Consider the following 72,089-nt stretch of genomic DNA (forward strand, 5'->3'; position numbering starts at 1 on the left):
TAAACAGGACATTCTGGAGTCTCTAGTATGCAGTTCAAGTGAATTGTATGGTTTCAACCACTTGTGGAGTACTTCAATCGCTAAGGAATGCCCATGCAGAGCTGGATGGCAAGGTACTACAGACCTTCATTTAAACATCAAGTGTTTTGTTTGTTTTTCAAACATTTTTGTAGAAAGAGGATTGACTCTATACAACATATCGATTCAGCTAAACAGTAAAAATAAAATAGTAAATGAAATGTTAACAGTACTTCAGCTCTACAATTTTGTATACACATTTAAATTATTTCTGTTTACTTCTGGTTCTCCCGCCCCCTACCAACCCCCCACCCCCTCCACACACACTTACTGATTCCTGAAATCTTTCACTCTTTTCTCCCTCCTTTTATCTTTCATGATTTTTTTCCCCTTTAGAAGAATTTTAATTAATGGCCTTAACCATTTTTGTAAACTCTTGCTAAAACAAATCTGTAATCCAGAATACAAACTAGATAACAGGCTAGGATTTTCAAGAGCAACTAGTGATTTGGGTACCTCTGCTTTTGGTTGCCCAACCTGAGGCAACTTAAAGAGGACTGGGTTTAAAAAGGATGGATACCCAACACATTCTACAATCTTTAGAAACACTTCAAGAGGTCCTAAGCTGGGCACTCAAAACCACTAATTATATTGAAAAGATCTACCATTAATACATCCAATTTGCACATTAAACCAACTAAAGGTGGACCTGAACCAAAAATCTCACGTTCAAAAATCCTTGACGGTTTTGGGTATATCTATACTGTGAAGACAAACCAACAGCTCGGAGCCCGGGTCAATTGACTCAGACTCGCAGGGCTTGGGTTGCTCCAGCCCAAGCCCAAACATTTACATTGCTATTTTTAGCCTTGCAACCCTAATCCCACGAGCACAAGTCAATTGTCCCGGGCTCTGAAAGATGGTGTTACAGGTTTTGCTTCTCAGTGTGGACATACCCTTAGAGTCCTGTGTGGGATAGGTGGTTTCAGAATCTGGACACAGACCTGAATTTTACTGCTAGTCTGTAACGTTAGAAGGGGCTGAAGCAACAGAACTGAACCCTCCCAAAATTGTAATGCTCAAGGTCCTTTCTAATATTTGCAGTACAAATGTACACCCTACCTCTTCTTTCAGATGTACACTCTTGTTTTATGCTGTGATAGCAGAAACTGAAGTGTTTAAGGATGTCTGCTTTTTTTCTACTACTACAAAAAAGCCCTTGATTTTTTATAATAGAAAGTGAGGGTTACACAAGGCTTCAGATCCATACACTACTGCTGAAAGGGCAGTTCTGAGCAATTCAGAAGTGTCTCAACTCAAAGTACCATAGGACATATACAGGCAAATGCAGAAAGAGTAAGGACAGGGTAACATGCCTATGGGCTTTGCTGTGGAAATGCTCATATCTGAGCTAGGCTAACCCAGGTGCCAATCATCCAAGTTTAACTGTGCAGTGAAGACATACCCTATAGGACAAAAATAAGTTTTCATTACTATTTACTCCTATTAGCCCTACAGGGCAAACACAGCTAAGAGAGAATTAGCTGGATTTTGTGGGTTTTTTTAAGCATTATCAACAGAACTATGTACTACAATCAGTTACACCCGAGTAACCCCATTGAGTCACAGATGTTGAACATGTGTTAGCAAGGACATAGTTTCAAAACTAATGGGTTTGCACAGGTGCATATAATTCTCCTGTAGGATAAGAACAAAAGAGCCCAGACTAAGTTTTCAGGCCGGGCAGTTAGGAATAAAAAATATTCTAATTATAAACTGAGGCTATTCAATATGGGAATCATTGACAGTAAATTTGCAAGCTCACAATGGCATTTTTTACTGTCATTTTCAGGGAACAGCTGTACATTCAACTTAATCACTAGTCAGTGTAACTGTTTAGGCAAAAATAAAACTTAACAGCAACCCAGGCACCTGTATATCTTGGTTGCCAGTCTGGCAGAAGATGATACAGGGTTATCACATTTTATTTTGGTTGCTAAAACTCTTCTAGTGATGAAATACCTAATAGAGGCAGTCTTCCTCCTTCAGATCAGCCATGGCACTCAATTGCTCTCCAGAAAAGGTTTGGGTAGCTTTGAAATTTAATTTTATTTCAAAAGCTGAATTGGGAGACAGAGTTACTAATTCCTTTTCTTAAGCGACTAAGCTTTAATGCAGCCTGTTCTCTGAAAAGCATACAAGCATAGCAGATTAAACATTCAGCATCATAGCTGCAAAATTTTTAGTTCCAAGCTGTTTTTAAATCACTTTAATTTCTTTTCCTTTCTTAATGCCAGCTGCAGATAGTGATGAGAATCATCTTTTTTCTGCCTTCTGTAGGTCCCAAAAATGTACAAAAAAAAAAGGGGCTGGCGTGTACACTGGAAAATTTATTTCTATCTTAGAAGGTTGTTACCCAAGGGAGGAGAGATGCTGAAAAAGAAGACTCAGCATCTTTCTCTTTCCTTTCATGCTTGATTACTAGAGCTCGGGAAACAGCCTGCAGCAATGGATACTGGGGCCCTAGAGGAGAATTCCTTGGCTAGTACACCTGTCTATCATATTTAAGAAGCTTCTGCTAGAGATATATACTACCCATTCCCCCTCTCTGAAGAGAGATTTCATTATTTTTTTCCTGTTTTAACTGAAGACTTTATAGGAAAAAAGATTTTTCACATCACTGTTTTCTTTATTCTTTTCTTGAATTACAGAACATCTGATATAATGATCAGAAACTTATTAATATAGAAGAGTCCAACCTGTTAACTCACATCCAAAGCAAAATTATAGTAATTCTTTACTTACAGCACATCAGCTAATTTGGTATCCACAGTGCAGAATTCTTAGGCAGCCAACTCCTTTCTAATTTCTAGGTTGTTTCCACGTAGGTCTGGCAGAAATGTTACTAAAGTCTAAAGAAATTAAACTCACTACATTGACTTTGTCCACCAACCAGTCACTGGAGAAAAATGCACTTAAGACTTATGGCATAATATGTTTATGAACCCATGCTAACTATCACTGCTCATCCTCCTTTTGGCTAAGGGTATGAGCCACAAAGAAACTTATGGATCTAAACTCCAGACACAGGTATCTCTGTCCCCAGGCATAATATCACTGTGATTCACGAAACTCCTGCCCAGCTGTAGGTGCCTAAACTCATTCAGTGGCTAACTTTCCACTGTAAAAGTTCCGACATGCTTAATTTTAGTCCCTGGGGCTTGCACACTGCTGCTTTTCTCTAGGTATCTGGATGCCTATCTCCTGCTTAATCCCCAGAGCAATTCATGAATTAGGGAAACTTAGGCATTTGGCCACCCACCTTGTGTATGGGCCCTGATCCAGCAGGTATGCTCACAGGCCACTGACTGGATTGGGTCTAATTCAAAATCCAAATAGAGGAGGAGACGACAGTGGTATCCAACTTGTCACTTTTTGCTTGGTGGTTAGAGCACTCACCTCAGATATAGGAGACCAAAGTTCAATTCCCCCCCGCCCATGTCTGCCAAAGGGGGAGAATGGAGAGCCCCCACCCCAATGTGGATGCCCTAACCACTGGACTACAGAATCATTCCTCCCGCCCCACCCCAGCACAATGACAATCTACAGTGGCACCATCACTGGGTGAGAGAGAGAACTCATGACTCTGTATCCCAGTGGTTAGCGCACCAATCTGGCAGGTGAGAATCCAGGATGTGTCCTCCTTGCTCCAATCTCATTTGCATTATTAATCCATAGTGAAACAGCTTCAATAGAAGATTGAGAGAGCCTCTCATCAGAATATCTCATAACTCAGAGATTAGCACACACTCTCCTGAGAGTTAGGATTTGAACAGGGGAACTTCCTTCTCCCACTCTAGCAGAGATGGGGGAGTTGAACCTGGGTCACCAACATCCCAGGTGAGTGCTATAACCACTGGGCTAAATGTTATAAAGTGGGCAACATCACCACCTCCTCCCCACTCTGCCCCTTTTGTGGGGAGCAAGATTGTCAACTTGGAGTTAAGTGCCTATTTCCATTCATTGATCACACCACTCGGCAGCCTGGAAGTAGGCTCTTATTTATGAGATAGGTTTGGGGCTTAGTACACACCCCTCTGGTTGGTGTCTCCCATTGGCTAGCATAGGCAGCTCCCCTGACATTTGTGGATCCCATTCTCAGGCAATATCACCAACCATTAATTGTATAAGGAGGCTAGGACCTTAATTCAGGCTTTGTGCATCACAGTGTTTTTCTGTGATTTTCTAGACATTTAAAAGTTAGGTTTTGAGGGGTGGGAGGGTTTAGTCCTTAGGGTGAAATGCCTGCCCTCTACCTGTGTGAGAACACTTCAAATTTCAATCTTAAGTATGCACGTGAAAAAATTTGCCATCCTATGCCAGGGGCCGAATAAGGCTTCCTTCATTGGTCCTATACCCCCTTGCTGCCTGTGGGTCACTGTTGCCTCTTTACAGGCCTTATATGATGTAGAAACAATGTGGGGGGCCATGGAGAACAGAATCTGGCCCCTCACGTCTCTCTCTGTACACAATACAGTCTATTGCTCATCCCACTCACATTCTCCTACATGTTCTCCTGTCCATGGGTGGCAAGTTTGTAAAAATTTTGGTGGGGCCCAGAACCCGCCCCCAACTCCGCCCCCCCCAACTCCGCCCCCACCTGCCTAAGGCTCTGGGAGGGGGCTCGGCGCGGGAGGTCTGGGGTGCAGATCCTGGGCTGGGGATTAGGGTGCAGGAAGGGTGCTGGGTGCAGGCTCTGGGCTGGGGCAGGGGGTGGGTGTGCAGGAGGAGGTGAAGGGTGCAGGCTTTGGGATGGAGTTTGGGGTTGGGAAGGGGTGTGTGGGAAGGGGGAGGGAGTTTGGGGATAGGAGGGAGTGCAGGGTGAGGACTGTGGGGCTGAGGATGAGGGGTACATGATGCAGGAGGGGGCTCAGGGCTAGGGAAGAGGGTTGGGCTGTGGGTGAGGGCTGTGGATGAGGGGTTCATGATGTGGGGGCGCTCAGGGCTGGGGCAGAGGATTAGGGTGTGGGGGGATGAGGGCTCTGGCTGGGGCTGAGGATTAGGGTGCAGGGGGGATGAGGGCTCTGGCTGGGGCTGAGGATTAGGGTGCAGGGGGATGAGGGGTTCATGATGTGGGGGTGCTCAGGGCTGGGGCTGAGGGCTCTGGCTGGGGCTGAGGGTTTGGGGTTGGAGAGGCTCAGGGTAAGGGCAGCCTGCCTTGCCTGTACTGGCGGGGGGCAGGCACTAGGACCCTGCGGCAGCAGACAGCAAATCTGCTGGGAGCCCTCCGGGCAGCAGGCAGGGGAGAGGCGCGCTGCGTTCTGTCAGGCAGGGACGCAACACAACGCGGCGGAGGGGGGGGAACAGGCGGAGGGGGGGTGGCAGGCGGGGGCTGGGACCTGCTCCAGGCAGGGTCGCGGCGGCGGGGGGAGACCTGCGGTGGCTGGGGCCGATCCAGGCAGGACTGGGGGGGGGGGCGGGAAGAGACCCAGCTCCAACTATTGCTGGAGCAGGGCGCCCAGCCCTGAATATTGCTGGGGCCCGGGCCCCACACAAATATATAACCTGCCGCCCATGCTCCTGTCTCCAACTCAATCCTTATGTTCACCAGATCCCACATTTTTTCCAGCATTTCTCTTATAGTCTCCTATCCCTATGCTATTGTCTTCTCCCGCCCCACCTCAGTCTTTTTTTAACCCCTTCAGTCTGTCTTGCATCCCGCTTTTCCCCCAATCCTTCAATTTCTTCTGTATCCCACATTCTCATCCCAGCATCCATTCTTTCTCTGAATTCACCTTAGTTTCCATGCTAATTCCCCTAACCCTCTCAGGCTCCTCTCCCCATATACTCCTGTGTCCTCAGAGTTTCCTGTCCCACACCCTTTTGGATAGTAGGGCCATTTTCCTGAAGGCATCCTGGCTTCAGTCTCACTGGAAACATTGGGAGATGGTGGGCATAATGACTCAGGGCGGCAGCACTTCCTCATGTAAAGACTGTAGTGAAATAGAAGCCATCTTGACAAAAGCAGCATGGCTTTTGCCCCTTTTAAAGTAACAGGAGATGGATTCCTTAGGAAAAATGTGCACATTTAATGCCAACAATCCTGACAATGAACTGAAAAGCCAACTAAAAAGAAAAAAAATAAACACAAAAAGTGCACACACCAAATACTGTGAGACTCGTGATAAAATCAGGAGAGTTGGCAAGTCTGGTAGCAGCACCTGTAAAATTTAGTTAGCATTCACATTTACAAGCATATTACAAACATACAATATTTCTGTATAATTCAGACCAAAGGCATGAACTGCTGAAGGTATACTATACTATACTAAAGTCAGTGGTTCTCAACTAGGGGTACGCCTACCCCTGGGGTTACACAAAGGTCTTCCAGGGGGTACATCAACTCATCTAGATATTTGCCATGTTTTACAACAGGCTACATAAAACACACTAGCAAAGTCAGTACAAACTAAAATTTCAGACAATGACTTGTTTATATTGCTCTATAAACTGAAATGTAAGTACAATATTTATATTCCAATTGATTTATTTTATAATTATATGGGAAAATGAGAAAGTAAGTCAATTTTTAGTAATAGTGTGCTGACACTATTTTTATGTCTGATTTTGTAGTTTTTAAGTGAGGTGAAACTTGGGGTACACAAGACAAATCAGACTCCGGAAAGAGGTACAGTAATCTCGAAAGGTTGAGAGCCACTGCTAGAAGTGAAAGATATTACTGCAGCTATGACTAAGGAATAATACATTGACCTGTTCTGGACTACATACTAATAAAATTCAACCATGATAAGCAAAAGTCTACAGGGATGAAGGAAAAGGAGTAAATATTTCATTAGTGACTATCAAACACTCAATTCCCTGCTAAATACTAGTATAACATTCTGATTTAGTGAAATGTCAAAAGTTTGTGGTTCAGTACTTCAAACAAAATTTACTGAAACAGCATCCATGTTCAAGTTTTTGTAACAGATGCATGCTTGATTTCCATAGGAGTCATTATGTCTCTAAGCATTTAATAAAAGGACTTCATAAAACAATATATATTGTAATTTGCAATGATCTTGACTACTAAGTACTAGAAAATATATTTGCTAGTCATACAGTATGTTAACCTCTAATACTTCAGAATTGCTAAGTTTAAAAAAAAAAGGAAAAATCTAAAACTGTCCAATAAAACATAATTTTAAAAAAAACCCAACAGCAGCAATTGTTTTTCAAGAAAAATATCAGTGTAACTTCTGAAAAAAGTTTTCCTGGGAAAGGCTGTGACTTGACTGAATTAGTTCATGAGTATTGCAGATATGCATGCATTAACTCTACCGCTGCAGTCAATAGCCTTTGGATAAACTGAGTTCTTCCATTCCCAGTCTCATCTGTTATCTTAAATGCCTGGCAACAAGAGTAGGATTTCCCAACACTAAATTCTAGTATTGTAATAATCAAAGCTGCACTAGTTGTTAGTGTTGCAAATTCCCAACTCCCCATGTCAGTAAGTAACCCACCCTTCATGACAATTCTATATCAAATATTAAAACAAATCATCAATATTTTTGGTTTATTATTTGCCGCTTTGAATTTGCTTTTTTTAAAATCAAGATGGCCTAGGCTTATCAAGTATTAGATAGATAGTAAATATTGGAACAAATTAGAAGTATTTTATTTTTGTTCATTTTTTAAAAAACTCATGCCTAGGTTAATCAAATACTGAATGTTAATGATATATGAATATTAGAAAAGGGATGGAATATGACAGTGCATATGGAAAATGTTAGGTTTCCCTTTCACTGGGAACACTGTTTCAATCTAGTTCGCACTTGAGTGTTTAATATTACCTAAAGCTGAAACGTTATCAAAGGTAAATATATATTTTTATTATCTATGGTGTGTCGTGAGTGGTCTGAATGCTGTATGGTTTTGAACAATACACAGTGGTTGATATAATCTCACCTTTTTATATTTATATTTTGTTCACAAGTCTTATTACATGTTGCTATCTGTCTTCCCACTTTCATCCACCGATAAGGACTGTTTTAAATGTTCTTTTCCCACATGGTATGGATTTAAAGTAAATTGGCAACACTTAAGGGTTTTAGAAGGGTACCATCAGATCCCTACCCATTTAGAAGCCAACATTTTAAGGCCTCTGATTTTTAGAGCCTAAATTTTTGGCCAGCTTGAGACATCTTGGCCTGATTTTCAAAAAAAATCTCTCAGTCGCCATTGATTTCAGCTGGAATTGGGAGTGCTTAGCACTTTTGAAAGTCAGATCCAGGGAACCTTAAACTGGCCAAAAATGGAGGCCTCCACTAATGGAGGATATCTAAATGAGAGGCTGCTTTGGAAATTTTGGGACATTTTGTATTGCATATGTCCTAAGAGGCAAATGATAAAACTAGATTCCCCTTTTACAATGCATAGTAATAGAGGAACAGATCCTAACACCTTTTCTCATTTGAACAGTATCTTACAACTCCCTGAAATCACTGGGTCTATTTGTGTAGTAACTATGTGTGCAGTGTAAGGGAGACACAATCAGGCCTTAAGTGACTAAAAAGGGTCTATGATTTACATTTCAGGATGCAGCAATTAAAATATTGCAGCAAATCTATAACTCTATGTGCAATTCTAAAATGTTCTAGAGGTTCTTGGCCAAAGCATTCAGATCAGTGAAATTATCCCAGATTTAGTACCTGTCTAAAGAAGTTCAATGGTAGCCTTTCCTTTGACTTTGAGTGTTTAAATCGGGCCCTTAAATTGCTAAAATGAGAGCAGAATTTGGCCAACTGTCTTTTTGTGCTTTCTAGTAACAAAAATAAAGCACTATCAAAGGTCTACATTTTATATATTTTAGAACTTTAATATCAATGCCTGACTTTACCCTCCATTTCAGTGTTATGAAAGGTCAGTATCAAGAGGAAAAATATATACTCGTATCTGATATTACTAGTGTATGTTTATTTTCTTTGGTGGGCCATGTAAAGATAAGGAAAGTATTTTGCAGCTTCCTGGTAGCTTCCTGAGTATGGAAAATAGCTGCATTTTTGTTGAATCAAGCCTAAGAAACATTTTTTGTACTTGAGGACTATAATGTAACCATGCAGCATTTTGTATCTACAGACAAATGGAAATATATTGTTATGAAGTTATTAGTAGTATTTATAACAGCTCTACCATGTTTGATAAATGAAGCCACATTAATTGGTTTCAGGATCTTATTCAAGCTATGGCATATCTACTAGCACTTTTGAATACGCAATTAAATATTTCAAAATGTCAGTTTTGCTATAGTTCCACATGGAATGCATACTGATTACAACTACTTGATTTTATTAGACCATTTATATTTATAAACAGAGTCATCTACAGTTACTGGAGGCTATGAGCTGTCAAATATAACAATAAATAAAAGTGTAAACATATAGTATACAAACTATTGACCTATTTAATTGTATATATAGACTGCAAAAATCTTCTCTAAATGTCTAAGGCTTCCGTGCATTGTAGCATTAAGGTATTTTAATCTTTTGTTCTTAAGAACTGGGAATAGAGCTAGAAATATTAGTAGCAATAGCTCTAAAGGCAGCTTGTGCCAGAATGTAAGCATTTGAGGGTTCAGTCATGCCTTTCACTATATGCACTGCTGCACATCTGGGGAGGGAGGAAGAACAACTAGTGTATATTATCTGGTAATAGTATGACTTAGAGCTGGTTAGAAAATAAATATTTATATTAAAAAAGTTCAAAACAAATGAAAAAGATAAAAACAAATCCAAAATTCTTTTAATAAAAACTGAAAAAAAACAAAAATTCAAGAACCACCATCTTTTTTTTTTCAAAATCTGGAATTTTCTAAAGAAATTAAAATATTGTTGAAAGAAACTACCTTTTTTTTTTAAAAAAAAGCATTTCAGCCATCTCTAGTTTGAACACAATTTATGCTGCTTTAACTTTTGAACTAAAATTCACTGGTAGTTTGCTCTAGAGGTAATGTGAAGGGTTACTGGGAGTGTTTTCCAATACTCCCAGTAACCAATATACTTTTGGCCTTTTTATTTTAAATTATTTATTTAAACACCATACATATTTAGAGCTAATTTGGGGATTTAAAATACTCATGAAAATGAGACAACACTGGCTAGATCAAGGAAAGTACACTGTATAATCCCATAGAATTCTGTTAATATTACTCCGTCCTGATCTACACAAAAGTCACTGTCTATATTGGTACCTCGCCTGAGCAAAGACTGCAAAATTATATCAAACTGCATGGTTGTTAGCAGGAGTTGGGGTCAAATTGCATGATGGGTAGAAGAGGTGGATACGTCCACTTAGAAATATTTATGCCCAAAATCATTTCACGTGTGAAAACAAGAAAATTTATATAGCATTTTGAAAATGCAAATGCTGATATAAATGTTATATATTCTATTGATTATCAACGCTCATCAGACATGTCTGAACTTCAGTCTTCAGGGAAAAAAAGGCTACATCTGTTCATACACGCACACGCACACACACACACTCTAAATGTAACATTGACTCTTTTTTTAAGAAATGAAGTTCTTAAGAAAATTAAATTAAATACTGGACATGGCCAAATCCAATTTGCATGATATAAGAAGATGTTATGGCAATATAGGTTCAGAGCATTCAGAATGCTAGACAATTAAATATAATTGGCTGATCAAAGGTAATGAATACTTTCAGTTGTGTTTCAATATTTCCTTGCCATAACTCTCTTTCATATCAGTATCTATTACAACTGCAATGCAATTAAAAACAAACAAAAACAAAAAACTCCCACACATATTATAGTCTTGTGAAAACCAAACTTTTAACACCTAACATCATTGATCTTGCTCAGGACTACCTGAATTCCTTACATTTGATGTTACTCCTACATAGAAGAGACTTATCTGTTGGAATCCTTGCATCTGAGCACTTGCAGAAAGCGTGAGCACACCCCCCCACATATACACGCACAAAGCTATTGGTATTCCACTGTAGAACTAGGAATCAAATACTAGTCTCTAAGGTGCATGAAACAGGTCTATTAATGACACATTGTGGATTCAAGAAGAGTAACTGCCTAACACAGCAATGGAGCACATTTTTATAGATACAATTGATTTCATTTCACTAGAACATCACAAGCTGATATCAGTACATAGCCTCAGCTGCACAGCTAATCTAGGAAATGTGTGCGTGAAAGGGGCGGCTATTTATGACAAAATGGCTAGTTGGAAATGGGACTTATAAGGAGGCTGGGAAAGTTCTCTCTCTTGATGGGTTTAGATGCAGATTTTTAAGGGTTTTTAGGTGCCTGAAGATAGAGATTGAAAATTCCCCTAGGTGCCAAAACTTCCAAGGCAGGCAGTAAATTAGGTGCTTAGGGCACTTTTCGAAAGCAGCTAGCAACCTATCCATATCTATAGGCACCTAAATACCTTTACATAAGAATGGCCCTACTGGGTCAGACCAAAGGTCCATCTAGCCCAGTATCCTATCTACAGACAGGGGCCAATGCCAGGTGCCCCAGAGGGAGTGAACCTAACAGGGAATGATCAAGTGATTTCTCTCCTGCCATCCTTCTCTACCCTCTGACAAACAGAGGCTAGGGACACCATTCCTTACCCATCCTGGCTAATAGCCATTAATGGACTTAACAAATCTAGTCTTTAATATACATATGTAACAGTCATTACATCCATGTGAATATTGAATCCTTTTTTCTGGTTTCATTAGGATTGAGAAATATTGTGTGTTTAAGCATGAATAATAATTTTAAAAATACTGTAATAAATATTTTGAGAGAACTTTAAATCAAAACTTTATTCAGCCCCTATAAACTCTCACCTGATAGTTCCACATTGTTCTAAGTGCCACATATGCATACTTGGCCCTAGTCATGTAAATCAATAATAGTCAAAACACTTGCTAGTAATCCCCTAATCCACTGCCTCCTATTACATGAAAATGATCTGGTAAGTGTCTTACTAATGCTTGTTCTGAACGACCAGTTTCTTAAGACTCTTGATGGAACCCTTAGCAGCAGGAGGCCAGAATGTGTTCCAGTCACTTTGCAGAATCCTGCTTCTTCCCTGCAGGAATGAAGCATTTTCAGTGATTGGCAAAATACCTTTAGCTGTGCAGGCTTTGGGAAAAAGAGAAATAATGTGGTGTTGCCAGTGCTGATTGTTATGCAATGTCCTTTACAAATCTGATAATGAAGGCAACATCTGTATTTTTCAAAGACTTACCTACATGAGCCAATTACCCTGAAAAAAACCCTCCTCGGGGACAAATCTCATGGTTTCTTTCCCACACAGGGCCTTCAGTGTTATTTAATTGTAAAACTGCTTTGATATTTACCTTTCGGAAAAGTTTGATGTCATTGTTATATGCTGATTCCTATATTATACCAGGTATAACCTATAACATTCCATTCCATAGAAAATCTGTGTTTTAGAAATTGGAGTGTCAATTCTTTTGACTTTATCATACTTCTGAAAGTAGGGATGAACTATTTTCTGTCGGTGCTATGTTTTGCAAACAAAGCAAGTTTAATGTATACTCTGGAACTAAGTACTTCAGTAGAAAATGGATTATAATCTAAAGAATCCCACTATTGTGGAATGATGTAGAGGAAACTCCTTTACATAATTTTCAATAGATTAATGAAACCATATTCTTTGTTCTATGCTAGCTGTTCAACCTGCTAAACTTATTGGACTGGAATCACTTCCTCTAAGCTGCTAATGTTATCTCATCTCTGAGCAAAGATGCACTGCTATCGGTTTGGTTAGCTAATACTGAAGGTGAAAACGAATCATTGTGAGATAAAAGAGTTGTGCATTCCTATGTGATAGGAATAGCATACTCTAGTTCGCTACCATGTAATTTGTATAAAAAAAGACTATTGCAACAATGTGTGGTGTGACCTCATCGATCAGCTGCTGAAATGCTATATCACATTTTTATTTATTGCTGCTCATATGCAAATTATATAAGGTTTCAAGTGTGACAGAAGAATCATGGCATGATTTATGAATGTTTGGGTCTGCCACTATCAGATCTTCAGCTTGAATTCAGATCAGCAAAACCCTGCGGTATGCAACCTCATTTCTATATTTTCCAGTATTGAAACTTGTAATACTGATGGACTTGATATAATCATTCTTGTATTTTCTTATTTGACAAAAGATAAAATATGGCCATTCAGCTGCTTAGATTCCACTTCTGGCCTTACTAGAATATTTAAAGAATGATAATGTCCGCAGCTTTCTGCTTAACAATGATTCACTACACTGTCTGCCATCCAGTTTTCACCTTCTTACTGAATTTTAGCAGATCACAATATGTGGGATCAGGAAGGAATTTTTCCCCCAGGTAGACTTGGCAGTGACCATGGGGGGTGATTACCTTCCTCCAGATCATGTCAGTGTAGCCTACTTGCCATGATTATCTGAGTTTCTCTCACTTAATCATTTCCCTTCCATTGCAGCGGCCTTGGGCATTTAGTGCACCTTGGTCCCTTCTAGTCTTTGCCTGTGGCACATAGTAGCCTAATCTCCTGTGGATAGTAACACTTGGGTCTTATTTTAGCTGTTGGGTTAGTATGTAAATTAGGAATAAGAGAAATAGAGAACTTAGCACAATGGAGACCTGTTTGAATGAGTAAAAGTTTATAGGATTTGGCAATAATCCTGTACAAAGTGTTACATGAATTATTCTATTTAAACAAGAGTCAAAGTTTAAGGCTAGATGGGACCACAAGATCAGCTAGTCTGACCTCCAGTATAGCACAAGCCACCAGCACCACTTAGTATTAACCTAACAACTGACCATCACTAACCCAACAGCTGAAATAAGGTGTCATCTCAACATTCTCTGATTAATGTGGCTGTTTGAATTTGAACTGTGCCCGTGGTCATGTGTTATATAGCGTTCAAAAAGAGCAGAGTGAAACAGATTGGACACCACCGCTCTTCACCACAAGTAATCAATTACTGGGTGGTAGATGGTGTGATTAGGTTAATTTGCTGATTTCTAAATATTTGGCATTTGGCACAGTTGTATGGAATTATCCACCGACTGTCAGAGAAAGTACACAGAAAACTAATTTATAAACAAGGATTTTTAGCATGTATTATGACAAATCTCTGCTTGGATTTAGAATATTCTTCATCCCTGATTTGTAACAACTACAAGGTACCATCTGGAATTTAAATATATATATATATATATTTTAGCACAAATGACCTTTAATGATGTCTCCTGATCTCACATTTGATCTAGATTCAGTAGTTCAATAATGAGTCTTTCTTTAAAAAACCATTAAGTGACCTTTTTTTGAAAATTTCCAAAATGACAAGAACATGATGCAGAATCTCTCCGTATCTCCTTGTTATCCAAATGCAGAGCCATAGTACAAAGAGGATATTGTTACCTGTCCTGTTTTGAGTTAAAGTGAAGTGTCCAGTGGGGTGCTACAAGGTGTTAGGTCAGTTCTTAATATCTTTGTATAAGATCTGAACAAAGCAGAAGACCACATATTAATAGCAACCACAAATTATACTAAATTGAGAAGTGCTGAGAGGGCCAATAAGGACAGGTGAAGTAATTCACATGGATTTAGAAAGATTAGACATATGGGCAGGAAATCACAAAATAAGATCCAGCTTGAAAAAAAATGCGAAGTAATATATCTCAGGGAAAAAGAAATCAAAGAAAGATATTCAAAAGAAAGGAAAAATCTGGAAAGAAATTATGCCATAAAACATCTGGGGTAACAATGGGGAGCAAATTAGGTATGACTTTGCAATGCATTATGGCAGGAGGAAAAAATGGTCAGTGTGATTTGGGGGTGGATATACAAAGGTATCATGTCAGAGAGCCAGGTAAGACTAGTACTTCTTTATCTGACTGATGAATTTGCAATCAGGAACACTGCATTCACTTATGACTCTCACTAGCACAAAGACATAGACAAATGTCTGTAGAGGGAGTGCAGGCAAGAGCACCAGAAACGATTTCAGGGCTAGAAGGAATGATTTATAGCAAGGGTTTAAAAGAACTAAACATATATAACTAGGCTAGATGATGGCTAAAGGGACACACTATAACTGTGTAGCAATATTTAAACTATGTGAATACCAAGGAAGGACAAGAATTATTTAGCATGGAACAATGAAAATAAAAACAATGGGATCAAAACTAAGACAATAAAATGAAGACTTAAATGGATTAGATAATCTGCTGGTGTAAACTGGCATAACTCCACCAGCTGAAGATCTGCCTCAATATTAGAAAAGGCTTCCTAAAAATAAAGTGAATAAGACTGAATTGTTTCCAATGAGAAGATACTAAATTCCATTGGAGAGATTTAAAAGTAGACTGGATGGAAAAATAGAACACACATTGTAGGGGGATAATATTTCCAAGCAAGGAGATGGACTACGTGATCTCCAAATAGAAGGAAAGAAATTACTTAAGTGCAAAATTACTTATAATTATTATTGCTTTGGCTTTATGATAAGTTTAGTGGGAGGAGACCAGACAAACGTGGTGAGCTGGATTCTCATCTCAGTTATGGACATTGACTTCAGTAATTACTTTGGAGTAATCAAGATACTTCAAGTGTTGTAACTAAAGTCAGATGTAACGTGCCTCTCTCTATTAGGAATAAAATGTTTCAATATGATGGTTCTCAAAGCATCCGGAAGGCTCCTTTTAGTGCATTACTAACTGAGAAGTCAGTTGTGATGCACTAAGACAAAAAACAAACAAACAAGCAGTTCTCCACTTGAATTTCCCATACTCAGTGCTGTTGCAAAGATACTATGAGATACTGAAGAATCCTGGCTAACACATCCACTGTTAAGAATGTACATTTTAAAAATAATTACTGTGTAAAACATTCTTGATTTGTTTCTCCACCTCAGAGCTCAAAAGATGAGAGTGAACAGTTGCATTTATAAAAAGAAAGGATTAGCATATTTCTGGATTCTCTTTATCTGTGCAACCATTGTGGGTGGCCTGCCCCAAAGTCTATCTGCTGACTGTCCAGCTGGCAAATACAGACTAGTGTGTGTAAGAGAACTACAGTACAGCTGTATGCATGCCACTGATGATTCATTTCCAACACATGGCAAATCCCAGTTGTTTAATTTAGGGTGGGCTGGGAGTGAAAATCCATTAGACAGACAAAACATGTAGCACAATTATATAACTCTTTTCTTCCCCTGATGTTGTCCATTTACTTCACTTTTTTATGTCACAATATGACAGTGCAGATGAAGCTATTAATAGTCCCAATACTAGAAAGTTATTCTGGGGTAACAAATATGCAGATAAGGACCCTATTGTTGTAGTGCTGTTTAGAGGCACAGGCACTTGCAACAAGCACAAATTTGTTATTTTTCAGCCAGCCTTGCAATAGCACTAAAAAAGCCACATAGTTGCACCAAGGATTAATATGGGCCAATGTTTATATATTAGGCCAGATCTGCCTTGGGATATTCCAACATATACCACAGTATAGGTTGCTGAGTGATAGGAAGTTCATCCAATAAAGCATTATGTTTGTACAAGTTGCCTATAACACCAAATTTCTTTGAGTTTGCCAACATCCAGGCAAACACAAAAGAAGTGGTGCTTCCCAAGAACAATGGGGTACTGTCAAGCCACCTGGGGGGATATATTGACTGAACACTTTGTCTGGAAGTTGAGCCAGCAGAAATATAGCCTATATGCACAGTTTTCACCCTTCTCTCCCAGTGGTCATCAAGCAACCCCATTCTCTTTACTAACTTAGAAGTTTAGAAACACTAGTCAAAATTGAAGAAAAAATTAGGGTTTCCCCCATGTAGCAAACACCCACCTGGTATGTTCTAGTCAAGCAGACCAGCCATCTCAGAATAACTACTGGGTTATTAGGACTTATTTTTTGAGGATGAGGGGTGGGTGGAACATGGCAGCAAGTAAAATATAAAGTGCAAAATCTGTTAATAATGGCCACCAAAGGGACTGCTGTTTTTCTGGCAGCTATAACAGATGGCCAGATAATGCAGTGTGATTAATAGGAAGGAATTCTCCCAGGGACTGAGCTTTTACTGGGTGTTAGAACAGGTGGCTGTGATTAGCAGGTGAATGCTAGCTTGAGGTTTTTTGACTTTGGCCTTTTCTTATTATCAGAATTGGTTTATCAGGGCCAACATTTTGGAGGTTGTTTTTTTTAAAGTTAAACATCTAAATCCAATCTCAGTCACCTGGGAAAACAGTCTGATCTTCACCCATTTGAAGTCAATAAACTATATTAGAGGGAATCTGTATGAACATTGTTGAGTTTTTTTTCATGTTATGGTAAATTTAAGATTAATTATACAGATATTTGAAACTAGTTGTATATTATGCTGATCACTTTTAGCTCTGTTTCTATTCCAGCTAAAGGTTAATGGGAAGGTCAACTCAAATTCCATACTTGATTGTTTTTTATATAGCAGAATATAGAAATGTAATTTTCATATATGGCTTCTTTTCTTTACTATAGAACTGTGTCTTTTAAGAATAAACCCATAAGAGTCTATGACTTACATTAGAAGTAATCAAATTACCAAAAATACAGCTAGTCAGCTGGCAGATCCATTAGCAACAAGGAGTTTTATGATCAAGATTTAATGTCCTAAGAGTTCATGTAACTGAAGGAAGGATTGTTGCTCAGATTAAAGGAAAACTGAACATCTGCCATTTCTATAAAACAAGAAATCCAATGCTTAAATTGAAAAGTATGCTTAATATGGTAATAATTACAGTAAGAAGAAATTCTGATGTATAAATACTTAAATAGTCAGTGGAGCAGCGGGGCAGGGACCCTGGGTTTTCTACCTCCCAAATGAGTGCCATGACACCACCTATAAAATCATTTATTCTTCCTCTCTCTGCTCAATGACTGTTTAAGTGGTTAGGATTTGAACATGCATGTCCCACTACTCAGAAGATCCTTTTTCCCTATCAGGAATAGCAGGGGCCTGAATCTGGATCTCACACATGTCAGGTGAGTGCTTTGACCACTAGGCTAAAAGTTATAAGGGAGTCACCACCACCATCTCCTCCTTTGGCCAGATTTCATATGGGCCCTTATCCAGCTGCCAGATCAGGCCCCATATGTCAGATAGGCAAGAAAATACATATTTCTACCTGGTTTGAGGATCCTGCTGAGGCTTAGGTGTCTGGACAGTGAGGCACTGAGCACATGCCCAGCAGGAGAAACCTAGGTGACAAACCTACAGCTTTTACTTGTGTTTTCAGCCCAAATATGTTTTTTTTAAAGCTAGACCTTCAGATATGTGGGGGGGTGGGACCTAACAGGTTTTCCCTCATATGTAGTGTTCTAGCAACACAAGCAACTGTAGCAAGAAACTTAAAAGTTGGATTGCTTTGTAGTTTTAAATATTCAGATGAAGAATATTACTGTGTAGTTTTCAAAATATCATAACATAGCTGTGGAAAGGATCTATTACTAGATAATCCATCTCCCTATCAGTAGACAATTGTGCCTTATTGTATACACACTCAGTAGTGCTTTGTCACATCTAGACTGAAATATGACAAACTATGAAGCTTCCACCTCTTCTGTCAGAAAACTATTTCATGTGTTTTCACTAATAAGAAAAATGTCCTGGTAGCAATAGTCCTTGCATAAAAGAAAACAGAAGTAGGGAAACAGAGGTTAACAATGGACAAAGCCTAAACTCACAGGTAAACTTGTAAATAACATAGTTAACAGATAAAGAAATAGAAGAGTAATGTATGATAAGCTTGCTTACTAGCATACTTTGCAACTTGTGGACATTTCATAATCTGAACTGGGATGGGTTACAGAAAATAGTAACCAATCATGATATATTAACCAATAATATTGAGTGTAAATGTGTATATAAGCTGATTCATGATCATGTACATTGGATATCTGGTATACCCTGTATGCACTGCCTACACCTAAGTCTGATCAACTCAAGTATAGTTTAACAGGGTTCAAAAAAGAACTAGATAAGTTCATGGAGGATAGGTCCATCAATGGCTATTAGCCAGGGTTAGGGTTAGGATTAGGGATGGTGTCCCTAGGATCTGTTTGCCAGAAGCAGGGAATGGGTGACAGGGGATGGATCACTTGATGATTACCTCTTCTGTTCATTCCCTCTGGTGCACCTGGCATTGGCCACTGTTGGAAGACAGGACACTGGGCTAAATGGACCTTTGTTCTGACCCACTATGGCCATTCTTATGTTCTATAAAAACCTCAGTAATGAGTCCAGAGTTGAACTGGTTTCTTAGATTCCAGAGAACTTTATGAAGTGTTCTCTCAGAAATGGACCAGGTGCTCTGGATAAATTGAGTGGCAAAGAAATCTCACTAGTAGTTATCCCAGGGCCGACCTTGTGGAAAATGGCACCCTGGGCAACTTTCTTTGGTGCCCTTTACATACTGCAGGTGTCATGTTGCTGGGATTACAGAGAAAGGATGTGTGTGAGCGCCTGGATCCTGTCCCACAGTTCCCTTTATTTCCACCTCCTGGGTGGGCATGGCTCTTCTGCAGCATCTTGGCCATGGTGCACCCCCCGCCCAACCACGGCACCCTAGGCTGTTGCCCATGTCGTCCACCCATATGGCTGGCCCTGAGTCACCCTGAACTACCCTTTTCTAAATTTCCTCCCATTATTCCTGATTATTATCAGAATTCCTCATAGATTTCCCAGTCATGTTTTCAGTCATCAAGACTGATAACTGGGTGAAGAGGTATATATGAGCTTTTCAGAAACACTCATTCTTGGCCTAACACTGCTCCCCAGTGACGTTAATGGTAAAAACTCACACTGTCCTCAATAGGAGCAGACTAAGGTCAATGTGGAGTTCTCTTGAAAATTATACCCTATTATCATACCAAAACTGTCAAGTGAGGCTCAAAATATATTTGAAGAGACCATCATCTATTGAAAGGAAAGACTTCCTAATTCTGTTTGGATATCAGCCTGAGAACATATGGAATATGATGTTACAGGACTCTATACCATGGTTGAGCCAAAACTTGCTTTTGGGAGACAAAAACAAAGCCAAGAATAGAAACTTGACCAAAGGATGTATATAACTATGCTACCATGTGGTAGCAAGACTGGGCAGCAGGGAAAGCTTTTGGTCATTAGAAAGATCATGAAATGTTGAGTTTTCTGCAGTACTTCAAAATGTACTAGTTATGTGAAAAATACAGTAAGAAAGCTAGAATGGAATGTTAAAAAATTGAGGGAAACCTTAATTTGGCTAAACCATTAATTACTCTACACAAAGTCTGTGAACCTGCTTATGACAGTTCTCCACTCATGCCGACATATCTTCTTCAAATGTGAAACTGGAGAGGCTACCAGTAAGCTGTTTTTTCCTATTTTTAACCAATGGATGATGAGATAATAAAGATACTTAAAATTAGGGCTGTCAAGTGACTAAAAAAATTAATTGCGATTGATCGTGCGATTAAAAAAATTAATCACGATTAATGGCATTGTTAAACAATAATGGTATACCATATATTTAAATATTTTTGGATATTTTCTACATTTTCAAATATATTGATTTAAATTACAACACAGAATACAATGTGTATAGTGCTCACTTTATATTTATTTTTTATTACAAATATTTGCACTGTAAAAAAAAAAGAAATGAAAGTTGAACATACAAATGTAGAATTATGTACAAAAAATAACGGAAGTGAAAAATAAAACAACGTAAAACTCTAGTGTCTACAAGTCCACAGAATCCTACTTCAGCCAATCACTCAGACAAACAACCCTGATTACACTTTGCAGGAGATACTGCTGCCCGCTTCTTGTTTACATCACCTGAAAGCGAGAACAGGCATTTGCATGGCACTGTGTTAGCTGGCATTGCAAGATATTTACTTGCCAGATGCGCTAAAGATTCCTGTGTTCCTTCATCTTAAATCACCATTCCATAGGACATGCGTCCATGATGATGATGGGTTCTGCTCAATAACGATCCAAAGCAGAGCAGACCGATGCATATTCATTTTCATCATCTGAGTAAGATGCCACCAGCAGAAGGTTGATTTTCTTTTTGATGGTTTGGGTTTTATAGTTTCCGCATCTGAGTGTTGCTCTTTTAAGACTTCTGAAAGCATGCTCCACACCTCGTCCCGCTCAGATTTTGGAAGGCACTTCTGATACTTAAACCTTGGGTTGAGTGCTGTAGCTAGTTTTATAAATCTCACATTGGTATCTTCTTTGCATTTTGTCACATTAGCTATGAAAGTGTTCTTAAAACAAACGTGCTGGGTCAGCATCCAAGACTGCTATAACATGAAATATATGGCAGAATGCGGGTAAAACAGAGCCAAAGACATACACTTCTCCCCCAAGGACTTAAGTCACAAATTTAATTAACACATTATTTTTTAACAAGCATCATCTGCATGGAAGCATGTCCTCTGGAATGGTGGCCAAAGCATGAAGGGGCATACAAAAGTTTAGCATATCTGGCACATAAATACCTTGCAATACCAGCTACAAAAGAGCCATGCAAATGCCTGTTCTCACTTTCAGGTGACATTGTAAATAAGAAGCAGGCAGCATTATCTCCTGTAAGTATAAACAAACTTGTTTGTCTTAGTGATTGGTTGAACAAGTAGGACTGAGTGGATTTGTAGGCTCTAAAGTTTTACATTGTTTGTTTTTGAGAGCAGTTATGTAACAAAATATCTACATTTGTAAGTTGCACTTTCATGATAAAGAGATTGCTCTATAGGACTTGTATGAGATGAATTGAAAAATACTATTTCTTTTGTTTATCATTTTTACAGTGCAAATATTTGTAATAAAAATAATATAAAGTGAGCACTGTACACTTTGTATTCTGCATTGTAATAAAAATCAATATATTTGAAAATTTAGAAAAACATCTGAAAATATTTAATAAATTTCAATTGGTATTCTATTGTTTAACAGTGTGATTAATCACAATTATTTTTTTTTGTTAATTGCATGGATTAACTGCAATTAATTGACAGCCCTACTTAAAATATTTTTTTCAAAGTCTGTTGAGCTTACTGGTAGCCAGTATGGACACTGTTAATAGAGCAACTCTTCTGGTAAAACATAACCTGATTGATGCTGGACAGCATCAATGGACAGAAGCAAATTCCAATGTAGTAGAGGCCCTGACAATTGAAACCTGGTTCATTAACTCTGTGTGTGGGTTTTCAATAAGCAATGCTGACATCTATGAAAATTCCTTCTGATGACGAAGAATCTGCACTGCAGCAACCAGATGACTTTCTTCAGTGAAAAGCTGATGCACCACCTGCTGCTTAATATGCTGCAGCTGATGATGCTTTAACAGTTTGTGAGGAGCTGGAGTACACAGTGAAGAAGAGCCACTCATCTGAGCTTCAATCCACATTACTGAAAAATCAGCAGGTGATGTGACTGAAGAAGATAAGGATGATAGAGTCACTAATGAAAGTCCTTCTTTTTCCTCTCCTGAATTTCACATTACTAACTATACATGTAAACAGCAATCAATGTGCCAGATGAGTAAAAGGGTTTCTGTACAGAACACAACTTGGATCTGCTGGAAACAATAAACAATGAAATGGCAGTCACATTACTAACAAAGAGATTATTGACTTTTTTGTTAAAGTGCCTTTTGTGGATGTAATTTGACTTGTTTTTAAATGGAAATACCTGAGTGCACAATTTTGGTTGTGCAAAATTGTAGACATTATTGAAGCCTCTAAAATTTTGAAGAGGATTTAAAGTTTAAACCTAAGACTTTTAAGTGTCATGTTAAAGAAGAATTAAACAATGCTCCTGTTTCTTGCTTTATCTCTTTCTGACATTACAAACATTGCTCCTGAGCTCGATGAATAAGAGTAGGCATTGTAAAGGACAAGTGAACAGTTCTTGACATTTTTAAACAGCTAATGAGAACACTTCACAATAAAAAAGAAACAGGCTGGTGAGCTCTTATCATATGTTAAATATAGAGACAAAATTTCAAAGCACATTTATTTTTGTGGTGATTCAAAGAGTAGGGGGTCAGGGAACTTCCAGGAAGTCTTATATGGTTAAGTCTTGTATACCAAAACACAATTTTGTGGTTTCCTGAATGTGATGGTCTTTCAGCGACTGCTATATCACTGACACAGAGAAAGTATTTTAGGTGGATTATTCTAAATATTTTTCAATTATTTTAAATTTCTAGTGGAAAGATATTAAATATGTAGTGTGGAACATTAATGAAACAATACTGTATTTAAAAAGAACCCTGTCAAATAAAAAAATATTTTTTTAAAGTTACTAAATAATTAGCACTCCTTATAATCATTTAGAGCTGGCTGGGTATCTTTATCTGTGTTTAATAGAAGCCACTTATAGAGAAAGGCCTGGATCTGCAAAGAGACTTAAGCATTGCAATGCTGAGCATCACCATGCTGAACTTTTATGTGCCTAGAAAGTCACTGAATCAAGAATGGGATCCACAAAGTCTGAGTTAGGTGCCTATGCTCCCTATACAATGAATGAGGAGAGAGAGGCAACCTGAGAATGGTGTCCACACAAGCCACCACGGTAGGCAGTTTGCTGACTAAACTAGCTGGTAGGAGATACCACCCAGAGGGTTGTGTCCTAAGCCTTGCCCCTTTGACAGAGTTCAGTGCTTAAGTCTGGGCTGTAGAAAGGTGATTTTCTCTGCTTCGGATCTACAGCTGGGAACCCTGCTGCTGGAGTCAGGCAGCTTAGGCATTAAACCATTGTTTGAAAGAACATGTTAGGAATCCACCTAAATCCATACAAGGTGTGGGAAGGCAGCCTCTCTAGGAACATTTATCCCAGTGATTAGACTCCTCAGCTGAGATGCATAAATCCCAGGTTAAATTCCCCCTCTCTAACAGATGAGGAGAAGAGATTTGAACTTTTGTTTCCTACCTCTTAGGTGCATGCCCTAACCACTGGAGTATAACGTGATTCTTAGTCTGTGTTTGGTCTAACTGAAGATGTAATTATTTAATTAAGGTGGAAGGCATTCAACAAGAGCTCCATATCAGACTAATCCATACTCTAGTGGTTAGGATCTTCAGTAGAGAGATGTGAAATCCATGTTTAAATCCCTTCTCCTCATCAGGAAGCGGGCTGAGCTAAACCAGGGTCTCCCTCATCTCAGGTACTCTAACGACTAGGTGAAAGGGAAGCACCTTTTCCTTTCCCGCAGGTCGTTTTGTGAGGAGTTAGCCATGCTTTGAGTATGCCCAACAGATCTTCCCCTGGTTTGTAGATTGCAGTGAGGCTCAGGGTTTGAGACAGGCACCTAGTCACCTGCCTAAGGTAGGAAGTTAGGCAAGTAGGGAACTTTTGCAACAGAAACTCACTTGGTGCCTACATTTAAGTGCTGACAGAGTTAGGCAGCAGCTGAACAGGATTTTATGGATCACAGTAATGCCTAAAATTAGGCTTTAAGTGCCTAATCCCTTTGTGGATTTGGACCTCAGCTACTACTCAGTGAGAGGAAGGGTGTTGCAATATGGCACTTTGGAAGAAGATACTCAGGGCACAAAGGACCAGATTTTTAAAGGTACTAGGTGCCTAATTCCCATTGAAATAGGAGTTAGGCTTCTAAGTACTTCTAAAATTTCAGTGAAAGATGGGTGACTAATTCCTCTTTGTGACTTTGAAAAATCTTTCCCTAGATTACTTTAAAAAAAAAAAGCTGTGATTTCTGCAATGCTAAAATGTATGGGTTGCCGAAATGAAGTGTAATAGCCAAATTCAGCCAAATTATTTTTTAACATCTTTCTTTTTACCCTACACCACCTAATTGGTGTTCTGTAAAGATGTTTGTTTAACAGCTATTGGTTGCCATTCAAAATCTTTGCAGATTTTTTTTAATTGCTTGTACATTACATTTGCAAGTGCATATTCCACAAAATGAAGTAATCTCTCTTTAGGGAAAATAAGAATTGCTTAAAATATCAGTATGTCTTGTTCTCTTTGGAATGATTAATTTAATTGTTTTATAATACAGTACATATTGTACACCTTCAAAAACAGAAGGGTTCTGAAAAATATTCTAAGTATTCCTTAGTAAAATCAGGTGATATTTCATCTAGCATTCCTGTGAGATACTTATGTATGCAATGTGATTGTAAAATTCATTTCTCTGTTCTGAAGGATTAACCATTGCTCTAAAATGATTTGGCCTGGATTAAAAAACTAAGTGTTATGCTGCACCTATCGGTTTGAAGGATTTATACTGATCTTGTAATATGTTTTACTCTTTTTTACAACATTTCCTCAAGTTCAGTCCTATGGTCTGATATTTAAATTTTATTTGTATAGAGTCTCCAGTTCTGGATAGTGAGATCTAACATCTTTAATATCAAATTGTAAGTTTATAAGCAGTAGTTTCCAGAGTGCGAAGGTTTCAGAAAATCCACTTTTATAAATTTTGATTGCACTCAAATATGTTAGTTGTAATGGTTAATTAAAAAAAACAGAGTAATGAAAAAAAGAAATGATAGAATATTTTTCTCCCATTTTAGTGTCAGTAAATCTAAAAGCACATTCAGGATGTTTATTTGCTTTCTTTGTGCTCTGTAGATATTAGCATACTATTTGGGCTTTTTCCTCCAACACTCTCAGTGTAGGAAGGACTTGAGGACTGGATAATCAATATGCACTGGCCTCTCATCTCCTACTCCCATGAGAGCCTCTCTGTGAGTAAAAATATGTGAGTATTCTAGAGTAAAAATAAACAAACAAAAGAATCCTTTTTCAGATTGCACTGGCACTGCTTAGCTATAGTAAAATTAATGGTAAAGACTCTGCTTAAGTCCTCTCTGTTAGTGAGTCTCACCCAGCCCTCTGGAGATGTTGGTCCCAGAAGGGGGTATTTAGAGACAGGGCTTCCATAGGGAGCTCCCCCACTGGCAGGAGGAAGATTAAAAACCTCAAACCAAAGGAACAACAGATCTCTGTGCTGCTTGGACTCTGGGAGGTGTATCTAGGCATAATGAAGAGACCCCCAGCTGCTTAGCCTTAGTTAGCCTTAAAGGACAAATAGAGCTTGCTAATTATAGAAGCCTATATTACCTTTTGAAACCTAAGACTCTAACTCATTCGTTTATCTATGCTATTTAGATTAAACTCTGCATTAGTTGAGACTGGTCATACAGCCTCTTTAAAGATCATGCTAAAACTGATTTGTAGAGTTGCAGGATGCCAGTGTGACCACTTCCAATGTGCCCCCTCGTGGCCTTAAGGGTGGCCCTGCAGTCCGCTCCCTGCCTCAATTTCCCTCTTTCTGGCACTCAGATTTAAGAACATAAGAACGGCCATACTGGGTCAGACCAAAGGTCCATTCAGCCCAGTATCCTGTCTACTGACAGGGGCCAATGCCAGGTGCCACAGACGGAGTGAGGGTAACACGTAATGATCAAGTGATCTCTCTCCTGCCATCCATCTCCACCCTCTGACAAACAGAGGCTAGGAACACCATTCCTTACCCACCCTGGCTAATAGCCATTAATGGACTTAACCTCCATGAATTTATCCAATTCTCTTTTAAACCCTGTTATAGTCCTAGCCTTCACAGCCTCCTCAGGCAAGGACTTCCACAGGTTGACTGTGTGCTTTGCGAAGAACTTCCTTTTATTTGTTTTAAACCTGCTGCCCATTAATTTCATTTGGTGACCCCTAGTTCCTATATTATGGGAACAAGTAAATAACTTTTCCTTATTCACTTTCGTCTCACCACTCACGATTTTATATACCTCTATCATATCCCCCCTTAGTCTCCTCTTTTCCAAGCTGAAAAGTCCTACTGTCTTTAATCTCTCCTCATATGGGACGCATTCCAAATCCCTAATCATTTTAGTTACCCTTCTCTGAACCTTTTCTAATGCCAGTATATCTTTTTTGAGATGAGGAGACCACATCTGTATGCAGTATTCAAGATGTGGGTGTACCACTGATTTATATAAGGGCAATAAGATATTCTCTGTCTTATTCTCTATCTGTTTTTTAATGATTCATAACATCCTGTTTGCTTTTTTGACTGCCACTGCATGCTGCGTGGATATCTTCAGAGAACTATCCATGATTCCAAGATCTCTTTCCTGTTTAATTGTAGCTAAATTAGCCCCTATTATATTGTATGTATAGTTGGGGTTATTTTTTCCAGAGTGCATTACTTTACATTTATCCACGTTAAATTTCATTTGCCATTTTGCTGCCCAATCACTTAGTTTTGTGAGATCTCTTTGAAGTTCTTCACAGTCTTCTTTGGTCTTAACTATCTTGAGCATTTTAGTATCATCTGCAAACTTAGCCACCTGTTTACCCCTTTCTCCAGATCATTTATGAATAAGTTGAATAGGATTGGTCCAAGGACTGATCCTTGGGGAACACCACTAGTTACCCCTCTCCATTCTGAAAATTTACCATTTATTCCTACCCTTTGTTCCCTGTCATGAAAGGATCTTTCCTCTTATCCCATGACAACTTAATTTATGTAAGAGCCTTTGGTTAGGGACCTTGTCAAAGGCTTTCTGGAAATCTAAGTACACTATGTCTACTGGATCCCCCTGTCCACATGTTTGTTGACCCCTTCAAAGAACTCTAATAGATTAGTAAGACATGATTTCCCTTTACAAAAAACCATGTTGACTTTTGCCCAACGACTTATGTTCTTCTATGTGTCTGATATTTTTTTTCCTTTACTATTGTTTCAACTAATTTGCCTGGTACTGACGTTAGATTTACCAATCTGTAATTGCTGGGATCACCTCTAGAGCCCTTTTTAAATATTGGGGTTACATTAGCTATCTTCCAGTCATTGGGTACAGAAGCTGATTTAAAGGACAGGTTACAAACCATAGTTAATAATTCCGCAATTTCACATTTGAGTTCTTTCAGAACTCTTGGGTGAATGCCATCTGGTCCTGGTGACTTGTTACTGTTAAGTTTATCAATTAATTCCAAAACATCCTCTAATGACACTTCAATCTGTGACAATTCCTCAGATTTGTCACCTACTAAGGATGGCCCAGGTTTGGGAATCTCCCTAACATCCTCAGCTTTGAAGACTGAAGCAAAGAATTCATTTAATTTCTCTGCAATGACTTTATCATCTTTAAGTGCTCCTTTTGTATCTCGATCGTCCAGGAGCCCCACTGGTTGTTTCGCAGGCTTCCTGCTTCTGATGTACTTAAAAAATATTTTGTAATTATCTTTTGAGTTTTTGGCTAGCTGTTCTTCAGACTCCTTTTTGGCTTTTCTTATTACATTTTTACACTTAATTTGGCAGTGTTTATGCTCCTTTCTATTTACCTCAGTAGGATTTGACTTCCACTTGTTAAAAGATGCCTTTTTATTTCTCACTGCTTCTTTTACATGGCTGTTAAGCCAAGGTGGCTCTTTTTTAATTCTTTTAGTGTGTTTTTTTTTAATTTGGGGTGTACATTTAAGTTGGGCCTCTATTATAGTGTCTTTGAAAAGTGTCCATGCAGCTTCCAGGGATTTCACTCTAGTCACTACACCTTTTAATTTTGTTGAACTAACCTCCTCATTTTTGCATAGTTCCCCTTTCTGAAATTAAATGCTACAGTGTTGGGCTGTTGAGGTGTTCTTTCCACCACAGGAATGTTAAATATTATTATATTATGGTCACTATTTCCAAGTTATATTATGGTCACTTTCCTGTTAAAGTTATCTTTTGGACCAGATCCTGTGCTCCACTCAGGACTAAATCAAGAATTGCCTCTCCTCTTGTGGGTTGCTGTACCAGCTGCACCGAGAAGCAGTCATTTCAAGTATTGAAATTTTGTCTCTGCATTTCTTCCTGAGGTGACATGTACCCAGTCAATATAGGGATAATTGAAATCCCCCACTATTACTGAGTTCTTTATTTTGATAGCCTCACTAATCTTCCTTAGCATTTCACCATCACTATCACTGTCCTGGTCACGTGGTCGATAATAGATCCCTAATGTTATATTCTTATTAGAGCATGGAATTACTATCCATAGAGATTCTGTGGAACATGTGGATTCATTTAAGCTTTTTACTTCATTTGATTCTACCTTTTCTTTCACATATAGTGCCACTTCCACCCCACCATGATCTGTTCTGTCCTGATATATTTTGTACCCTGGAATGATTGTGTCCCATTGATTGTCCTTACTCCACCAGGTTTCTGTGATGCCAATGATATCAATATCCTCCTTTAACATGAGGCACTCTAGTTCACCCATCTTATTATTTAGAATTCTAGCATTTGTGTACAAGCACTTTAAAAACTTGTCACTGTTTATTTGTCTGCCCTTTTCTGATGTGTCAGATTCTTTTTTATGTGAATGTTTCTCATCTGATCTGGCCCATACTTTATTCTCTTCCATCCTCTCCTCCTGACTAAAACCTAGAGAATTTCTATCAATAGACTCTCCTCTAAGAGAAGTCTCTGTCCGATTCACATGCTCCCCCAATGCTTAGTTTAAAAACTGCTCTGCAATCCTTTTAATGTTAAGTGCCAGCAGTCTGGATCCACTGTGGTTTAGGTGGAGCTCATCCTTCCTGTATAGGCTCCCTCATCCCAAAAGTTTCCCCAGTTCCTAATAAATCTAACCCCCTCTTCCCTATACCATCGTCTCATCCACGCGTTGAGACTCTGAAGCTCTGCCTGCCTACCTGGCCCTGCATGTGGAATTGGAAGCATTTCTGAGAACACCACCAGAGAGGTCCTGGATTTCAGTCTCTTTCCTAGCTGCCTCAATTTGGCCTCCAGGATGTTTCTCCCACCCTTCCCTATAATCATGGGTACCTATGTTTACCACGATCACTGGCTCCTCCCCAGTACTACACATAAGTCTATCTAGATGCCTCGAGAGATCCGCAACCTTTGCACCAGACAGGCAAGTCATCATACGGTTCTCCCGGTCATCACAAACCCAGCTATCTATGTTTCTAATGATCAAACCTCCCATTACTAACACCTGCCTTTTCCTAATGACTGGAGTTCCCTCCCCTGGAGAGGTAACCACAGTGCGAGAGGATACCCATCATCTGGAAGGAGGGTCCCAACTGTGGGAAGGTTTCCTTCTGCTTCCGTTGACTGCTCTCCTTCCCTGAGCCTTTCATCCTCCTTAACAGCACAGAGGCTGTCTGACCGGAAGTGGGACAAATCTACAGTGTCCCGAAAGCCTCATCAACATACCTCTCTGCCTCCCTTAGCTTCTCCAGTTCCACCACCCTGGCCTCCAAAGCCTGTATTCAGTCTCTGAGGGCTCGGAATTCATTGCACTGAATGCACACATATGACACCCTCCCACAGGGCAGGTAATGATACATGCTACACTGAGCGCAATAAACATGATAGCCCCCACTCTGCTGCTGGGCTTCTGCCTGCATTCTTTCCTACAGCTACCTGGATTAATGATAGGGTTTTTGTTTAAATCAAGAAGTTTTAATTATAGTTTAATTTAAAGAATGGCAAGTGTATCTCGCTCCCTACCCACTCCCCTTCCAAACTCCCTCTCGAAACTCCCTGTTCCCCTCTTCTCAGAGGCCAATTACCTTTCTCTTTCTTATGTGATACGGTGGCACCCTCCTGTGGCGGGCCATGGCATGCCTGGTATGCCTGCCTTGGTTTCCCTTTTCTTCCAGAGACCCTGGTAATTCCATGCAAGTTCTTCACATACAAGAAGTCCTGGAAGGGTTAATTTATTACAAAAATCCCATGACCATAATCCATTGTTCCCCAACACAGTCCAAACAGTGCATTCACTCTTTCAATTCCCCAAATTCCATCAACACCAGGTACAGCTCCAGTGTTGCTCACCATGCTCCAGCACTCCAGCACAGCTCTGGCAGATCTTGCTAAAGTCCAGCTCTTCAGTAAGGCTCTGGCATCTCTCACCACTCCTCACCCCAGCCTCTCTAGCTGGGATGGTTTTCTGCCCTCTTTCCTCCTCAGGCCTTGTTCTAGCTCCTACCAGAGACAACAGCAAGTTCACCAGTCCATCATACCCCAGCCCTCTCTGACCCTCCAGCTTTAGCTTTCTAGCACAGAGAACCAAACAGCATCTCCCTCTACTGTTTTCATCCTTTGGCCCTCTCTGGCCATGGATCTCTGGCCTGAGAAGGTTTGTAGGTGATCACCCAACTGCCTTCCACTTTTATTAGCCTGATTTGACTCCACTACTCACTACTTCCCCCTTCAGGGGCTTTCAAATCAAACTCCTGAAGCTCTCAAATCAGCTCTGCTCTTCTGAGCTTTCTCACTGGGTTCTTGGTTCTGAACTTTCTCTCTTAATTCTGAAATCACTCTTGCCTGTAGCTCTCTCATTTATAAGCCCTAGCGGCAGCCTTGCCCTCCTCATTACACCAAACTAGGGTGTAACTGGACTGGAATAGGAGGGCTCGCCCAATGTCAGTAATGTCACAGTAATTCAAGATAATGTTACACGTTGGAGGCTGGATGTTCTGGAAAATAAATCTAGGTCCTCAAACTCTAGTGTGTTGGGCTGAAAGAAGGTGTTTGAAGAAGATCAATGAATTATTACTCTGCCTATTTCACAAGAAGAGCATTTAAATGTGACATTTGAATCCTTGGTTCTAACCCGTAGCAAGGCATCTGGAAACTATCAGTGCAAGAGGGATCAGAAAATAGACTGGTTTATTCATGCTTTCTGGGATTTTTTGCTGTGCGGTTTTGTGTTGTTTTTATTATTACTACCATCAGTATTTGTAAATGATCATTCTAGGGCTTGAAAGAGATTTTTAAAACACACAGAAAAGTTTAGTTTTTTTTCAGGTCACCAAGTGTTAATGTTTCCTGGTGTGGCTAGGGAAATAAGGCTAGGAGATAGACACTCAGACTTCTTAAGGAAGGATTTGCAAAAATTGGTAGTGGTTCAGCAATTTTTCCCTGCCAAATTTTTAACAACTTAGGAGGATAAACAATATGTTTTACTGGCTACAACTCTGAACGTTTTGTGTTGTTTTAATCTTCAAAAGAGGTTTTATTGGCATATGTGGACAAACTGATGGATTAGATGAAGATTAGAATTTACTAACTCCTCGTGTTCCAGCAAATAGGTTCTGTATGGAATTTTACAAAGTCTATGAACTTTATGTACACTTGGAAAGTTGTTGCCAAGACTTAATATTGGTCTGTGTAATAAAGCACAATAACAGTGTTTTGTTTAGACAATGTTAGTAGGATTTTCTCACTTTTTTTTTTCCATTTTTCTCTTTTTAATGCACTGTACCTATGGTCTGGACTGAACATCAGAGAATCCAACCTGCATTTGGAGCAGAGCAGAGTCACCTGATCCCAGGAGGAGCACCAGTGTATGCGTAAAGCTTCCTGACCTCCTGGGAGAAGTAGTGAAACCACAGCTACACCCCTTTATGAAATGAAGCTTTGTACATATACAGAGATCTATGCAGACCAGTGAATGAGGATGCAGAGACATGGCCTGCCTGTCCTCCAATTCTCACCCCCTTTGGGGCAGTAGGCATCCCCTAGGGAATTAGGATGGAGCAGTTCTTGCATTTTTGTCTGGCCCTCACACCGGTCATGCTTAGATCTATGTGCACTGTATGAAAGCATGGCAGAATTAGTCCTTTAATGTGGAACATATAAATTCTGTTATTATCAAAAGGTAGGGGAAAATGTTGGGAAGAATTCAATGACTTGGTTGTCTTAATGTTGCCACTTCAGATGCCTAAAAGATGCTTTCCCTGAATTGTCCCTTCCAATTCTCATTAGGGAGAGAGACCAAGAGGAAACACTCTAGGGTTGAGGGGGGAGGATTGTTTGTTTTGTTTTTACTTACAGTGTTGTGAATAATGAAAATCAATCCTTCAAAATCAGCATAGTTATTGCAGGAGTAAAGTACACTGCCAATAACCCTGTTAAACTAAAGTTTTGAATGAGATGGTTTAAAAAACAGCAACAATTAGAAAAGTGTGGAGCATGATCTTGTACTTCATCATTACCCTGAGATAACATACAGGCAATTCAAACATTAATGGAAAATTGGAAATTCATTGCAAAAGCCAAAATAAATTCATTTGCTGAAAAAGCAACTAGACCAGAGGTGAGCAAATTACAGCCCGCAGGCCACATTCAGCCCGTGGGACTGTCCTGCCCAGCCCTTGAGCTCCCGGCTGGGAGCACTTTGGGCGGCAGGGCTGTGAGCTCCTGCTCAGCAGAGCGGCAGTGTGTCTAGCTCTGGCTTGGCGGCACGTCTGCCGGACATGCTGCTCTGAGCGGCATGGTAAGGGGGCGGGGGGGGGTGTTGGATAAGGGGTGGGGGGCTATGGGGGGGCAGTCGGGAACAGGGACCAGGGAGTGGTTGGATGGGGTGGAGGTTCTGCGGGGGAGGGGAGGCGGTCAGGGGATGGGGAATAGGAGGTGTTGGATAGGTGTGGGGTCCTCGGGGGCCTGTTAGGGGGCAGGGGTGTGGATAGGGGTTGGGTTCCTGGGGGTTGGTTAGGGGCGGGGGTCCTGGTAGGGGGCCATTAGGGGACAAGGAGCGGGGGGGGGCTGGATGGGTCGAAGGTTCTGAGGGGGGCAGTCAGGCGGTGGGAAGTGGGAAAGGGCTGTTTGGGGAGGCACAGCCTTCCCTACCCACCTTCCATACAGTTTTGCAACCCCAATGTGGCCCTCGGGCCAAAAAGTTTGCCCACCCCTGAATTAGACAGAAAGACAAGATATGCATGTCTGATGTTGAAGAAAAGCATGTTGTGCCTAATACACTGGAGAAATTGTTCAAAAACAGTTCATCCATGTAAAAATCTGACGGCTGTAATGCTGCCAAGGTCAGTGAGACCTAGGGTGACCTGCTGAGGAAGTGCAGGTCGTACTAGTTAAGGCTGCCTGAAGGCAACTTTAACATGTGTCCAATTTTTCTAGGATTTAAAAAAAAAATAGAAACAAGAATAAGTATAGATTCTTAATTTGTGTCATTTCTTCTTTTTCTATTTTCATCCCCTCATATCTGATACATTTTATAAATTTTAACATAAGAGTACACACTGGTATAAACATTTGCTTGATTTATGAGAGAAATGTCTAGCACTATTTATCAAACAAATTAAGCAAATTTGTGTGATATGAGGGGTAAAACAACAGTATGTACCTTATGAAGTCTATATAATTGACTTGATTATATATTGTTAATTAGAAAATGGTTAGAAACATACACCCCATCAACTGTAGGTACTAAAATATTGTAGAAGAAAAAGAAAATAGAACTTGGCTACTTTAACTGGAGATATGAAATCTATAATGACTTCTAGCCTTATAAGATAAGCTTAGTCAACATCTGGCATGATGTTCTATACTCAGATGTCTTAGTCTTGAGTGACTAGATTTAGGCACGAGGCCAGAGGAAATGGTAAGTCACTCTAAATAGCATCAATCTGATTATTCTTACATCAGCAGAAAGATTTTATTATTATGTATTTATTATTGTTACTTGAGAGCCACAGTATAATGCTGAACTCTGAGACTTCCACTAGAGTAGTATCTTTTGTAAAATAACCAGCTTTTTTGTTATGTTTAGTCTTTCAGTAATTATATATACTAAATAAGAATAAGAAGAAATTATACTTTTAAGGAAGAAGGAGTAGCAATAATTACTGGCAACAGCAACCTTGGCATTGTCTTATTGTTTTTATCAGTGGAAACCCAACAAAAGTGACACGATCTCTGTGGAAATTATTCAGCTTCCAAACATCAATGAATGCCTCCAACAATAAACTTCACTCAGAGGGAACTTGTATAACTAACTGGACAATCTTTTGACATAATCCATTGGCAATTGACTCACTAAAATCCTGATTCACTGCAGCCAACACACTGCTTTGTGTTAAAAGACAATGATATCACTGATTATTAAGAGCATAACCAGAGTAAAAAAACAAGACATTTTGTATTTACTATGGGCCAAATTGTGCCTGGCCCTTGAATGGTTCACGCAGAATATACTATACTTGATTTTAACTAAACACAATAGTATAAATTAACCTAGCTACACAAGAAAATTTGGGAAACTCAGTTAAACATATGCTTGTTAGAGACATAGTAACTGCAGACATTTTCTGCAGAGAGATAGCACAACACCCTTGAGAACCAAATTATTAATTCATTGATGAGAAGGTTGTTTATGCCATTGAGGCCACCTCAGGATTTGCAGAGATTTGCTTCATAGGCTGTAGAAGAGGGCATATTAAATGAAACTGAAATGCAAGCTCTACAGAGCTTATTCCTACCAAGAAACAATGTAGAAATATACAAGTCAATCACAAAGGAGCAGACATAATGGGCTTGTTACAGACGCTCTCCTCACAATAAGGAATGTTAAGGACAGGTGATAGAACAGTCATGATGTGGTGAAATGCGTATTTATATTATATCAGAGCATTCAAGAAGGAGAAAAAGGATGAACCAGAAAGGGATACGTTTCCAAAAGTGGACTCTAAACTGTTTGTTTGGTTGGTTGGTTTTTTTCTGTTGTTGTTGTTTGGTTTTTTCCCTTGGTGCTTATCTTTAGAAAGCTAGAGTCTGAATTTCAAAATTGATGATTTTCACAATCCCAAGTGAAAGGAATGGTGTGTGGATGTTCTGCATCTTTATAAACCATGCCCTAAGGATAGAAAGTTTCACACACCTACTGAAGAACCCCAAATCTAGTCTATCTTTGAAAATTTGAGCTTTAATGTAGTAGGGCAGCATGGCTAAGGTATAAAACAACATACCAGAAAGCAGGAGATATATCAAATATATTGTTCCAATAATCAGAAAGAACCATAATCTGTCCCCACCAGATTACTTAGCTACAAGAAAGTAGCTGCGTTTTTTCTAAACCTTAGTATATATTCATGTCTACTCTTGGCAGACTTCTTTTCAAAGTATCTTGATTTTTTTACATTTGCCAAACAAAACAGAAAATGCAGTGACTGCCAAATTAAAAATGCATGTGTGCGATATGACTTTGAGTGACCGTGTTCCATTTGGAAGCAGAGAAATGGGTAACTGTAAAAATCTTTGGGAGTGGAACTCACCCATTGCAATCCTGGATACTGTTGTAGCTTACAGAAATGATGTATTTATGTTTACAAAGAAATGCTGAAATTTAAGTAGGACCAAAAATCTATTTTTTAAAAATAGGTTTGACGATAGTCAAGCAGGGCCTGGTAAAACATGAATAAAGTGAAGTGAGATAATGCAGAGGGAAGTTTAAGATAAGTCCCCAGGTCGTGCTGTAAACACGTTTTTGTCCTAACAGGTTTTTACAAGTGTTTTAGATAAAATATTAATGTTTTGGAAAATGCTACTTATATTGATAGTTATAAGTATGGCATTTACACAGATACTAATTAAGATGATGCTTCCTGTTAAATAGTTAATAAATAGAAATTTTAAAATTATGGTAAAAAAGGTGGATTTAATGTTAATTTATGAAGGAACATGATTGTAATTGATTATAAAAAAGGTAGCATGTTAATTTTAGATTAGGCACACCCATTCACCACTAAGGTATTATTACAGCAGTGATTTTCAACCAGTGCTCTGTGGACGTCTGGGGATCCACAAACAATGTCTCAGGGGTCCATGAAAGGTTGTCATTACCATAGAATAGTGGTTTTCAACCTGTGATACGTGGACCTGGGGGGGGGCACATACTATGTCTAAGATTTCCAAAGGAGTCCACACCTCCATTCAAAATTTTTTAGGGGTCTGCAAATGAAAAAAACAGTTGAAAACCACTGTCACTCATTCTCCTCATTTATGGACCAATCATCCTTAAATGTATCATTTCATCTTCGAATGTGAGTATCAGTGTCATGTAAGGTCATAGTGTAATGCCTGTTTGCTTAACTAACTATTTTATATTAAGTAAAGTCTTTAATTTTTATCATTCATTATGTCATTCACAGTCCTCCGCTAAATTAAATTATCCGTATCTGCCCTGGAGGCTTGAACCTTAAAGAATTCATTTTGGTTTTATTCTTTATTTTAACCATTTAATTGGGAACAGATAAATCAAAGGTTACACTGTCAATCTGAACAACGTATGTCCATTTTGGATGTGCCGTAGGACCAGAAAGAATCCAAATTGTTGCTCTGCAGTATTTACAACATTTATCTCCAGTTTGAATAGCATACTGGATCATAGCTTACAGAGCACTGGTTGCATTGCAGTGTTACTTAAAGCATCCTGTGGTCATTATTAGTCAGCATTTACCAGTAGTCATCAATATGAGGTATTTCAGATGCCAAAGTATGATTACTGTTGTTAAAAGGCTAGCATTTAAATATGACCATTGTGTATCCTGTTTGATCTAAACACAAACATTTTAAGCATTAAGAGTAATAGTAGGGTTTCTAGTCGCCATTTTGGATTTACTCCTAAGGTGGAGTACGCCTCTGCAGCTATATTTTAATGTTTAAAGGCTTCGTTTTCTATTCAAACAGCATATTTGATTATAGAAATGCTCAAAAATGCTGTTTGAACTGAAAATTAATCCTTTAAGCATATAAGAATACCTAGGGGCCACTCCGTCCATACATGGCACTCATTCCCACAGATCAACTGGGGCGTGGCATCCATGGGGTCAGAGGAGGGGCTGGATGATGTCATGGAACCACATCACACTTCCTTCTAGCCTTTGTAGCAGTGATGCACTTAGATCTCCTCATGGAAGCAATGGGGCGATCTCAACTTTAATTACTTTAGAAAAATTATTACATATCAATAAAAAGCGAAATGGAAACACTATTTGTCAGATATTGACATGAATATGTGTGTATAGCTCCATGCACAATGGAGACCTAAGTATGGATCTATAGCTTCATAGAGTTTAAGGCCAGAAAGAACCACTAGTTCATCTACTCTGATCACCTGTATATCACAGGCCACTAAATTTCACTGTGTTACCCCTGTATTGAGCCCACTAACTTGTGTTTGACTAAAGCATGTCTTCCAGAAAGGCATCCAGTCATGATGTGAAGATCTGAAGAGGTTTATCCACCACTTCTCCTGGAAGTTTGTTCCAATGCTTAATCACTCTAATTGTTCAAATCTGTTTCTAATTTGAATCTGTCTGGCTTCAAGCTTCCAACCATTGGTTTCTGTTATGCTTTTCTACATAGGGTGACCAGACAGCAAGTGTGAAAAATCGGGACGGGGGTGGGGGGTAATAGGAGCCTATATAAGAAAAAGCCCCAAATATCGGGACTGTCCCTATAAAATCGGGACATCTGGTCACCCTATTTCTACAGTAAATTAAAGAATCCTTTTAGTACCTTGTCTTTTTTCCTTGTGCTCTGTAATAAAGTAACTTTCAGACCTCTTTTTTTATATGCTAAGCAGATTGAGCTCTTTAAGTCTCTCACTATAAGGCACTTTCTCCAGCCCTTGAATCATTTTGTGGTTCTTTTCTGCACCCACTCCAATTTTTCAACAGCCTTTTAAAACTGTGGATACTAGAATTAGGTGAAGTATTCTAATATCAGTCCCACCAATGACATACACTGGGGTAAAATCACCTCCACTCTCCTCCTCACTATTCCACAGTTTATACATCCAATAATCCCATTAGCCCTTTTTGTCACAGCAATGCACTGAGAACTCATGTTGAGTTGCTTGTCCACTATGAGCCCTAAATCCTTTGCAGTCACTGTCACCCAGGATACAGTCCCCTATTCTGTAGGTATGGCCTGTATTCCTTGTAGTTAAATGTGTATCTTTGCATTTGGCTCTCTTTCACATAGAAGTATTGAGACAGATATGACAATATCCTTCAAAAACCTCATTGAATTAAGTTTAAATATCTTTGGGTGTCCATAGCATGAAATACAAACATTACGTATTACTGTGATCTTGGATTATATATAATCTCTCTAACGGAAGAAATGTGAGATAAAGCCTGGATGATCAACGGACTATATTGGCATTGTAATGCCATACAAAAATGGACTTTTGGGGGATTATATGTGAAATGGATTTCCTGGGAAATACCTAGGGAGAAGTTAACACAAATTCCTCACTTCTAGTAATGCAGAAACTAAGCCTTTTGAAGCTATGCCCTAAGGAGAGGTTCTTTATCTGCTGATTACCTTTCTTGGTCACTGGACATCAAAGGCCCAAGCTATATAAAGGAAAGATTGAACAATTCATGGTGGTTCTGATTCTGAGGCAGTTATGAAATTGATCTATGGGGAAAACCCAGTTGTGGGTTTTGAAGGACTGACACTTACCAGAGCCTGAAGTTCCAGTTGGGGTGATCTCTGGTAAGCTGTTTAGTATATGTATAGGTTTTTATTGTTTTTCATATGTTTTCTCTGTCATGCTTTCACCTTAAGGATTAATGCACTTGCTTAGAAAAAATTGTGTGATAACTTGTAACTGCTGGCAATTACAGCTATTCCCAGCCTTCAGAGAGGAAGCAAAGCACAGGTGGCCTGCTTAGGCAGCCTGGCTTATTGGGACAATCTAAATGTAGACAGGGAATGGTAAAGCCTGCAAAAACCCTGATCAGGAGGGAGAGAAATATGGGTCTCTGCCCAACAGAGAAGATGGCTGAGTGGCCAGGAGCTTGGAGTGCATGCCCTTGAGGTACCACATAAGGGGAACACAGATGCAGTTGCCCTAGACAGTGATAACTGTTTTTTATTAATACCACTACTATTAATGACAATAAGAATAATAATGAATTAATGCAATGAGAAACTCTATAAAGGGTAAGATATAAATATTCAGGTAATAGACCAAATGTACAGGCTGCATTATCCATGTATCCTGAAAAGTCATGTGTATCTTTACAAGGCAATTTGCTAAAGATAAATTTTCATTCTTTCTAGTGTGAAGCATCACCTTGGTTGTTGTCATTTTTGAATGAGGCCTTGGGTTGCGCTAACAGTACAATTTGTTTTTGTGCAGGAAGCCCTGGTTCAGGAACAACAGTGTGAAATTTGCTCCTGCACTCGTCATGATTAAATGTGCTTGGGAGCTGGGTGGTGTGTTTGGTCTTAAGGAAGTAGAGGGAAAGGGTACATTACTCTGAGAGACACTGCCTCCTCTTCCCCCCCCCCACACCTGTGAAAGGAAAGGAATTTTTCATCCATTATTCAGGACAAAAACTAGAGATGGGGAGATCTAAGATAGCAGCAGGATTCTCTCATTTTCTTTCCCTGTTAGTAGGTTCTGGAATCCTGCAGAGGCCTTCAGGTTAACTATTGATGACTCTTTGGGACAATTATGGACTATTAGACTCTATATTGAATGTAAGCGAAGTGAGAATAACTTTCTGCCAGGGCCCAAGGTCTGGGATAGATTCTGAGGGCAGAGAACCAGCAGCGGCATCCACCATGCCCAGGCTTGGGCTGTGAGGGTTCACATAGTGTTATTTTGGAATTACTTTATTTTATTAATAAACCAGTCCCCAGGAATGGTGGCATCAAGTGTGGAGGTGGCAACTGCTGGAAATGAAGGAAAAAAATATGTAAAGGGGAAAATCAGTAGACAACACTACACTACCTACCTTCAAGAAAAAGCAGAACCAGATTCAATGAAAGACTCTGCACCTTGACCCATTATTATGGCTATTAGGCCTACACTGTGTTTTGGATGTACAAGCTCAAGGGTTATCCTGTCTATTCCTGTATTTGTCACTTTGCAGAGACTTTCAGCGTCAGCTAGTGAACATTGTAATGGTTGTTTTGTGATGACAACACATGTTGCAGGAATGGCACTTAATTGTAACAAAATAAATACTTAAAATATGATAAAATCTTACAAATTAAACACTGATTAAAGATTCTCTTTTTCTTGTTCACTTTCTGTTTTTGTATTTACAAAGATTTACAGCTAGTGCTGCATTACATGAACCACAGAAGAATGTTGCCTGCTGATTCAGTTAGATCTCAAATCCAAAGGGTGGAAGGAATGTTCTTCTGACTTAAGTCACTGTTAGTTATTTCTACATTGTTAACTCAAAAGATTGTTACTTCTAGACTTGGAAAACATATGTTCTATTTAGATTTTTTTTAATTTCTGCCTGTCTGATAGAAATTATTTCCACTGCCACATAAATGTACACATATACAACATATAAATCATGTACTCCAATAGTTCAGGGTAAACTTATTTATGCTATGGACAACTTCACTTTTGAAAAGGGTTGGTTTGTGATGGTGTGGCATTAAGAGTTTTGAGAAGTCTTGATTTCAGACTACTTGGAAACAATGTTTTAGATCACTCTGAGTTTGGGAAAGAGGAAGGACTGCAATGGCTTGCCTATCTCAGATTCAGGTCATATTTGGGTTACTGTAACTCAGATTGGAGCTAAAATCTTAGTTTGTTTTGCAGCTCTGATTAAGATATTAAAAGAATAAAGCTAAGTTGAAGATAAGTTTAATAATTTTAAAGGTATGAATATCTAATGTTACCAAATTTTACTTCACTAGAGCTACAATGATTCTGAAAACCTGGCCTATGAATATTAACACAGAGATCAGCTCAGTCTACTAAATTTTGATCTATATTTCACAGGGGGCTTGGATGCAGCTCATAATAAAAGTAGAGAGCAGATGCAGGTCCAGTATTTTGGATTTAAAATACTTTGAAGTTTTGGTAATGTTTGAATCTCCTTCTCCTGCCTTTTCCCAGTAAGGGCCAAATTCAGGCATAAAACATACATGCCCACAAAAAGTAAGAATGGGAGTTTAAATAGCCCCTAGAAACTCCAAATAAAAATTTAATAGACAAACCAAAAGCTAAAACAAATGGGAAGAATTCTCACTTCTTCTGGGGGAGAATGGAAGGATGAGATAAAAGATTTACACAGGCAATAATCTATAAATCAATACGATAAATAGACCTATAATTTGCTCATATAAGTGACCCTATAGTTTAACAACACAAACATGAGACCTGTAAAATCAGAAAATGAACATGTGTCACTTAGTGGATAGTTATTATACAATAAGGAACAATCCGGCAATAGCACAGGAATGAGCCAGATGACCTAGTAGTTTTTTTTCTGCCTCTAATTTATATGCAATAGTTCTGATTTCTGTATTATTAAGAGAATAATGAGCATAACCAACTAAAGCCACCACCATTCTCATTAGTTACGATTTGAGGTTTTACTTTTTATATGTTTTATACAAAGTAGGACAATCTAGGATTTTTTTAATGTATTTTCATATAATAAATATTTTTATGTCATTTTGTTACAACCCAGTTACCTAGCTCTGATATATAACTATTTATCCCACAGAGTGATGCTGCCGCTCTGTTTTTTGTATCCTTGCCAGGTTAATAAGCTGTACAATACATTATCATCATAAGATTTTGGCAACATTCACAAGAGATTGAATACCTGAATATTTTGCCATTTATTACGCTTCAAGCAAAGTAATTTCCTTTAATGTCATGTGAGCAAATGTTGACTATAAAACCTTCTTACATAAGGCTAAAAATCAAACACACCCCAAATCCCAAGTGCAACAGGAAGGAATATTTTCTCTGCTCCATGTACAGAATGCACTGTTGGAGAGATGTAGTCAAATCTTATGTATTTATGTATTTATTTTATTTTATTTCTCCATGTCTTGTTTTGCAGCTAGGGTTGCCAACTCTGACTGAAGCTATTCTGGGAGAATTTTTCCCCCAACATGACATAATTAATTGCACTATACCTATTAAAACCTCCCAAATTGCTTTTAATAGTCACTGGGAGATTGATGCCAATTCTGGTAGACTCCCAACCAATCCTGGAGGGTGGGCAACCCTATATGCAGTGTTGAACTGGTCAAAAAATATTGCAAAATTTGCCTGAAGTTTTTCACAAGGAATTGTTGCTAGTTATGATCAACTTACATAGTGGCCAGACTTTTTCAAAAAAATTAATCTTTACACAAAATATTCTGCATTTTTTACCAGAAATAAAGAGCCAGGAGCTGGCACATTCCAAAAGCAGAATATCAACCTGGATGATCTTACTGGGGACAGCAAAATTCCAAGAGCCAATATTTGCAGGTAAAAATATACATTTAAGACCACATTTTCTTTCAGTTATATATGTGCAGCCCCACTTTCTTTATTAGGCCCCATTCCTGCAAACACTTACCCACACGTTTAACTATAGAACTGTGAACAGTTACACTGAAATCAATATAAAATTAAGCATGTATGCAAGTGTTTGTAAGTTCAGGGCCTAGAGTGTATTCATGTAAAGGAGAACTGAATTTGGCCCATTTAATTCAATGCGACACAAAAGTCATCAGAGAGTGAAAACCTAATTTTTGATATATTACCACCATGAAAATACCCACTTATTTAAAACTGTTGAAAGTTACTCTCTTACCAAAAAAAAAAAAACAAAACTTTGCATAATGAAGCAATTAATTAAACATGATTTTTTTCAGTTGTAAACTGTGATTACATTTTACTGGCTGAACTTAACCTTTAATTGGTTGTAGCATGTAAATAATTTAAAATGCTAGATTTATGACACTTTTAAACATTATTGTAGGGGAAAAATGTTAGCTACAATCCCAGTATAAATATAAAATGTCCTTTTCTTCAGCTAAAGATTCTCATTTATTATAATTAATGCCATAAAGTTTCATTGTTTAAGTCATTTGCACATTGATAATTATACTGTTGTCATATAATTATCTTTAGTGGTTTCTTTTATTTTATGTAACAATTAAAAACATAATTTAAAAAACCCTGCAGCTGTGTTGGTTAATATACATTTCTGAAATGCCTGCAGCAGACCTGGGATTTTTAGACTTATTAAAACCCAAACTGAAATGGAAGGCTAGTTTTCAGGAGCACTTGGATACATCTTAACTAATACATTATATGATGTCCTTCTTCTTGATTTAAAATCACACCCAGTACTCTAACAGAACAAACTGACATTTTTATCTGAAGGCTGCAAAAATATATATATTGTGAAAACACCTACAAGGATGAGTCACCATTGTCTTAATCACAGCCTTAGCTATTTCTTCTTCCATAACAAAAAGTCTAATTACACCCCTTAAGCAATTAAATCATCAAGCAAAATGACCTGTATTTTAATGGGGTGATGGCACCATGATAGTTAAGGTTGAGACTAGCTTACTGTTTAACAGCAAGTTTTATTAAGTGCTCTGAAATCCACATGCTTATTCAGAGTGTCTTGAAACTCACTGTGCCTCCTGGGGGTCCAGGGCACGGTTAAACTCAGCAAAGGGCAGGAGACTGGTTTATTAGTTAGGCTGCTGATCTCACTGAGTAGCCTGAAACTTTTGTAAATTTGTTGCACAAGTGCTAACCTAAAACTTGTTAGAAAAAAAGGGATCTCCTGGCAAAACTATGGCTTAGCATGGACGCAATCCTGCTTGATCTACTGCAGGGGTCGGCGACTTTTCAGAAGTGGTTTGCCGAGTCTTCATTTATTCACTCTAATTTAAGTTTTTGCGTGCCAGTAATACATTTTAATGTTTTTAGAAGGTCTCTTTCTCTAAGTCTATAATGTATAACAAAACTATTGCTGTATTGTATTTAAAGTAAATAAGGTTTTTAAAATGTTTAAGAAACTTCATTTAAAATTAAATTAAAATGCAGAGCCCCTTAGACCAGTGGCCAGGACCTGGGCAGTGTGAGTGTCACTGAAAATCAGCTCGCGTGCCGCCTTTGGCACGTGTGCCATAGGTTGCCTACCCCTGATCTACTGAATAAGTAGTCTCACTGAAGTTCTCAATAGAAAATTACAGGTGGGGTTTGGTCCAATATATGTACATTCCTCTTTTCAAAAGGAACTGTCCTCAATCATTTCGCTCAGGACAATGCCAAGTAATCCACCTCCTAAAGAACTGGAGGTCCAGATAATCTCTATCTGATTTCTAACATTTTCTTATTCAGACTAAATATTGAAATGGACACATATTAAAGTTGCAGAAGCTGGACTCTAAGGTGAAAGTGATGTATTTTTAGCTGTGTCAGCATGATCCCCTCTCCACCCCCAGAATTTCTTATGAAGATTCATATTTGGCAACCAAAGTTGATGATAAATCATTGATTAATTGTTTGCTGACCATTTTAAATTAAGACATGATTTTATTCTATTTCTGCATTCTCCATCTTGTTCCTACTGAATAGCTTCTTTTCATACAGAATCCTCATTTCTTTTTATTTTATTTTTTAACTTAAAATTAATATTTCCATTCACATGCTCTTATTTCCAGGGCAGAAAAGGTCTATACATGATAGAACACTTAGTCAAGGTAGGTGAAATGCCATGCACTATGTAACACTGAGTTGTCTGCATGATTAAACAGCAACTATGAAGATATCAAAGGACATCTAACTTCAAATCTAGGATAGAAAAACAGTGACTACATTGCAGGACTAAGAGTTTATCTACAAGGAGAAAGAGAGAAAAAATGTTTTAATTTTCTTCCTTTTCTTCTTTTGGTTCCATGATGCAATTCTGCATTGGTAGAGGACAATTTTATGCATTTTCAGGAGCAGCATGCAAACACCCCTAAGCTCAACTTCTATAAAATATCAATATTTTCCGTATCGCAACACTTTTCCCCAAAAGAAAAATGGAGCCTGCAAACAGGCCTGAACACAGGAGAGTTTGAGTTAAAGGAATTTGGGGGAGGGAGCAAGTGGTATTTTGTTTTTGTTTAATGTGTGTGTGTTTTCCCTTAAGAGCAGCTTAGGAGGGCATGCTATGAAAGCTACACAGGCAGCAGTAGTAGTGACCCAAGAAATGGAAGAGACAATGAAGATGACTGGATATGGAAGCTGCAGGATGTATATTATCCTTGAGTGAGTACCCACAAAGAGCTCCATTTGTATGAAGTGCTGCCTGATAGAGCTGATGAAAGAGAAGATCTGAGGTTTAGAGTTGCGGGTAGAAACTATGGTTGAATTTCAAAGGGGATTCAAGCAGATGATGGAGGGAATGCAAGAGGATGCTGAAGGGAAAACTCAAGACTCATAGATGTAAGCTGGACTGGAGTAGGGTAGACTGCTGGAAAGTGCTTAGTGGAAGCATGTGACTATGAGAATCAGGCAGAGAAAAAGATCAGTTAGTGAAGGAGAAATAGAGCTGAGTTGGAAAATGAAGAAGGGGTGCAGCAGGAAGTAACAGAAGGTGGGAGGGCAAGGAAAAGAAGAGTAGCTGGTCCTACAAGATGAGAGGAAGAGTCAATGGAGACAGACAGACTTCAGAGCACCAGGAGAATAGAGGATGACTTGCAGAAGATTGCAAGGTAGAACAAAAGACAAGAAAAGACAGCCAGAAAGAACAGAAGAAAGAAGGCTGCAAAATCAACAGGAAGAGGCAGGTCTACCTGTCCATAGAGGAGGAGAGTGAAGGCAAGACAAGAATATGATGATCAAGAGATGGCTCAAGCAGTTGTACTATAAGGGGGCTTTTGGGATGTTTGACAACTAGGATTCATTCACGGACAAAAGACTGTTCTCATGAGAAGGACTCCACCTGAGTAGGGAGGGAAATAGACTTGATTAAATAGACACTGATTAAAAGAGCTTTAAGCTAGGAATTAGAGGGAGTTGGTTGAGAAATGCTCATGTAATCTCCACACCTGATTCTAATATTCTGATTCTAAGCAGGAGGAAAGTAAAAGAGCAAGGAACAGAGGGTAGGAGAATGGACAGCAAGAGGAAAGTTAGTGACAAATAGGCAATAGAATGATTGTACCCAATCAATGGAGGAATCTGGGTGAAGCCAAATAGAAACAGCTAAGATGTCTGTATACCCATGCAGGGAGTGTGGGTAACAAAATGGAACTGGAATTACCTGTGCAGGAAGTGAAACTGGATATTATAAGGATAACAGAAAATGGTGGAATAATAGTCATGATTGGAGTGCAGTTGAAGGCTATGTGCTGTTCAGGAAAGACAGAAATAAAGGTAAAGGTGGTGGAATAGCATTGTACATTAATGATGAGGTAGCCTGTAAAGAAATTAGAAGTGATGGAATGGATAAAACAGAATCTGTTTATGTCAAAATCATTCGAGGAAGAAAGAAACAGAGGTTCCACTGGGATAGTGGTTGGGGTATGCTACAGAACCCTAGCATCCAGTTTGGATCTGAAGAGACCTCTTTAATATTTTTAATTAAATAAATACTATCAGGAATTGTGTGATTATGGGAGACTTTAACTTTGAGGCAAAGATTGGAAAACAAGTGCTACTAATAATACTAGGACCCAGATACGCCTGAATGTGATAGTTGACAGATTTCTTCACCAAATTGTCACTGAACCAACAAGAAGTGACGCCAGTTCAGATTTAATACTGGTGAGTAGTGAGGACCTCATAGAAGAATTGATTGTAGAGAACAACGTTTGTTTGAGTGATCATGAGCTAATTCAGTTTAAACTAAATGGAAGGGAAATCTAAAATAGGTCTGGAACTAGGGTACTTGATTTCAAAAGAGAAAACTTTAAAAAATTAAGGAATTTCAGTTAGGGAAGTGGATTGGACTGAAAAATTCAAGGAACTAAATGTAGAGGAGGCTTGGAATTACTTTAAGTCAAAGTTGCAGAATATACATGAAGCTGGAATTTAAAGAAAGGGAAAAAAATTGCAAGGGAGGGTTGCAGACTGAACTGGATGAGCAAGTTTCTCAGACAGGTGATTAAGAAAAAACACAAAGTTCACAAGGAATGGAAGATAGGATGGATCAGTAAAGAAAGCTACCTCTTGGGAGGGGTCAGAAAGTGTAAGGAAAAAGTGAGAACTCCTAAAATCTAAGCAAAGTTGGACCAACAGTAAACTAACAGTAAAAGGTTCTATAGTCATATAAATAATAATAATAATAATTAATAATTAATAAAAAAACAAAGAAAGAAGAAGTGGGACAGCTAAGCACTGAGGATGGGGTGGAGATTAAGGATAATCTAGGCATGGTCCAACACATAAACAAATACTTTCCCTCAGTTTTACTGCCAGTACGGATGAGGACTGGAATATCTTACAAGAAGATCCAGATGACCTTGAAAACTGGAGTAACAGAAATGGGATTAAATTTAATAGTTTAAAGTGCAAGGTCCTCATTTGGAATACCATGTACAATTCTGTTTCCCATGTTTAAGAAAGATTAATTCAAACTGCAACAGGTGCTGAGAAGAGCTACTAGGATAATCAGAGGAATGGAAAACCTATCTTACAAGAGAAGGCTCAAAGAACTTGGCTTATTTAACCTAACTAAATGAGGGCTGAGGGGAGATATGCTTGCTCTCTAAAAATAAATCAGAGGGATAAATACCAGAGGGTAATTTAAATTAAGTGTCAATGTTGACACAACAACAAATGGATATAAACTGTTCATCAGCAAGTTTAGACTTGAAATTACATTAAGGTTTCTAGCCATCAGAGGAGTGAAGTTCTAGAACAGACTTCTAAGGGGAGCAGTGGAGGCAAAAAAAACTAACTGGCTTTAAGACTGGGCTTGATAAGTTTATGGAGGGGATGCCTACAGTGGCAAGTGGCCCATCTAGTGACTGCTAGTACCAAATATCCCTAACGGTCAGAGATTGGACCTTAGATGGGGAGGGCTCCGAGTTACTACAGAGAATTATTTCCCACGTGTCTGGGTGGTCAGTCTTGTCCAAATGCTAAGGGTACAACCAACCACTATATTTGGTGTCGTGAAGGAATTTTTCAGTAGGTCAGATTGGCAGAGACCAGAGATATTTACCTTCCTCTGCAGCATAGCCTGGGTTATTTGCAGATTTAAACTAGAGTAAATGGTGGATTCTTTGTAAATTGAAGTCTTTAAATCATGATTGGAGGACTACAGTAACTCAGGCAGAGATTATGGGTTTATTACAGGAGTGGGTAGTGAGGTTCTGCGGCCTGCAATGTTCAAGAGGACAGACTAGATGATCATGATGATTCTTTCTGGCCTTAAAGTGCATGAGTTTATGGGTATGTCTACACTGCAATTAAAAACCCATGGCTGGCCCATGCCAGCTGACTCAGGCTCAAGGGGCTTTGGCTAAGGGGCTGTTTAATTGTGGTGTAGATGTTCTGACTCAGGACTGACTGGAACCTGGACTCTAAGACCCTGCAAGGTAGAAGGGTCCCACAGCTTGGGCTGCAGCCTGATCTGGAACCTCTATACTGCATTAAATAGCCCCTTTGCCTTAGCACAGCAAGCCCGAGTCATCCAACATAGGACAGCCATGGGTATCTAATTGCAGTGTAGACATACCTGATGAATCTGTGAAGAGATCTGAAGTAGTAGATCTTGAAAGGTTTAAAACTACAGTGGTGAAAACAATAGAAAATATACTTATATGCGTATAGGCAACAATCTTTCTATGAAAAAGGCCAGAATATGATCTAATAGTTCTTTTCCACTTTTTATTACTGTGATTCTCTTAGTAAAGCTTGTTTCATTTAGTGTTCATATTGAATGCAACGTGAGCATTCTAATGTTTTTAGCAAAGAATAGATGCCAGATTGAGAGCAGATATAATTCCTCTATCCACAGATTAAACAGCATGAGTAGCAGAAATGCAAGTTTCTGCCCTGTTAAAGTGCCTTAAACCTGCCTGGAGCAACTCTCGCAGTCATCATGCCCATTTAGGGCTTAATGGACTTTGAACCAGGTCCTCATTCCTTAGCCTCTTTGATGACACTTTCAACCAGGATGCTAGTTAGCACCATTGGTGATGTAAGCACTGGTCCAGTAGATACTGCTCTCAGATCACTAACTTATTTTACACAGACTGCTCAGCAGCCAACACAAAGTAATGACTTTCAATCACTTCTGACCTGGACTAGATTCAATTTTCTTAAAACTTATCTTCATTGTAATAAATAAATCTTGCCAGTACAGGTCACTTATATAGATCCTCTATAACAAGGCATATTCCAAAAGCCCAGTTAGAAAACAGCAGGAAAAACAAAAACACTGGCTAGAGATAAACTATTTATAAAATAGTTTTAGCACATTTGTTGAGACAGTCCAAAAACATAACATTAATCTAGAAACTTTAGGATAAGGTCTTTTATGCTTACAACTAAATGTTGCTACTTATAATTCATGGCACGAGAAATAATTCATGGGAAATAATTCACCTGTAAAAGCTAAAGGCAAAATTTTGCTCTTTGAAGAGAAAAGCGAGTAAGAAAAAATATTCACTTATATGCACCTATGGGGCAACATGAGTTTTATTGTATTCTTCCATTTATAACTGGGTGCTTAGAGCTAGCTATGTGAAAGGTTTCTGTATCTCTGCTTCTGGCAAGTAAGCTCTGCCTTTAAAGAATAGCCCTCACTGGGGTTGGCATGGCACACAGTTGCAGGATGGAGTCTGGAGTCCTTTACATTGCCCTGTATAAAGGTCTAGTATTTGCTCCCCTTTACTTCCAACTCACTCTGCTCCCCACTGAGGTTGGCCATGGCCCAGTCCCATTCCTGCTCATTTATGCTGTCCTTTAGTTCTCTAAGTTCAAGGTCTGCAATTGTGAATAGGCAAAAGGGGGTGATGAAAACCCATTTCGCTTTCTCCCTTTACACACCTATGCCGGGGAAAGGCATAATGTGCCCTCACCTCCTTCTAAAACATACATACAGGGTATCCTGGCACAGGAAAGAATCTAGACCTTTTCTTTTTTTGTCTTTTTGGTGATATCTACATAAAGAACTGAGAACAGGCCATGTCCTAGCTGTGAGATAGATTGTAATTTTTCAATCTGTCTTGCATAAGGGTTGTCATGTAATATCATAGTTGTAGAGTCCCAGTGCCCCTCCTAGTTTCCCTCTTGTTTCAGGATAAAAAATAATCCGGCCTATTCCTAGCATTTTCTCCATGTCAGCTAATCTGTACTGGCCAGTGCTTTGTGTTGGTGGAAGGGTCAGGTGTGCTATTAGCTAACAGCAGTGAGTGGGATTATTGCATCAGATCTCATTGCCATCCCATCTTAAAGCAAGCTTGTGCTGTTAAACTCCACATGCAGACATTACATTAACATTTCATGAGCATATAAATGTCATTTCGCTCTAACAAAAAGGGAAATAGTCTCCCTTTCAAAGGAGCAATAAGCACTCATGGAAGGGGAAAATGCCCCTAATTGTGAAAACAATTAACCCTCTGTCATACAACAAACCACAGTGCAGCTGGGGCGTTTTAAAGACATTTCTGAATAATACAACACTATACAAGTACTGTGTACTTTTGCTTTCTGGAGACTTAATTTTAAAAAAAAGCGGCTCTACAAGGTGTTCTCCATGGACACCATTCGTCTTTATAGCACAGTAACAAATCTAAAAAAAAAAAAACCCAAAGGAGAATCATTTGATCAAGAAAACAAATCAGCCATTACCTCATAGGAAAAAAAATGCTTCAATACAACCTTGTCTTATGGCTTGTTTACATGAAAGTTTAGATATGATTCACTTTGATTCCACTTCCCTTGCTGATGAAATATAACAGATTGCTCAGTAAAAGAACAAGTGCCCCTGCAGGGCTCTTTAGGGTTGATTTGTTCGTTAGATATAGCAAAAAAAACCAACAGGTTAACACAAGCAAGTTGGGAAAACCAGTATGGGTATGTTTGTTTAGTTTTGAAGGACCAGGCAACCATTAAAATAAGGTAACTCCTTAATTATTGCAACTCCCCTCCACTGGCTTCAGATTTTTCTTCTTCATGGTCTTCTACTTCTTCTTCTGTTTGTTCATTTTTTGTTTTGCCACATATTCAGCGATATGACCTAGTTTCAATTATTTTCCATGGGGTAAAGGGCCTAGACCTACATTATATATCTACGTGCCTATTTTCTGGTGTTCACTGAGAATTGTCAATGGGTTTTTCATAACTCTAAGAATCCATTTAAGAATGACCAGCTCTTTTAGAACATGAAATAATTCACTTATTGATACAAATTTAATTCTAATAGCATGTTCTAAGTTGAATGAGCTGTAACTGTTTATTTCATAATAGAATTTGACTTCTGAAGGCATGTTGTGGTACTATTGGAATATAAGAATAATCTCTCACCCCATAGTAGTTTTGTCTTTCCGAAGAACATCCTTTGATTTTGCTGAGAACTGTACACAGAGAAGGACTAACAGGTTTGGCCTACAATCCATTTTTTTTTAAATTTATTTTGATTAAACAAAGTTGACTTTGTTTGGGTATTTTCATTTAAACTTTACCTATGGGGGGACTTGATCCTACTCTCAGATATTTAGTATAATTCCTAGCAAATCTTATGGAATCTAGTACAGGTCTTGTGCAATCAGTGTATCTAGGTGATTATTGCATACCTACCACAGCCATAAAATGCCTAAAAAAAAAATTCTTCAAGGTTTTACATCCATAGGTGGTGAAGCAAGAGAGGGGAATTGTTTTATTACTTATTTTAATTCTAGACATGTGTTCAGATAGTTAAGGTATACCTTCACTGCAAAACAAGACCCACAGCAGCAAGTCTCAGCGCCTGGGTAACTGAGGAGCTCACCCAACAGGGCTAAAAATAACAGTGTTAACATTTCTGCTTGGGCTGGAGCCTGAGGTCTGAAACCCAGCGACAGAGGTGGGTCTCAGAGTCTGGGCTCCATCCTGAGCAGGTATGTTTAGACTACTGTTTATAGAGTAAGCCCTGTGACTCTGAGTCAGCTGATCAGGGCTCTGAGACTCACTGCCCTGGGGATTTTATGGCAGGGTAGACTACTCTTAGAGTGAAGTGGTCCATATAAACAGACAGATACATTAGACTGATAACAGAGATGCCCAGTTGTATTTCAAAATATAAACAGAGTTTCAAAAGTCACAAGAGAAAGATGTGTTCATAACTGTACACTGATCAACCTCAAAAACTCATTAGTATGCACATTTCTTTCTATAGACTCAGTCTTGCCTTTCCTCATGGAAAATTGGCCTTTAACACTATGGAGAATGATCCTTCCTGACTGTATGTAGTTAAATCAAAGGAGGTTGTTGGGGTGGGGAGGAAGAGGGAACAAACAGTAAATGAAACAATGACAGAGATAAGGTACCTCCAGAGACAACACCAAGGATCCTTAAGGGAATAATGGGGGAGCTATTAAGTGGGAAATACTTACCGCCTGGTCTTCATCCAGGCTAGCAGGTTTATTTTTCCCAGTCCAAGCCCAGGATCAAAGGGACAGTAAAACACTAAAGCACTAAAGACCCTTGCCTAGAGAGGAAAGAGGGCTGAGTGGGCAACTGTGGCCAGAGATGAGTCCCTGTATGGTGTGGGGGATGTCTGTATCAACCAGGCCAATTATAAGGATGTCTGACCTGAGGGGAAAAGGGTGAAAGGAAAGAACAAAGCTTAAGTAAGACCCAAGCATGTAGGCCTATTGTTGTTTAACTCACTTCTCTGAATGCTGTGTGCCTTTGAGTGAATAAATAATACTTTATTTTGAATAAATTGTTTTTGAACCACTTTATTCAGCCACTGGTCACAGAAAATGGAATTGGTTACCTAGGGAAGTGGCGGAATCTCCATCCCTAGAGGTTTTTAGGGCCCGGCTTGACAAAGCCTTGGCTGGGATGTTTTAGTTGGTATTGGTCCTGCTTTGAACAGGAGGTTGGACTAGATGACTTCCTGAGGTCTCTTCCAACCCTAATATTCTATGATTCTATGAAAAGGGCATACAAGTGCCAAACACAGCTGGAGCTGTTATGTTATCACAGTTGGTAAACAGGGGTGCTCTAGCCCAGAGACCCAATCTGAATGGTAGGATCATCTGGTTCCACTCAGAGAGGAGTGAAGATAGAAAACCAGTCACCTGAAGGGGCACTCGAGAAGGCCAAAAGTATCTAAAGTGCAACCTGCCTTGTAATCATGACATACACCAAAAGTAAAATTAGAAGCAATAAAAAACCTATGTTTAATACTGACAGCAACATGTTAATCACCTGTAAAAAAATTAGGAAGATTTCCATCCACAAAAGACAGCTCTTCATACATTAATTGTATCTTGTTTGTGAAACATCCTTCAGACTTGTTCCTCAGAAAGAGTAAAAAATTAAACCCATGAGGCTATGTATAACTTGTTAGCACAATACTAATGTCTTTTCTTTTCTCATTTCTTTCAGTATATATGATGAAAACATACAAGTTTGTTGGGATTTATATGGGCATTTTTGGCAGTCTTTTCAAATTTTTTGGATTGTACACTATAATTTGAATCTGAGTACCTCTCTTTCCAAGGGAACAATGTGTTTGTACTGGAATAAGTATTTGTTATTGAATCAAAAAAGGAAAGAAGTTGTTTATTATAATTATATTTTTTTGGTAAGCCTGAGTTCCATTGTTCTGTAATAGAACTTCTACTTCTTTTTTTTGCACATAATAGGTCTGATGCTGCCTTTGTTTCACAGTTACAATTCTCAATAACTGCAACGGAAGTTTGAGATGAGATAGAAATGCTAGATTGGGCCCTGTTTTTTTCTCGTATGTTTTATGTACTTTGTCACAGCGGTTGTTTTTCATGACTGACTTGTAATTTTGTAAAACTTTAATACAAAGTACTTCCTTTAAAAAAAACCCAGTACATTTATTTGAAGGAATTAAGAACAAAGAGTTAAAAACAAAGCACTTTGCAAAAAACAAACAAACAAAATGTATATGCAAATACAACATCTAATAAAGCTGAACATGTATTTGCATGTAAATAATTCAGGTCAATAATTACATCGCCTTATATATTTGTACACACCAACTAAATAGGAGCCTTAATCTTGATTAATGATAATTACAAATAGTAGTAATAATAATGATTATAAAAAAGATGCCTACTTCTATGATCATACTTAATAGTTTTGTACTATTTTGTAATTAAGAACATAATTTAAGAACATAAGAACGGCCGTACCGGGTCAGACCAAAGGTCCACCTAGCCCAGTATCTGTCTACCGACAGTGGCCAATGCCAGGTACCCCAGAGGGAGTGAACCTAACACGCAATGATCAAGTGATCTCTCTCCTGCCATCCATCTCCATCCTCTGATGAACAGAGGCTAGGGACACCATTCTTACCCATCCTGGCTAATAGCCAATTATGGACTTAGCCACCATGAATTTATCCAGTTCCCTTTTAAACATTGTTATAGTCCTAGCCTTCACAACATCCTCAGGTAAGGAGTTCCACAAGTTGACTGTGCGCTGCGTGAAGAAGAACTTCCTTTTATTTGTTTTAAACCTGCTGCCTATTAATTTCATTTGGTGACCCCTAGTTCTTTTATTATGGGAATAAGTAAATAACTTTTCCTTATCCACTTTCTCAACATCACTCATGATTTTATATACCTCTATCATATCTCCTCTTAGTCTTCTCTTTTCCAAGCTGAAGAGTCCTAGCCTCTTTAATCTTTCCTCATATGGGACCCTCTCCAAACCCCTAATCATTTTAGTTGCCCTTTTCTGAACCTTTTCTAGTGCTAGAATATCTTTTTTGAGGTGAGGAGACCACATCTGTACACAGTATTTGAGATGTGGGCGTACCATGGATTTATATAAGGGCAATAATATATTCTCAGTCTTATTCTCTATCCCCTTTTAATGATTCCTAACATCCTGTTTGCTTTTTTGACTGCCTCTGCACACTGCGTGGACATCTTCAGAGAACTATCCACGATGACTCCAAGATCTTTTTCCTGACTCGTTGTAGCTAAATTAGCCCCCATAATATTGTATGTATAGTTGGGGTTATTTTTTCCAATGTGCATTACTTTACATTTATCCACATTAAATTTCATTTGCCATTTCATTGGCCAATCACTTAGTTTTGTGAGATCTTTTTGAAGTTCTATTACTTAATAGAAACTATTAACTTAATAGTTAATAGTTTCTAATTTATGTGTGTAATAGTTATATGCACTTAAACACAATCTGCTGGAAATGTTAAAGTACATGCAGGTTCAATTACTTGACCAGTTATGCACGCAACTGTCAATTTGGGGCATTCAATAGGTACATCTTTTTGAAAATGTACTCTTTGATTTTTTTTTCGCTATGCAGTACAATGTATTGTACTTTATAACCACCAAATGAGCCCACACAAACAAAGTATGATTTGCTCTATTACTTTTATCCATCTTTGTTCCGTGAGGAAAAAGAAAAATCCTGCTGATAAAGTACCTAAAAACAAAGCCATTGTACCTATATGCAAGAGATAAAACTAATTACGTATTTCAGATGGGGGAGGGGGTGTACATGCTTCTGTGAAAAAGTAAAAATGGGAATTGGTAGCCAGCAGGGGAGAACAAAACTCGTTTGTGACTGAAATGGAGAAGATTTGCCCATTGTAAAGGATTTATTTTGGAACGTCATTATATTTGTAGATTAGAAAGACTGAAAGACCTAACGTTGTCCAGGAAACTGCAAAAACAGTCATCAAATACAAATACTCAAACAACTGAGGAAGACTCAATAAAATAGACCATGCTGAATGGAGTGCAGTGAATTCAGGGAAAATACATTTCTGTTTACTGTCTGCATTAGACTCATCACTGGAGAAAACCTGGACTAGATGCAAGGCTTGCTAATTATTCTTCAGACAAATAAGAAGTTCCTTCTCCCTTCAGTCTTGAAATTTAGGACAATATTCTGCCTTCAATCCATGTTCAGAGCTCAGAATAACATCAAAGGGAGTTATGCAATCTGCATTAGTCAGAGGCAGCATGGACTAGCTGTTGGTGCAGGACACTGGGACTCAGGAGATATTCGGTGAAATCCTTGCCCTGAATGAAGTCAATTACAAAACTCTCATTGACTTCAATAGGGCCCGGATTTCATTTTGGGGTCAATTCTTCGCTCAACCACCAACTTGCTGTATGATGCCGGACAAGTCACTTAATCTTGTGGTACTGAGTTTCTGCATCTCTCAATTTGGACTATTAATAGTTACATCTGTAAACTGATTTGATAGTCATGGATAATGCAGATTATATAAATTATTGTCTCTTTCAAGCAGGACAAAAGATTTTAAATTATTCTAAATAAGTGGTATTTTAGAAGATCTCTCTCTAGATCTCAGTTGCACACACACACATACACATACACAGGAACACACACAGATTACGGGAATACACAAAGGATACACATAGCTTTGTTCTGTCTTTTTGCTGCAATGGATGCAGTAATAATATGAAGCTCTGATGCAAAAGGGCTGTCTTTTGTCTTCAAAGGATAAAAAAGAGGCTAAAGAGTAGTGAACCAGGAGCTAAGAATTACTTGACATTAATAGTACTATTCTTTTATAAGCACAGTACAGTGATTGCTGTAAATATTTTTTTTTCTTTTTGAGAGAGTAGGGGCTTACAGGGAAAGGAGAGATTTTTTTTTTCATAATTTAAATGTAAAAGGAAAGGACAAATGTTCTGCTCCTTTGTGAGCCACAAAAGGAAGCTAATGTAAATAAAATGGGACAGAAATAGACAGGAAGTACCAAAAAGAGAGGAGTGTTACCTCCAGTTAAAACAATGCTATAGGTATGAATGTGGATTTAAAATTCAGTAATACTGATCTTTTTTTTTATCATAGTAGACCCCATCATGCACTCTATAAGAACCCAAAACCATGACTGATCCAAAAGCACTTTACATGGTATTTTGACACTCAGAAGTACATTCTACCAATGGTCAGTGCACAAGCGATATTTCTATTTCTGGAGACTGACTCAAAGAAGTATAACTAAAAAATAACTAGTCAACAGGGTGAGAGCCATGTACAGTCCACTCCTGGTGGGTTCATAGGTTCCGGACCTAGGGGTCTGGGGGTACTAATGCACCCCCTGGCTTGAAGTGGTTTCCATCATATACAGTGTTTACCATTTGGTTCAGTGGCTTTCAGCACCCCTACTATACAAATTGTTCCAGCATCCCTAGTTGGGTTTAATGAGAATGATCACCACACACTGCAAGGCTGTATTTGGTCCTGTATCTTTTTCTATGTATATAAAGTACAATGAAAACACATAGCACTAGATATAAAAATAAATAATAATAGTCCTGTATGAGTTACACAGGTCCTAAAACGATCTTATCTTGTTGACATTTTTTCTCTACTAATACAATACTGTACATGGAATAAACTATTGTTCTGTAATATCCCTGAACAAGAGCTATTAGCAGCAAGCAAGCAAGATATACCTGCCTAATTTCTGGTGCAAAATACTAACAATAAACTATTTAAGAGCAATCACTATATAGCTTTGAATATTAAAGGTGCTACCATGCTTATATATGAAGTATTATCTGTTGGTTGGATAGCATGTGATATATCACTATCTGGTATACAGTGGAGAAACTCACAGAAGCATCAGCTGTAGAAGGGAAACAATTCTAAAGATTTTTTTAAATAAGGAAAGGAGATAATAGGGTAAAAAAATCTACTCACAAATAGACCCATTGGGAGTAGGATGTCACTAGTATAATGGAGAGACAAGGTGAGTGAGGTAATATATTGTATTGGTCCAGCTGCTGTTGGTGAAAGAGGCAAGTTTAGCTATGCAGAGCTCTTCTTCAGATCTGGGGAAGGTATGCAGAGTGTCACAGCTAATTACAAGGTGGAACAGATAGTTTGGCAAAAGTAATTAACACATATTCTAAGGGGCCATTTAAGGTAAAGTGGCCCATTAACACCCCTGCAGTCATAGACAAAACAGTGGGGTTAGGGGATTGTAGATGGTTGTAATAAACTGTAAACCATGATTTTTAGTGTCTAGCAAAGTTATGAATTTAAGCTCCCAGGCTTGTCTTTTGAACGTATTGTGCTGGTTTCCTTTGAGGATGAGGACTGAGAGGTTAGATATGGAGTGACCATTTTGTGAAAAGTGTTCAGTGTTTTTGTCTTTTATTATTATTCTGTGTGAATTCATTTTAAAGCATAGTGATTGTCTGGTTTCACTCACACAGTTGTTATCAGGGCATTTAATGCATTGGATGAGGTACACCACATGTTGTAGGGTGCATATATCTTGAAGGGTGGGTTGTGGGGGGTATTGATCATTATAGATATGGAGATACAGCTGCAGATTTTGCATCTATTATTCTGTCAGGGGCTGGTGCCACTTTGAGACCTTTTCACCAAAGACTTTTATGTATTCTATCATGTGAACTGAACTATCTTCTCTTTCACTCAGATATCTGGCTGTCTTTTTACAAGTCTCAGAATAGCTCATTCTCAGAATTAACTGTCTCTAGGCTTATTCCACCACAGAAGGTGTAATTGTGATCCAAATATCACTTGTGGCAGGATGATAGGATCAGCTGGGTCAGGAGTTCATCTATGTGAATAGCTGCATGCAGCATTTTTCAGAAGCAATAATGAAAATTCTTTCTCAAGCAATTAAATGAAATGTCAACATGATCATTTATGCAGGTTTTTTGTTTGTTTGGTTAGTTGGTTGGTTTTTTTAAAAAATACTTTAGTAGTCTGAGAAGAAAAGTGCAAAAAATGTACAAATGTTCAGCTGCTCTTAGGAACAACCCCATGAGTTTCTGCTTGGTAATGTTTATATAAAAGATACTTAACTTTGGGCCTGCAATGGGTTAATGTTCCTAAAAAACAATATCCTCTGAATAATGTAAAACTGTGTGTGGCTACATTCTCCTACCTTTACTCATATTTATTACCCTACTCCATGAAGCTGAGTAACGCTTTACAAAAAAAAGTATGGCAGACTGGGCCCTAAATGAACAAAGCTAGATTGCACTTAGTATTTATTTTCTAATAACCTGAAATCTCCTAACACTTCATATGGGAAAAAAATGGCTGCTTATCTGATACACAACTAGCCCCTCTTGCTCTGGTAGCCTGGATCTCGAATTTTGCACAACCCGTTTGATACCTAAGGACTAAAGTTGAAACTGCCATAGGTAAAATAATGCAGTAATCAAATCACATTGCTAGAACTGGACAATACCATTTTTCTTTCTTGTCCTTTAGCTATTTTTTTCTGTTGATTGGAGTATATTTAACTACTGCTGTCTTTTAGGAGGGAGAAATTGTCTAGTGACTGTAAGACAGCAATGAGGATCAGGAGTTCTGAGTTCTATTCCATGCTCTGACACTCACTTCCTGTGAACCCTAGGCTAGTCACTTAAACTTCCTTTGCTTTGGTTTCCCTCTTCTTTAAAATGATGGATATATAAATAATTTCTTTTATTTTCATCTACAGATATCCAAGCCCTTTCTAAAAGCAGCTGATCCCTATTCTTCAACCTTTACACGTTTGGCAATGAGACACAAGGAGTTTGAGTGACTTGATTAAGCCAGTGATAGAGACAGAAACAGAACTTAAATCTCTTGAATCCCAGTTCTATGCTGAGCCTAGTGGGCCACAGCTGTTCTCTGAAAAGCTTGCCATGAGACTGAATGAATGGTTGTACTTTGCTTCCTTGGCCTTGGATGAAAGGTGCTACAAATAAATATATATATATATACTGGTAAGTTAATTATAAATGTATATAAATATAAATTATTTTGTTTAATTGCGCCTAGAGAGGACTGTGAGGAACTTCAGATGGGCCTAACAAAGCTATTTGAATAGACAACAAGATGAAAGATGAAATGTTTTGTTTACAGAAGCAGGGTTGTGCACATCAGAAGGATTTATTTGAACTAATCATACACACTGTCAGGTTCTAAATTAGCCCCATGGAAAAAGACACGGGCATCATTACAGACATGTCAATGAAAAACATTGCCCTAATGACAGCATGTGTAAAAAATTGGATAGAAAATAATACTGAAAATGTTGTGATGCCCTCACCTGGAATACTGTGTTCAGTTCTGGTCACCCCTATCTCAGAAAACATCTAGCAGATATTAAAGTTCAGAGACAGGCAACAAAAGTTATTAGATGCACAACAAGACTTTATCTGTGAGGAAAGGTTGGAAAGGCTGTGAATGTAGTTGAGAGAAGAAATAAATATGAAGCCACATGATAAAGCTATAAAAATAAGGATAGAAAATTGAGCACTTTTATTTATTCTCCCTCATAATACAAGAACAATGGGATATTCAGTGTGGTTTAAAGAAAACAAATATAAAATTGATAAAAATGAATAGTTTTTTACAGAACTGATAATTAACTTGTGGAACATACTGCCACAAGAGATCACTGAGGCCAATAATTTAGTAGAATTCATAAAATTGACAATAGTTGTAATTAAATGAGATAGGATGAATAAACTTTTAGAAAATATAAACCTTCATGATTCAGAGCATAAGCAGAACACTACCTAAGGGCTTGTCTTCACTTAAAAAGCTACAGTGTAGACACTACCTAAACTGATGGGAGGGGTTCTCCCATCCGCATAGGTAATACACCTCCCTAAGAGGTGGTGCCTAGGTTGACAGAAAACATCTTTTTTCCTAGCACTTACCTAACACAGGGAGTTAGGTCAGCTAAAGTACGTTGCTCAGGGGGTGTGGATTTTTCACACCCCTGACAGATGTACTTAAACCAATCTAATTTTCTAATGTAGACCAGCCTAACAGAGGTCAGAAGAAAAAGTTATTCCACAATTTTCTATTATGTGGTTTCTTGTACATACCTATAGAGTATCTGGTACTTACTGGTTACTGTGAGAAACAGAATATTGTGCTTGATAGACCAGGAATCTTATCCAGTATGACAATGCCTATATTTACAATATAAAAATCAAGATGTAAAGAAAAATAATATGTCCTCTTGAGAAAAGCAGTGTGCAACTTCTGTTAAAATAATGCCTTTTTAATGACCACATTAGAGAAACAATTGATGTATATTAGACAAAATTGCACAAATGAGTAGGGTTTCCTTGTAAGGAAAGCTGCAAGGGCAGGGGGAAAGACTCAGAAGTTATTTCTGGTTCTCCAGATCTTACAAATTAGCAAATCTTTTCATACTGCATTTTCACAGCCTGTCTGCTAACATTTCTTCCACCCCACCCCGCTCACCACAGCTAATAATGCAAACCAAACCTCAATCTACATCTGACATTCATGTAGGCTGGTAATATAGTGTACAGTTTATTATAAAGAAAACCAACCTACTTGCGCTATTGTTTCAATTCTCTGTTTTATGCTAACCCAAAAAAAGTAGAAAGAGGCATCTAACCAACAAATTTGGGAAGTTGCATTTCATTACCGGTGTTTACTCTAGTTGCAGTAGATTCAGCCTTCTTTCACTTGCTGAAACATGAAAGGCACCTTGTTTTCATTAGTGTTCCTATCTTGCACAAAGAATGCATCAAAGGTATCAGAAGGTTTTACATTACTGTGCTGAAAATTATCTCCTCAAACTTTAAAATAAAAGTAAATCCAAAGTAATTAGTTATAACTGCATTGTTTCGCACCGGTTGAAATTAAATGGTAAATATTTAAAGTAATAACAATTAAAAACTAAGATAGCTTTCAAAGTGCTGTTTCCATGGAAAATCCAAATGAAAATCCAATACAAATCCTGATTAAAACCTAACCAACCAAAACACTGCAGATTACTGAGATTCCAATTAAATATGACAAATGAATACCTGACAGGTTTCAATTCCAATTCTATTTATGTCAGAATGATCCATTAATATTGAAGATTAAATTACCAGAATTTGAGCAATACAATTGTTCTATATAGCTAGACAAGTCATCTTAAAATTTGGATCAGAGAAAGCACTCACTCAAATGTCAAATGCTACATTTATAGAGGACCAAAAGTGCATTGCATCTTGTTCTGTCATCACCTATTGACTAATGCTAACAAAAATTACTGGAGGCAGATGACATGCCACTGTCTAAATCCTGTTTTAAAAAGTGACAGCAGAATTCAAAAGTCAGTAGAGTATAATTTTCATCACAATGTCACCCACTTTTCACAGGGTTCAGTTCAAGATTTTGTGAATATGACAAAAAATCTCCCTTACTGTCTGTAATCCTTGCATTATACCATTTGAGACTTCTATTATGCTACTCTTGTTTTGGAGGTTTCATGGCATAATAAGTACATTTAGTAGTTTGATCTGGTTGTGCTTCTACTTATTGTGAAATCTGTCTAATTTCAAAGGGTATGTAATCCTAACAAAGAAAAGTTACTTTGTCTTCCTTTTAATTTCATTTTAAAGTTTAACAATTAATATAATATAATGGTAATTGCCCCACAATTTCCAAAATTTAAGCAAACTAGAGTCCACTCTATGTTGGAATTTCTGAGAATAAATTTGGATAAGACCTCTTTTATTATCTACTGACGAGCACATCGAAAGTTAGGATAAATCATAGTCCTACAGTTCATCCAAGATTCCGTGTTTATATATTGCTTTATACATATTGTGCCTCAGATAGTTTCAGAAGAACTATGAACGTATTCCATTAAATCTCAAGAATACTTGCCTTCATTGCACTGTATCTACCTGGATATAGCCAGTGCTTTAGCCTCATTTTCCTAAGCACTAATTTTCACCCTTAAATTAACAAAAATAAAAATAAATAACAATTTAGGAAGCAGGCTCCTCACAGCTTTCACTTTTTTATATCTCCTAAAAATAAATTTTAATACACACACATATATAAATGGGAAAATGATAACTGAATTTAGGATAATTATTATTTCCACTGGGGGGGGGCAGTATTCTGTATGACTTGAAATAGTCATGCATTGCTGACATGCAAACCTTCAGCAAATGCAGACTGCTGCAGTGCTTCTTCCTCATATACATTAGATTTGTCAATTTCCTGACCACAGAGCATGATCTATTTTTATTGGGTCAATATGTCTATTTTAGGAATAAAACAAGAACAATTTTAACTGCTGATCTAAGCCTTTGAAAGAAGCTAAAGTCATGCACAAAGCCAAACAAAATCTATACTGGGTTTGAGGAGCTGATGAGACTCCATCCTCCTCACAAACACAATTATACAAACTTGATTAGCAAACTCCTCATTTCACACGTCAGCACTATGTACTCTTTGACATGCGGTAATCTTTGACATGACGTAATCTACTATATAGTTTAAGGGCATCACCCAAAGCTCACTGAAGTCAATGCACATTGACTTCAAAGAGCTTTAGATAAGGGTCAATAAGTGTGGAACAGTAAATTATTTAAGATCTATTATAGAAAAGTATTTTAAAGTCCACTATTTTCTAATTGTAGACACAAAAGAAAATTGCAAACTATTAAGTATTTAATTACCATAATTTTGCAATTGCTGAAGAATTACTCATACTGCAAATCAGGATGCATTCCCCACCCCATCCCCATAGATATAAAAAATCCTTAATTTAAATTATATGTTCTAAAAGTATTTTCCACAATATACCATGGAGGAAAAAATCAAACCGTGGTTTCCTTTTCTAAATAATTCAACATGGAGTAGAAACCTCAATATTGTTTTGAAAACACGTTGCATAATATTGGGGGAAAGCGAAGACTCTAGAAGGAGATTTTTAATTCCTATTTTCTTTATGCTGATGCTGCACAAATTCAATTTCAGGAAAATGTCATAAGCAATGGTTGTATGACAAAAAAAATGGAAGTAGAAAAGAGAACACATGTCCCTTATCAATTCCTTTTGTTAAAAAAAAACAAAAAACATTGTGTATGCAATTTAATTTCCTTGAAGCCAGCCCCTGCACTGATATTTTTTTAATTATTTAACTGTTTCAGCAATGTAGTTTTAAAATAATGTTAAAAAAGCTGCTGATTTTATTTGTATGGTTATGTTCCATTATTTTGTATAGCTGCATTTTAACAAATTTTACCGTTTAAAATAAAATAGTCATCATTTAAGCTATTTTATTTTATTATTTTGGACTGACCTTTCCACAAGTCTACTTATTATGGCTCACTAGTGTGATTATGTGTGTGAATGTTGTGTTTGCCCCTACCATTTTCCATATGCTCTGCCTCACCAACACTGCCATCCGGCGTAGTCCTTTCGTAGTTGTCCTCTGGGAGTGGAAGGGCACCCAGTCTTGGCCCTGATGAACTCTTACTGCTTGGTGTTTCTGACTCCTCCAGACCGCTGTCATAGCAACTCTGCAATGACCCTTGATGTGGGTCCTGAGGCTGACTCACAACAGAAAACGTCACTCTACGAAATGGCTGCAAGAGAAAAGATTCTGAATGTCACTGAAAAGTTTGGTCTTTGAACAAGTGATTCTCAAAACATGACTTAAAATATACAACTATCTTAATGTTGACTAATTGAACATAAAACTTTGATGTTTTGCCTAATTTAAAATAAACAATTTGTAGTCTTTGACATTGCATTAGGAATGTCATGGATTTTTCAGTATGCAACACTATCAAGTACCTTCACTCAGTCTGGCAATAAATCTGTTTAAAAAAACCTATATCAGGTAAGAGAGAAACTATACAAGATTTACAAGCTAAATGATCAAATTTGAATTATGTCGTAGCTGCTGGTAACACTAACACACACATAGACCTTTTTAAAATCATTGTCTGTGGTTTTGGAAGCCCATCCACGTAAGAAAGATAACAAGAAATAGAAATGTTCAGTCTCTCTTAGCTCTTTTGCCATAAAATTTAATGCCTGGAGATTGGGTATGCTGCCAGCTGACTTTATAAAGCCTTTAAAGTACCACTGGCACAGCTGAAACCAGATGCTTCCACTGGGACCATTCAAATGTTGATTATTATGGATTTGTGTTCATTCAAAATGTCAGATATTACAGAAGAAATAATTGTCACTATAAAAGTTTACATACTGAACTCTGACACTCAAGAGTATTCCAAGAAGTGGGTGAGTTCTACTCTCAACATTTAGAAGACACTAAATGTAGACTAGGAATTAAAAAAAAAAAAAAAGCTAGGTGTCTACCTCCCATTGAAACATGCTACACATTGCAGTTCATTTTAATTAAAGTTAATAGACATTGGATTTTTGAAATATTGTATCAGTAATAACAAACAATAATAATACATTTGATTTACTATTAATAAACTGTATTTTTAGGTTGCAACAAAACCTATAACACTAGAAAACTAGACTATATTTTAATCTCTAATCTATTTGCACATGACACTTGTTTTACTAATATACACTAATAAACAAGTGTCATGTGCAAACAGATTAGAAGTTAAAATATAGTCTAGTTTTCTGGTGTTACAGGTTTTGTTCAGGGGCGGCTCCAGGCACCAGCACTCCAAGCGCATGCCTGGGGCAGCAAGCCCCGGGGGGCGGCCTGCTGGTCGCTGTGAGGGCAGCAGGCAAGTGTCTTTCAGCGGCGCGCTTGCAGGAGGTCCGCCGGTCCCATGGCTTCGGCGGCAATTTGGCAGCACGGACGCTGATGGCGCAGCACTGGTGGACCTCTCGCAGGCGCGCCGCCGAAACCACGTTACCAGCGGACCTCCTGCAGAAACGCCGCTGAAAGCCACCTGCCTGCCGCCCTCACAGCGACCGGCAGCCTGCCCCCTGTGGCTTGCCGCCCCAGGCACATGCTTGGAGCGGCAAAAAACATAGAGCCGCCCCTGGTTTTGTTGCAATCTAAAATGTATATATAATTTCACCTTGCTGTCATTTTAACAATCATAATGACATTATCACTTTGGATTTTCAAAGCACTGTGCAAACATGAATACTAACAAAAACTACAATCCTCCACATGGGTTTAAAGATGGGTCCCTTTGTTTGACTGAGGTATGCGTGGAAGGTGTAAAGCAATATTTAAGTGCTAATGTTCAATGGGTTGGTAACTAGGTAGCATTATGGATATAAACTAAACAAAACTCCTGGAACAAGTAAATCTGCACAGGTTATAAACTTGATTGTTGCTGTAAATATAAGGAAAAAATTGAGGTTAACAGACCTGTGGTATTGTCATGCTAAATCTTCATACTTTAAAGTATAACTGGGATAGTATAATCTGTATACTACTGGATACGGACACTACTAATCCTAAAAAACCCCAAAGTTTGCTTATGTTTGTTGCTATAGAGTGACGGTATTTCAGTTTTACTCATGGCTCTACAGTATGTCCACTATGAGGAGAAGAGAGGTAAGTGTAAACAATGCAAAATGGGGCAAATAAACCACAAAAGATGTGGAGAGCCAATGCTACTAAAGTGATAAAAGGGGACAGACAACAATAGAGAGGGTTAGAGGTTCTGTGCAGGGACCCTGGCCCCGTGTGATCTAAGCTTCTTTTCCCCTAAGGAACCTCAGCAAGATTGACTGTGATGGTTATATCCCTTGCCACACCACAAGACCAGAAGCCCCTCCTCCTTAAATGGAACATTCTGCAGCAAATCAGCTTGTTGAACCTCATAGGAATTTTAGAGCCCTTCCCAGGTGTTTTAAAACAGTAGGGTAGAATAAGACCCTTAATATTCTGAACTGTAAGATGTTTGGATCATTTGTATTCCATGTCATAGGTTAGATTACATATTGTGTTATTTGCTATTGAAAGTTTACACACATATGCATATGTTCACATATGCCTTGTATTTAAGTAATGGGAAAGTCCTTTGTCCTTATAGTTTTAGAGCTCAGTAACTAGCTATCATGTTATCTTTAGTACTGGAGAGAGCCACTTCTACTCACTGCATTTTGTCACTCCATTGGAATTTAAAGAATTTTAAATGGATGCCACAGATATGTCTTCTTGATAATCTGCCATTTTTCTCTACCATGACTTTTTTCAGATAATTTAAGAATACTCTCAAACACAAGTGTGCACTATATGGAAAGTTAAGAATAAGTAAGTCCAGTAAAGATCACTATTCTCATTACATTGACAGAACTCACAGGCTATTTCCACTCTTCTGACATGGTTGCTATAGTTATTTCTTCACTTTGTAGTTGCTCTGTGACAGGAAAAGCAACTTAGTTATAAGATGATACCACTGCAGTTATTTTTAACTAACTCAACTCCTCTCATTTCTAGCTTTGAAGCAGGGCTGACACACTGAACTGAAAAGTAGGAAGTCACTCAATGTTTACATATTCTGTAACATGATACTTCTTAACTTTTCTCCTTCCCCCTTGAGCTGCTATTTATGTTTTCATTTATAATGACAACATTACACTTACACAGGTGAGTTATTATGTTTAGAGAGGATGGCAGGAGCAACTGAGCAATGCAGTGGAGAGCATCTGAACCAGTGCTGCACAGCACATTTCTTTTGTATTGTGACTTTCATTCTGCCTTAGAAGGAGTGCAGCAAAATAGCAGCATTTTAGAGTAGAATATGTATAACCTCTACACGGTAAGTAAATGTAAACTGGGATGAGTGCCACCCCCACAGAGAGACATTGAATGAGCTTCCGCCAGGGTGGGTGGGGAGAAGAGGCATTCTAAATTCCAGTCCTGGTGAAGAGTGGTGATATGTGACACAATACTAAAGGTACAGAATAGCTGTGAGCAATTTGGTGTGATCAATGACTCGAGAGCTCTGCAGTCTGAGTCACAGATCACTGCATTGACCTCACATTGGCTAAATCAACCAGTTCATACAGAAAACTTACCAGAGGAAGATTGAAGAGAAATGTATTTTCCCTACCTAACTCCCCAAATGAAGAAAAAGGTAGCAATCCTGTTCCTGCTGAAATAAGTGATAAAACTCTGCTCAGTGGAAGCAGGATAGCGTCCATATTACATGAACACAGAAAAAGGAAGACATTCCGTTATCTTGCCTGCTGTGTGGCTGAGGTGCAGTGTGTCTGTCCTAGCCAACGCTTCCCTTAACCTCATGTTCATGTGGCAGAATATGCTATAAAAGTGAATGCCTGAAACTATTGTAAATAGTATTCTAAAAAAACACCCCAACATTTAAGACAGGAAGGGAAGAAGCTTTGTTTTTAATCAGAACAGCATGTGTACATAAGACATATATATGCAGCTGTTTTTTGGCAAGAGGAATGTATTCTGCTTCCCAGTTGAGATAATATATAAATATGCAAGTCTGATGGTTACATTCTCCCTTGACAAATGTGTTTTGTAACATGGTGCAGTGCAAGCGTCCTATAATGTGAGATACCAGACAAGCAGGGATAACTCATATTCACTCCCACAGTAAACAGTGAAACATATAAAAGACAACACACTAACAAGTACAGACAAGACACATATATACAGGTACAGAAAACTGCAAAGGGTAGGGAGAACTCCAAATGATGTAAACTGATGCAACTCCATTCATTTTAATTGCCATGGAGTTTTGCTGATTTGCACCAGCTGATAAACTGGTGCATGATGGTTAGCATACAGAGATGTGGGGCTAGGTCTTACTGTTCTGTTAAAGGCTTTGTCTGGAGTAGGGTTCAAGGAGTGATGGTCGCATGTATTAGCTAAATTCTCCCTGACTGCACAACTGTTTTACGAATCTCCTTAGATGTCTTCTCAGCTCATTACTTAGACTAGAAGGTCTTTGAGGCAGGGATCATCTTTTTGCTCTGTGTTTGTACAGTACCTATTACAATGGGGTCCTGGTCCAAGTCTGAGGTTCCTAGGTGTTACCGCATTACAAATAAATAATAATAAATTCTGGCACTATGCAGAAAAGTGTGTCTACATGGTGACCCAACTACATACCCCTACCCACAAAAAAAAATCTGGATTCAGACTTAGATGCTGTTCTGCAAAATGGATATAATCTATCAAGCCAGGAGTTATCTGCAAGAGAGACTGGGTGATCAGATCAGGGCCCATAACAAATAAGGGTACATCTGCACTGCAGGTAAGGTGACCAGACAGCAAATGTGAAAAATCAGGACGGAGGTGGGGTGTAATAGGAGCCTATATAAGAAAAAGACCCCAAAATTGGGACTGTCCCTATAAAATTGGGACATCTGGTCACCCTAACTGCAGCTGGGAGCATGCTTCCCAGCATGAGTAAACAGACATATGCTAGCTTTGCTGTAGCTAGCACACTAAACATGGCAGTGTAGCCAGGGGTAGCACAGGCAGCAGCTCAGTCTAATGCATTAGTACAACTTTGCCCAGATGCCCATGGTACGTACTCATACAGTTAGCCTGAGCCACTGCCCATGCTATCCCAGCTACACTGATATTTTTAGCATGCTAGCTAGAGTGCATCTGTCTACTCGTGCTAGGAAGTACGCTCTCTGCTGCAGTGTAGAAATACACTAAAGGTCTGATCCTTCCTACAAGGTGCTAACTACAATTACAAGTTAGTTGAAGTTGGTGATGTTCTGAACCTCACAGAGATGCTCACCACTTTTCAGGATCTGACCCTAAAATGCAAAGACCATGGTTCTTCCCAGGTTCCACCATGGAACTACTCAGCCACAGCTCAGACCATCGATAATTGTAGGGTATGAATAAGGTTATGGTAAATCAAGAATGTAGTGCAAGAGGTGTGCTTTGTGATTTTTGCCCGCTTCCCCCAAACTCCTTGCCACACACACTTTTTCTGTTTACCACTAGGCAGAAGAAGTCACTGAAATACCAATTTGAGGCAACTTCTTTGCAATTCCCCCACTGGGCATTCAATCCCAAATGTTTTCATTGCCACCCACTCCTAGAGGTTCTGCTTTAAAACATGAAAGCCTATTCAGAGGTATGACGAATCAGTGTATCCTCCCTTTCCAGCTAGCACCACTTCTTTGGGGACAGGTTGTGTCAATTAAATTCCACCCATGCTGATTTTGCCCTATCACAAGATCCGGAATAATCCAATTATTACTTTAAAAAATTAAAATTCCTTTTTTTTCATTTAAATTATTGCTTATAGGTTTTGGGGTCTTGTAGAGTGATGCCTTTAATGAGATGTGGGGCATTCTCCAACTAGAAGATGTGAATAGATGTCAGGGATTTGAGACCCCCCTGCCCTTCTCATATTGTTAAATTTCCCAGGTAGGTCCCGACAGACAGAGAGGAGATCCAAGGGGAAATGAAAAAGAAGAATGTGGTATGGAAAAGGTTAAAAGCCCTGAGCATGGTTATTACTATTTATTCTCTACATTTAAAAATGTGATGGAACTTCTGTGAATTATTAAAAGTTAACATTTTAAAACACATTCAGCTTTTAATGTTGCCATTTTTCTTTAGTGCTAGTCTGAGTAGGAATTATCTGACACAAAATTAACACACATAATATTCAGTTAAGTACAGCCCATTTAGCCCATTCCACTGACTTTAAATGAATGCGATATAATTCTGGCAAAATCCTTTCTCCAAGAATGATGTGCAAGTTAATTGGTACTTTGCAGCATTTACTCCACGTTTAGAGACAATGCAGACATTAGAATTCTGAACTCTATTTTGCATGACTTCTAAGAATCTTCACAGTCAAATGTATTAAAAATGTTCAATGTATCTTGCCTCATGGAGTAAGATCATGGCCTGTACTGCCCTGATAAAAAGAAACAGACATTGATGGCAATATGTTTGCTATCAGAACAATTAAGGAATATTGATATTGATTAATTCAATACACATTAAAAACAGAAAATTCTGGACATATATATGTTGTTCACCATGGCCCTTATAATAATCAACAACAAGATGCCAAGCACCATATAACTGGGATAGTATAATCTGTATACTACTGGATACGGACACTACTAATCCTAAAAAAACCCAAAGTATTACATCTTTACTTACTTTGAAAAAACCTGACTGTCTTTAACTGGGGGCATTTGGAATTAAGGCTGCAGATATAGTTGACCTTCATGCACAACACAAAACTGTAGAATGTCCATCATTTTTTTAAAGAGTACTGGAAATGAACAGGAATGTATGTTGACTTACATATATTATGACCCTTTCAGTAAATATATTTGATTAATGATATTACTGACATGGAAATTCACTTTATACATTCCTTAAACTCTGATCAACGATATCAATTTATCAGCTCTCAGATGTCAACATATTATGAAAGACCGGTTATTATCCTACAATAGTAACTGCAGTCCTTTGAGATGTAGTCAGTGTGGCACCCATTGTAGGGACATATGTGCCTCGTGCATGCAAGAT

General features: G+C 38.4%; 1 long non-coding RNA gene across 1 annotated transcript; it reads left to right on the top strand.

Moving 5' to 3' along the window:
- The first annotated feature begins 24,592 nt into the window (after nucleotides 1-24,592).
- LOC123372055 lies at nucleotides 24,593-33,104 on the top strand. Its single transcript, XR_006580071.1, has 3 exons — nucleotides 24,593-24,678; nucleotides 25,704-25,833; nucleotides 32,397-33,104. It is a non-coding gene; the product is annotated as an uncharacterized LOC123372055 (long non-coding RNA).
- The last annotated feature ends 38,985 nt before the right edge of the window (nucleotides 33,105-72,089 follow it).

This window comes from Mauremys mutica, chromosome 5, assembly GCF_020497125.1.
Source record: "Mauremys mutica isolate MM-2020 ecotype Southern chromosome 5, ASM2049712v1, whole genome shotgun sequence".
NCBI classification, from domain to species: Eukaryota; Metazoa; Chordata; order Testudines; family Geoemydidae; genus Mauremys; species Mauremys mutica.